This window comes from Aquila chrysaetos, chromosome 13 (genome assembly GCF_900496995.4).
Source record: "Aquila chrysaetos chrysaetos chromosome 13, bAquChr1.4, whole genome shotgun sequence".
NCBI classification, from domain to species: Eukaryota; Metazoa; Chordata; class Aves; order Accipitriformes; family Accipitridae; genus Aquila; species Aquila chrysaetos.
In genome coordinates, this window is record NC_044016.1 from 20,105,929 (window position 1) to 20,178,017 (window position 72,089).

Here is a 72,089-nt window from a genome sequence, read left to right on the forward strand (position 1 = left end):
TTTCTTCCTCCTCCCTTTTTCTCCATCTGTCTTTGGCAAAATAACTAATATTCAAAGGAAATGAGTTGTGAAACCTCTAACAGCCTGCTAACCATTAGTTTCTATAACCCATGCTGGCAATGCAATATTCACTGGGGACCTCTGGCTGGCTCAAATGGTCCTCTTGAGTAAAAGAAGTAGTTAGGGATGTTCACCTCTGTTTGGATGCCCTTAGGGAGCACCACATCACTTCTTGATGGCGTCAGTGTTCCCTTCCCCATCCCTCTTCTCTCCCTCTCCCCACCAACTGCTCCAGAGATTTTTGCAGAGGTACCAGATCTCCAGGTATAGTTAGCAATTGTTAGAATGCCTCATAAGAATCCTCTGTACCTTCCCTCTGATTCCTGCCAGGTGTCTCCCACACCTCATTGCTGGCAGCGTTATGAGTCTGACCTCGGTTACTAGAACTTCTCCATGAGCTCCCAAAGGGGAGCTGCAACACGGGCAATTTGAATCTGCTCCCATTCACTCACTACTTCCTCAGTTTCCCCAGACTTTGTTCCAATTCTGAGACCAACAGGCCATTGGACAGAATGAGTAACAGAGCACTGCTGAAGTGCTACATAATACGAGGAAAACCTCCAGCATCTGACTTGCTTTACCAGCTCAGTCATGGGTTATCTTGCAATTGACTGTGACCCTCCACACACATCTCTGAAAAGCCATTGAGAGCCAAGAGCATGGCGCTCACCGTGAGACCAGGACCATTGTAAGTTTTATCCTGCAGGCAGCTTTTATGCTTACAGTAGTGACAACAGTCTAGCTGTTGACCGAAGCACTAGACCGGCTGGATTTTTTCCTGATGTTCTAACTCAGTCATTTTTGTGCCAAGTTGCCTCCCTAGAGTCATATCTGCTAGTGACCTGGATTTGCTTGCTACTTCTACACCAGGTTTTGGCATGTGGGAAACACCACTGGAAGGCAACAAGCACCGAAATCCAAGTTCCCCCCAAACCCTCTTAATAGCTCCCCTGATAATGGTCTAGGAGGATACAAACCATAAATTAAAAGCCCCAAACAGCTTGCAAGCACTTCACTTGCAGGACAGCTGTGGGTGTTATGGCTCAGCCTTTGCTGTCTTCTTTCTCAATACCACACATGATGGAGGTGGGACCACAAAGGACCACATGACAGGTGAAGGGTCTTTGGAGGTAGACTATGCCAGGAACTCTGGTCTTCTTACAAAACTCCTTTAAGCATAGAAGGAAGAGGCGCATGCCTGCAGACGGTGTGGGCCATGACCCTTCTTTTATTCCAGGACACCAAGCACAAAAGCAACTAGTGTCCCTAGAAAAAAATTCTTAAAAATTCATATTCTTTTAACTGTATGTAGCCAACTCGCTTGCTTGCTTACTCGATCTTTTTTTTCCCCAGATAAGACCCAATCTAACCTCAGAAGTTGTTGCTGCAGGATTTGGAACAGAATAGGTGATAAGAATGTGATCTTTTTCAATGTTTTTAGGGTGTATAGCTGTCCTCATTTGTTATCCACAAGACTCTATTCACCCAAGAGGGAAAAAAAAACCCCATCAATCTTCCCTCTGCTTTTTGTCTGCCAAAATTAAAGTGGTGACTTTGTTTCTATAAAGGGAAGAGGTAGGTGGAAACAGCTCTTCAGGCATGTTGACTAACAAAACGTGAGCACTACACACCAGGCATGGAAGGGAGCCTGATGTGGATGTGGGAACTGCCCAGTCACACACAAGGCCCTCTGTTGCACAACCTGGCACACAGACATGCAGCTGCGCAACCCAGCTGGGAGATGGGGGAGGCCAACAGCTCCGTGAATTCTCCCCTGCCCCTGTCACATTCAGGCAGATGCCATAACGCTGGAGAAGACATTTGCACTGCGTGACACGAGATTGATAAAAGTTAATTTAAACTGGTTTGGGAAACAAGTCTCAGAGCAATGTGCAGACATTCATCCATATTACTATACACAAACAGAATTTAAGTCCTCCTTAATGACATAAAAATAAGACTAGACAGTGATGTTTTACATAACAAAATAACAGATTGTTGCATTATTCACTGACTCTGTTACCATGGTGCTCAGCTAGCCTTGAGCATAGTATCTAGAATAGTAATGTCCTCCAGGTATCATGATGGTAAAACCCAGTCCAGGACCAACATTGAGTTGGGGTTTTTGTACAGCTGCATGCTGAACTGTCTAGATTACTGACTATCATAGGCCTTTGGTACTACCAGTGTTTGTCTGCAAGACTGAGGCCGTGGTGAAGAAGAAAAAGAAGGCCAGAGTCTTTCTTTGTAAAATATTTTGAAGGAAACTGGGTATCATCATCCAGCTCTGAAGATCCAGTGACTGCTGTGGATGGCTGAGGAACAAGGCAGTCAAGGAATTACATGCAGAAAAAGTGTTGAAATACCTGGACTTCCTGATGAAGACATTTCTCTCAAACACTGCAGGTATCTCGGTGAAAAACAGATGATCCAAATGCATATTTTTCCTTGAACATGTTACAGCCATTCCACACAGGTATTGTACTCATCACCAGTTATTCATTAAGCAGCATGACTAACATCTGTCATGTGGTGTTTGTTCACTCATTATCTGTCCATGGGTGAAGAAGTCTGTTGCAGTGGTAAGCAGGTTGTTTTGGTAAAGGTTTTTATTCTTTTTTCATTATAATTTAGTATGTGTTACCATACATTCAGGGCACAAAATGTGCTATGTGTAAAAAACTTAGGCCAAGAGGTGTGAACAATCCCATGGAGAATTTTTGAACTTTCTACAAATGTCTCATATAAAATTCTGCACCATCTGCAGACCAGCCTTGCCCTTTCCGTACACACTGGACTCTACCAAAGAAGCCAAACTGCTTCTGTACACCCCTCAACTTACTTAAAACCATGCATGGCTAGATGTATAACACTTGAAAGCAATGTTGGAGGCATCCAAATTTCAACGGATAAAGAAAAGTGAAAGATGCAGAGTTGACAGGCATCATCGAGAACTGAGTCATCAACCAGCCAAAAATAGACATCTAAGTGAAAAATGGCACAGACTTGAAGAGAGGCTCATAGTTTATACTCAGTGCAACATGCAGTCTTTGCCACTACATGACAGGTTTGCTTTGCCCAAATAATGTCTTTTATTTGCTCCATCTAAAAAATTTTCTGACATTTACTCATTCATTTCAGGCTATTCTGGGAAACATCTGTACAGCAAATGTGTCTTAGACATACAGCTTGGATGAAAGAGATTTCCTTTTGGACTGGACAGCCTGAAATATTGACCTATGCAAATAATACAAATGATTGATACCTGTAGTATTGCTCACCACAGTGCTATCTGCTGTTTCTCCCCTGATTTTTTTAATGAGATTTAAAACTCTTTGAGTGAATAACCCCAGCCTTTTCATTAACTTAGCTAGCATGAAAAGCTTTGGGGCCTATATGGCAGGTGCTGTGGGTTAACAATAGGAGTACTGTTTAATCCAAGGGCAACAGAGAGTAGAAAAGGGCCATGAATAAAAGGATATGGGGTCTTTTATGAGGTTAGGAGAGGCATTTTAGATCAGGAGGTGCAAAGAGAGGCCAGCTACAGAAAACATTCCTTCTTGCCACACTCAGACAGCAGTATGAAATTATGCCTTGTAATTTGTCCTGCAAAAGACAGAGGAATCAAAGTGAAGTATCTAAATGCAAGAAGTCTGTTGATACTCAGAGGATCACCTCTACTTGTAGGAGTAGCTGGCTATGGTTCCTTCAGGAATAAACTATTCTTCTGGATGGTGTTCCTTATCAGGCTCACCTCTTTGAAACTTGGAGAAATACAAGGAGACAGTCTAACAAGTGCAATAGCATTTCAACACAGGGCAAAAAATGGTATGTGATTTATAGGTTGGTTTGTTTTTAAACCCTGACTCAGTTACTGAGAGTACTAATTATGCAATCAGTGATCGGGAGTTTAGAGTGGAAAATAGAAATGTTGAATCAAAATTGCAAACAGACTTTCTATAAAATGCCTGAAAGTGGTTTTGCTCTCATCTGCACTTTATAATTGCACTAGGTTCAGGGTCATTTGTGTCATTCCTTGTGCCTTTAAAATAGTGTTTCAATGGTATAAATAAGCCTTTAGAGACTTAAAGACAGATGGAGAAGAGTACAGTTTCAAAATTTAATCAAATACCTTCCAGTTACGAAGCACAGATGTTCAGGGTCAGGAACACACAAGTGTAATATTGCTATAACGTGTCAGGCTACTGATGCTGCTGTTGGAATAACCTAACTGTTTGCAGGTGACTCAGAAGGTGTGAAAGCACCAAAAGGAAAATTATATCACAGTTTGCCTATGGGAAGGGTTCTTCCTCAATACATTCAGTCACTTGCCATATTTACATACCTTACAGTTTTTAACTTTAATTTTACATTATTGAGGCAATGATGGATGCTCGCATTACTTATTTATGTGGCCAATAGCTTTTCAAGTTTTGCAAAGGTCTTGGGCCAAGTGATAACACCTGGGAATAATTTTCATGTGGTAATTATGCATCATGAAATTCTTCTTTTCCTTTTAATTAAAAGTTCTGCCTTACAACTTCATGACACATGCCCCATTTTTGCCTTAATAAAAAAAAGGTTACTGTAGTTTTTCTATAATATTCATTATTTTTAAAATGTTTGTTGTGATGCCTTCTACTTGATCTCTCCTCTGGCACATATAAATGCTTCTTTTTTTGTTGTTTTTTTACTACCACAGTTTGGCAATCCTTTTCTTAATGTTTCCTTTACATAACTGGGGAATCCCATGCAGAGACAGTGATGCTGATCATGTAACATGCTTGTGGATTTTGTGGTTTCTCCAGTCCTGCATTTAGGCTGCCAGGAACCTTTTGCAGATATATTTTTACTGAGCACTATGCACGTCAGTAGGAAGGACTGTTTAAGGGGCTATGTAATTTTCTGTGGGCAGTCTCACAAGAGCATCCATTGGGCATGATTCAAAGTTTTACAGATAGGTGTCTCCGGATACCTCCTGACCAAGGCATGTTCCTTGGCCTTCCACGTGCTCTCCTTTTTATTTTCTCATATCCTGTTGTGTATTTTCTACTTGTTTCCTTCCTCTTTCCCATTCTCCCTCCTCCCATTTCAACTATGTCCGCATGAGAAATTTCAGCTGGCTTATCTCATCCCTTTGGTGTGTGGACTCTAGCTGACATACCTATACATCCCCAAATCCTTAGTTTTGATGCAATTGATATGGACAACTCTATATTTTGAGTGTTTTCTTCCTGGTGGTGGGGGGAGCTGTAGAAGGCAGAAAATAAGTTACCCCCACAAAAACAGTGATTATAAGATGAACCCTGTCCACACCAGAAGCACTTTGCCAGGTGCATAACGCACCACTATATCCTGTCACTGACTTGCTCTTTCCCTGACCCATTGAACCCCCTTTCCAGCCCCATTCATTCAAAACAGTCAGGTTGCCTTCATTCTGCCTTGAAGTGTGAACGTGGAGGAGCATGCACTTACGCATGGCTGTCAGCAGCTCCTGGGAAAGGCTTCACGAACAGGGTGAGCTTCAAGAGAGCTTCAGCCCAGATGGGGTTTTGAGTATCTCGTGGAAAATCACTAGCCAGGGTCTCTCCCTCACTCCCGAACTCAGAGACACACAACACACATGGGCGTGCACAGGAACATTTATTGAACATACCAAATGTATGAAGAAAGGGAGATGCAGTTCCTGCTGTGAAGGCTCTGTAACGCACACGTGTGGACAACATCTCCGGGAAGGGGTGAAACCTGCCAACAGCCGCCCTTCTTTTCTCCTCAGAGCTCCTGCTCGCCCACCACCACCCCCCACCCCGCCCCGCGCTTCGCTGCATCCAGGAAAGCCACGGCTCTCGTTTCATAGTCTTCCCGTGTCGAAAACAAGAAACTCCGTTGAACCTGGCAGCACGAGGGGAAAAAGTAAAATAAAACTGTGGGACGTTACCCCTTCTTCCCTTGACTCAAGGCAAAATACGGAGGGAAAAACGCGGCTCCGAGCGCAGGGACCACCCCTGTTCAGGGGAGGAGGCTCCCGCGGCCGGGCTCACCCCAGCGGCCCCAACGGCCGCGCGGGCGAAGGGAGGTGGCGGCGCCGCTCCCCTCCCCCCAGGCAGCCCCTCACGGGCGGGTGACGGCGGTGGCCAGACCCCAGCCGCCGCTCTCCCACCCCCGACCGGGGCCGCGGGGCCGGCCCAGCCCGCGACGGGTATAGGAGCACCCCGGGGCGTCGCGCCAGCCTTCCCCGCGGCGGCAGTCTCGCATGCGCGGGCGGGTGGGGGAAGGAAGCGGGAGGGCACCAAATTCAAATCGCTGCTGAGGAGGGAGGGGAGAAAACTGGGGGAAGGAGGCAGCCGGAGGGGAGTGGAGTGGAGGAGGGAGGAAAGGAGGGAGGAGGAGGAGAGAGTGGGAGGGGAGTGTGGAAGACTCTAAGGGAACGCGGTAGAGGCCAGGAGAGGAGGCACGGCGGACGGCGGGGAAGGCAGAGGTGTCAGGGAAAGGACAGGGAGGCTTCGGGCACCCACGGCCGCAGCGCGGGGCAGCCACCCCGGCCCGCCCGCCGCGCTCCGCCCGCCCTCCCGCCGGCACCATGGTGGACAGGGGCCCCTTGCTGACCTCGGCCATCATCTTCTACCTGTCCATCGGGGCGGCGATCTTCGAGGTGCTGGAGGAGCCGCACTGGCGCTCGGCTACCGACGACTACAAACGGCAGAAGACGGAGCTGCTCAAGCAGTTCCCTTGCCTGGGCCAAGAGGGGCTGGACAAGATCCTGCAGGTACAACGGGCGCGGCAGGGGCTGGGGCCGGGGGGAGCCGGGCGGCGGCAGCAGGTGCTGCCGGACGCCCCGGAGCGGAAAATACCGCGGCTTTGGGCGGGCGGAGTGCTGCCGGACTGGAAAGCCATTCGGCTCCCCGGGAAAAGCCGACCGTAGCCGCGTCCTCACAAAGCCCGGTGCCTAAAAACTGTCCCTCGAGCGGGAGCGCGGGGAAAGCTCTTAATCATTCCTAGCTGCTTAATGATAGAGTGATTAAGTGGGTCCGCGTTTCTTTCTCTCTCCTCCCCCCAGTGATAATGGAGCTCAGGGTTGATTTTAGTTTTAGCTGGCTGGTCCTGGGGGCTGAAGGCGTGTACGCACGGAGTACGCTCCCGCAAGCCCGTCTGCTCCTAAACCCGGCAGCCGTGAATGCAGCTCTTGTTTTAGCACCCAGGGTGGTTTCTCCTGCCTCAATGGATGTTGTGTTATGAGGAAGGGAAGGTGAAGCCAAGCGTCTTGATCCTCTTCTGTTTGGTCTGATTTCCTTCCCCTCTTTTTTTTTTTTTTTTTTCTTTCGCCGTACTGAATACTCTCGTTGTGAGGAAAACGTGTCTGGGGGTCCGAGTGCGGGTCCCGGAGGTCAGTCGGGGTAACTGGGGGGAAGGCTGAACGCCTTGGACGGAGGGATGCTTGCAACTCTTGCGCTGTTCTTTTTGCTTTAGGAGAATGACTTCTTTCCAAGCCATGAGTTGATAATCGTCCTGATAAATCGCTCGTCTGGCAGAATGCCTCTTCAAAACTAATTATTAATCAATATGTATTAAATCATAGAGCAGTATAAACTTGGTTAGTACCTTTTTATGGATGTGGTATCCGTTAAAACGTGGTGGCAAGCAATGGTGACCCATGAAAAATAGGCTGCCCAGATATGTGGGGCTCCAGTGGTGAGAATGAGTCATTTGGGACTTTATTTCAGAAATGTTTGTATTGACTAGATCTTCTGGTCATTGTGTTTTGGATTTTTTTTTATTATTTTATTTTTAAATTCACTAAAAGTCTACTAAAATGCTAAAATACAGAAGACTGGGAAAATGGTTCATTAGTTCTATTGGTGTAATCTATACTGTGCAAGCCTAGAAGAGGATATGGTTCTTGGTCCTAAAAGTTTGTGGTTTAAATTCTCTTTCTTCAGTTGGTGGCTGCTTTCTCTCTGCTTCAGATAGCAGAGCTTTCTGGCAGTAGTGTCCGTATTATTACCATCTTAGTACCCTATTAAATGTGTTTGTGGTATACAGTGGAATGGGTGGGTGGAGGCTTGAAACTTTAAAGGTATGTTGGAAAATGAAAGACATGCTATGTTTTTTGAGTATAGTTTTGCTGTTCAGGAATCTCAACTGAAATCTTACTCTAGGTTATATCCCAAACCTGTCTTAACATCCTCAAGAAAAACACCCGTATTTGGATTGGGATGCATGTTAAGCCTGGCATGCTTAACTTGCTGCAGACATAATGCAGAATCTAGATTCTGGCTCAATTTAGGATGAAATTCATGTTAGTATGAGGGAATCATTAGGTGTTCTTTTTTTTTTTCCCCCCATGATACTTATCACAGTTAATCCTGAAGTGGCAGAAAGATCTTTCTTAAAATACAAAATTACTATGAAAAAGTTATTGGACAGTTCATTAGAATGAACTGTGTGATGGAGCAACACTGTAGAACGGGGATGGGTGCAGAAGCAGTGAGGAGAAAAAAAATGGCATAAGGCGAACTATGGCCAGATCAAAATACTTGGTTTGAGTATCTCTCCACAGCACAACGTGGAAGGCCCTCCCTCTTCAGTGTGTGTTAGCTCCTGGTGATATTCTCATATTCATGTGATTTCAGTTTTACCTCTGTACTACTTCTAATCATACCTTAACTTTCTATGTCCAGTCTTGCTGGTCTGATGATCCTTCATAGATATTCTGTTGTCATTGTAAGCTCAGGTTAGCTAAAATGTAAGTCTTATCTTGCTCTTATTTCACTCTTACTGGTAACTGGAAACTTCACTGCTTGCTTTCTTCCAGTCTTGTAGTTTTGTTCCTGTTTTTACTCAACTTCTATGTGAGAAGTGATGGTAAGAACAGGAGTGGCATTTCTTGCAGAGGAGGATGGCAGGGTGAAATCTAGCATAGCTGAAGCTAACTGAGGTGGGGGGGTGATTCATGTAAGGACATCAGGATTTCATCCCAAGTAAGCTGTAAAGTATACCAGAAATAGTCTTTGTAGTTGTTATTTTTCAACCACTACCCATGCTGCTTCTGTTGGGTTCTGCTGAATCTTTAAAACATTACTAACACCTGTTCTCTTTCAGCAAATCCTGATCATCCTGTTCTCATATCAAACCTCCAAATTTATTATCTTACAATAGATCCAGAATATTATTGATTTGAATACGTGCATTCCCCCACCCCCCCCCCCTGGTTTTGTCCCTTTGAGCCTCTTCCTCTAGCCTCTTCCATGGACTCCCTGAACTTGTTCTTGGGATTTTTCATGATTTGACTCATTTCTCTGCTCTTGTGTCTGTTTTTTAAATGGCCTTCAGTCTTCATCTTAGAGCCTTTTTTCTCGCTCTGCTTGTGGTCCCCACTGACACTCATGTGACTTTACAGAGCTGCATTGAGCTTTACTATTACTTCACTGATATTCTTTTTAATATCCCCATTTAAAACACAGTAGAACATAAAGTTTTTCAACAAATATCACCAACTATAGAATTTGAAATGGTTGTTAGTAAAATGAAAGAATGCCAATGAATGTTCAGATTGAACTAACAATGCCCATTTTGTTTCCAGAAGCAGCCTGAAAGGTGACAAGGACTGACTTACTCAGAGACCGATCTCTCTGCTGCCCTTGTTCCCCACCCAGGTTAGCTTGTGTGTTCATCTGAGCCTAATGCTAGCTGTAAGTGCAATGGAAACTCTGTGTGGAATGGCTACAAAGTTAGATCTGTAGTGTGATCTTAACCACTTAAAAAGACAAGTAGGTTATCAGCACAGATTCTCAATTCACATACAGACTAGTATCTCTGTACCAACAGTTCAAGTGATTATTAAGTGGGCTGTATTAGGTCAAATACTGTCTAAAGTTTATATTCTGTAATAAAGGTTTCACAACACATTACAGTAGAAATACACTGCAATAAATGTTTATCGAAATGTGTTTAACATACTTTCAGAAAACTCAAGCTGAGTATTGTAGGATATGCTAAAAAGAAAGCCTTTTTACCCAGTCCTAACTGAGAAATGCCTAAAAATAAACTTGTTTAAAAACAGCTTTTAGAAGTCTTTTATGTGAAGAATCCATTTGGTTTTGATTATTCTAAGTACCATATTACTTTTCATAACTATAAGAGGTAAAGAAAGTACTTAAACTCTTCTTGGAGGAATGCTATGTAGACCCTGATTTTAAAGATGACTCACTCTGGACAGTATATAGGCTGGTCGCTGCCTGACCACGCTCTTCTGGGTAAAGCTGATTGCTCGAATGAAAATGTGGCTGAGATGCTTCATGTGACAATTTATGTAGGCCTCCAAAGACACTCAGCCGCAACTATGTATTGACACAAGGAACTGTGTAATCTCTCCTCACTATGTACAATTACCTTGGAATAGAAATGTCTCATAACATATCTGGAATATCTGCAAAAATAAACATTTTTAATAATGATGTAACTGTGCCATCTTTATTGGCATTGTAGAATCTTAAAAGTAGTGTAAGACCTCTGTCTGTTGATAAAAGCCTATGGCCTGTTCATAAAAGTCTATGGCTTGTCCTTGCCACTTGCTGCTGTGGCCTGAAGTACTGGGACTCTTTAGTCCCAGGAAGGGGAGAAGGCAGAGACCTGCAGTGATGACACCTTTGCCTACCCTGCTGTAGGAATGAATTTTGGAGACTGAAGCAAATGCAAGGCAATTCAGTAATTTCCTTCTTCTCTAGTTCCTTACTTTTACTCTTTATTGCTCCATCCTGATTGTGAAACATCAGCTTAATGATAAGGGAGCTATTCATGCAAGGAGGAACCTTCTTGACCCTCATGTCACTATTCACATGAGCAAAGGTTTGTCAACACCGGGCCACATCTTATTTACTGGGAAATCTCTTTTACTGGCCTGCCACAGTCATAAAAAAATTAAATGCTTCCCATTAATAAACATCAAGGCCGGTGACAAAAAAAGGGAAGAATTTGAAGATGAGTGAAAATGGTTACTTTCAAAACAGAGCAATAAAATGAAAAGAGAAACTGCTGGCTCCCTTTAGGAGAAGCAGTCAAACATACTGAGTATGAGAACAAATAATTGAGGTCTTTATTTGAAAAGCATGCAAGACTCTAAACAGGCCTGAGAGATAACTTTAGAAACCTAAATGTTTAGACTTAAAGCCCAGTGCTGTGAACAAACATTTAGAATACTTTTAAGGAGAGCTTCTGCTGGGATATACATCACACACAGGACATTTGTGCTAAAGGAAATAAGTCAAGTGGCTTAATATAGTTTCTCCCCTCTGTGTTTTTAAAGCCAGGATGTCTTCTCCACTCACAAATACCAACAGGTGCATTTATAGGACTTTGGTTTGTGTTTGAGGATGCTGAAGTTTGTTTCTAGATTTGTTTATTCTTGGAGTTTGTCAGTTTTATTGTGAAACTTTAAAAATACTCTCTGATTCTGAGCGCTGTTTCCCACAATGCTTTACTTCCAAGCTTCTACCTCAAGGTTCAAATCTGTGTGAAATACTCTTGACCGAGTCTGCAAACTATAGTTTTCTTAAAAACTTGAGCTAGGTTTTAAATGCTTTTTGTTAGTTTAATGTTTAATAAAGAGGTTATGGCTTTTGCTTACTCTTTGTAGAGTGATTTGTTTTCCAAGGTAAAGTTAATATGGGCATGTCTTTCATAATCTTTCCCTTCCCCTGTGTTCTTCAGGAGGTACATAAATGAGATTCTAGACTACTAGGGTTTGTTTGGTTGGTCCTTAACTTCCTGATCCCTTCCATCTAAGGTACTGAAGGTGGGGGAGACAAATAGGAGACTGAATCACTTAGTTGGAATGCCAGATGAGCTGTACCTTTCAAGACTATGACTTTTGCATAGGCCGAACAAAATAAAGCTAAGTGGCTACCAGACAAGGACAAGTGACTGCCAGTGGAAATTCTTTAACTGCAAAGTTGTTAACAACTACATCTAATACCCCTTGTATAAAAACTTGACAGTGCAAATTAAAGCTTATGCCTGAGAAGTAGGTATTGCTAGATTTTCCAAATTTATATCTCTAATTATGCACCCTCTAAGTTCAGCAGGGATGAACTGAGATGAAAATGTAGGACCACTGTCCACAGTTCTCTGTGGCATCTCAAACTATGAGTTATGGATATTGCCACTGCAGCATTAGGAGAAGAAAATTGAGGACAGGCAGTACTACGTTACTCCACAGCTTTTCTCTGTGTGTTTCTACATGCAAAATCAAGTTTAAGCAGGCATGCTTTTCTGTTGTGGGTTTGTTGTTTTTTTTTCCCCCTCTTTTTCACTGTTTAACCATTAAATTGTTTAAACTTTGTTGGAACGTAGTTAAACAAAGCTGATAGTGCATACACTGCAACTCTCTCTGCTGATGGAGCAATAGCAATCGATCAGAAGTTATAATTTTCCTGCTATGGGCTTTTCCTTTTTCCTGCTATGGACTTAATCCTTGAGTGCTTGTAATATGTTGTCCTTTTGTTACTTTAGGACAGAATATTTATATTACCTGATGTGTTCCCTTCTGCTACTAGGTGTGTTTTCTGGCAAGCTCTGCTCTAGAGACCATGGCATGCAAGAAGATTTGCAGGTTATGAACAGCTTGTTGTCCTAAAAGATCTTGGAACTTCTGCTTTGGTTCATGCTGTATATATAGTTATTGCAAGATACCTTCTGTAGCCAGTGAAGATAGAGTGTAATGATGACTTTGTACAGATTTCCTTTTTTAAAACAAATTGTTCTTTTTGCTATTAATGCTAATTAAACAAAATGAATTGTTTTGCTTTTCTCTGAATGCTGTTGACCTTCAGAGCAATAACATTTCATTGAGGTACTGCAAGTAGATGTCAACATAGTAACATACAACCAGAAACAAGCTGGATTGCAAATGGCAGTCAATAGTCTGATTAACAGGGGAGCAAGTGAGAATGCTTTCGCAGTTTGGTGCTGTAGACCTGCTGATCACAGTGCCTGTATTTGCAGGGCTTTTATTTTGTGCTGACTGTTGTATGATCCTATGGATTGAATACCTATGAGCAAGTAGTTAAATTTCTTCATGGAGTATGTCTTTAGGTTTTGTTTAGTCCAAAATAAGTTCAGCTCATAAGCTTCGAGTCTGCTCTGAGTATGAAACAAAACATGGTAATGGGACAACTGGAAGGGTTGCACTCTTCATCTAAATTAAAATCCCACTGTGGTCACACCTGAGGCTCTCTACGGTGCTACAGACATCCTCAGGAGAGCCACACTTAGAAGCAGATTGAACCCTTAAAATACGGCATGCAATACACACTGCATTTTTACTAGCTCTATTTATTGAAGGGATGGCCTAGGCTTGAAGGCATAACCGTCTTCATTTATTTGCTGTCTTCCTTCTGATTCAGGTTCCTCAACAGCACTGCTGGTTCTAGTGTTACTAGATCTTTTCTTTAAAACACCAAGTTCTTTAGCAGGGAACTTCAGACTGGCAGTTTGTTTTCTGTGTCCACCCATCTTATTTTATTATGTCTTTATATTAAGAGTTCTTAGATATTACTGTGTTAGTTATGTACTTATCAACATTTTAATTGTTGGCAGGAGAGATCCCTCCTAGGCATGCCTTGCCCTAGGAGCTCTATTTACAGTCAAATCAGTAAGGAAGTTACAATTTTTTTTTTTTCCATTGTATTGTGTGAACTCTAGTGGATCAAATGCACCTTTAGGTGCAAAGCAGCTTCTGAAATGTTTTAAACTCAAACCTTGTACACTGTTTTCTTAAGAGAAAGAAACATGAGTGATGAAAAGGGAGTAGGAAACTAATAATAGGTTGTATATCATAGCCTCTGTTGAATCTGAAATCAAGTTCCTTCTCTAACAATATGTGTATCTGTAGTGTTTCTTGTGATGGACCTGTTTTTTTTAACCCCTGTTGTGGGATCAATTGCTACAGATTAGCCTATCTGTAGGACTGTATTTCTGCCTTAATGAAATGGTAGACACAGGTTGTGATTGAGCAAACTGGCAAATACTAATTTGACTTTGTTCTGTGCTGGCATCTTACAAATATTGTGTAAGCAGGTTCCAGCTGCTGAGAAAGAAAACCCAGACCTGTGTGTCTCTTTGAGGTTGCAACAGGTGCAAAAAAGTCCCAGTTGGACCTATCACAGGTCTCTGAACTCTGATCCTTCTTAACAACAAAGATGTCAGCTTTTTAACATTAACTTGGACTCTAAAGTAAGTCATAAGATTGTCGGATGATGGCAGCTAAGGAGTGATAGCTAATGGAACTTGAAAATAATTCTGCAAAGGGTTGTGAAGGTCCTGAGGTAGAAAGCATAGTCAGATATGATACAGTATTTTTTGGTGGCTTGGCTAAAATATCAAATTAATCAGTGATGACTTCTGTGCATGACCTCCAAGCGCTGATATTGCAGCTCCTCTTTTCTACTCCCAATCCAATCCAAGGGAGTAAAAAAGGTTTGGAGGAAAGTTGCCTAAGAATCATGTGTGGTCCCTTGCTAAAGAAACAGCAGCTGGAAGTATGTTTGTTCTGGCCTATGAGGGAAGTGAGGCTGATGAGTCTCCTCCAGGCACCAAAGAAATAGGGGAGGTGTTTGGAGGCAAGCAGCTGTATAAAGAGAAGGGGTCTACTGAAACTCACTGGTGGTACTGACTACTTCCTTGGCTTCTACTGCATCAGTCTGGCTGGAGCCCTCACCCTACTATGTGCTCAGCTGTTACAGTTGCTGCTAACCAGCTTCACAGACTGTAATGCAAATATGTTAAAATCAAGTTAAATAGTTGAACTATGATAACTTGCCAGTTAAGTTAGAATTTCAATCTTCAGGCCTGTGTAAGTGGTGTGTATGTGACTGCAGAATGACAGCGGGCAGTTCTGTAATCAATACTTGCCTAGTTGGCACAAGGGTTTTTGAAGGGCACTGGAGTTCATGCTTAGAAAATTGCTCTTTCTTATTGATATCAATGCACTCTGAAAGCTTTTCACCTGTGTCACTATCAATTTGCCCTTTTAAAATAATACTTGCATGTTTCCAACTGAATTTTTTTTACAACTTTTGGGGCTGAAGGCAAGAGAAAGGAGAGGAAGATGAAAAACATTGAAGTTTCTTCTGTTGTAGCAGCAAAACCAGTCGCTAATTTTGTTGTGTCTCTATGTGATTTGTTTACAGTAATACTAGATTTTCAAGGTAGTATCTTAGCTGGATTGTGACTGTAGGATAACTGCGCTTTTTCATGAACTTGCTATGTAGTCTCTGCAAGGTCCTAAAGCTGGCAGCTTGATTAATGAAGGGAGCATAGATGTCTTTATCTTACATTTAAGAAAAGTAAAATATAGTTCACACTCTGAGAGTGCCTTGGCTTTATTTGCATGTGTTTTAAGAATGCTTGCTCAGTTCTGCTACAATTAGACAGTTGGTTATTTGGACAGATGTCCCCACAGCTGTCTGCTTCTTGTTGTTTCCAAGCAGAGAAACACTGCAATAAAGTAGTTTCACGCTAGGCATTGACTAGGTGCTTTCACCTGAATTCTGTGCATCTTTCTTAGGAAAACAGTCTCACTTATTTGAGGTAACTGCAGCTTTTCTGTGGTTTTGACGACTCTCTGAGCGTGTTGCATGTTGAGCAGCTTTTAAGCTAGCGGGTTCTCTACTTAGCAATGTGCAAGTGCTTCCTCTGTCTCAGCTTCTAAGAAGATAATAGATGCCTGCTGAACGTTTAGAGATATCAGTTGCAGGAAATCCAGGTTAGGAAGGAAAAGAGTGTAACAAACAGAAGGCAGCAACTACAGCGCTTCTGCCAGGTAATTCTTCTTCCCTTTAATACAGTAGCAAGAAGATATCAAAGTGGTTTTGCTTTTCATACATCCTCAGGGATGGGACAGTTGAGAAGTGACAGGGCACAGAGCCTGTTAATTATCTGCCACATGTCAATGCTGTACATTACTCTGCCTTCAACTTGTCTCGTGTTAGATGTTTAGGAGTGACCTGCAAATATATGGGAAACTATGAAGTGTGCACTGTTTGGTAGTCTTAAAATTGGAAGATTTTTTCAGTTGACTAAACTTGCTTTTTCACTTGATCAAAACACTTTCTACATGATATATGCGATGACTTGTTTACCATCGGTTTTTGTCCAGGAGCTAAATGTGATAGGGGACTGAAAAGATTATTGAAGTATCTGCTCTGCTTTTTGTCAAAGTTATTGATTGGAAGCTCTCTTGGGAAGAAAGACTTTTATGTGCACTTAGCAGAAGATTGTGTTCCAGTGTGCATGTTGTATGTGTGTGTTTTTTTTAATGTTACACTATTCCTACAAAAATGGGGTTTGTGTGTATGCTGACACAACTGTGTTTAAGAAATATTTTAATGCATAGGTAGCGCTTACCAGCAAACTGATGCTATGACCAGTCTAATTCACTCATCCAGCAGAAGAAACAAGATAGACTAGGCAAGTTGTGCTATTTCAGGTCTGGGACTGTCTAGATCAGACTGTTTTCCAGAGTGCTTATCTTAGTAACTGATCACACTTCTTTCTATCCTGCCGTAACTGTGCTGGCAGATCTCTGTATCTATATTTGAAAACATTTGTCCAGACCAGCCTCCTCTCCTTCCTCAGTCCTCCTCAAAGATCAGTCTTGAGCTAATCTAGTGTTGAAGGGATTTATAGTAAGTAACATAACAAAATTTTGTCTCAGGTTAAGCCCTGGATAAAGCTAAATACATAGTAACAGGAATCTCAAAGCAGATAGTATTTCTGTGGCAGACTTTTCCCCCTTGTTCCTCCTCTTAACATAAACCCATCACCTTGCTATTCATACAAAGCATCCCGTCCATGTTGACACTGGAAGCTTGCCTTGCCTTGCCTCCTCCTCCTGCTGTCTCATGGACCGATACAGGGAGAGAGACTAGCATGGTTGAGGTTATGTAAAGTTTTTGGTTGACCCTGGAAACTGTTGTTTGTTTGGCTTAACAAGGTGAGTTAGTAAAGGTTCTGCCCCAAAGAGTTAATAGCTAACAGTGTGACCCTGTTTTGCTCCTGTTTTGTAGTTCAAGTGTTTACTTGATTAAAAATGTTGTTACACTTGGTACTCTGCTCCAGCCAAGTCTGATCACTTTCAGTTTTGTTTCATTGATTTGATGCTGTTGGGACAAATAAGATTTTCATTCTAGCATGTGTAAGCTCACTGAACTGTCAAGATAAGTAACAGTTGTTTTACCAGGATGTGCTTGCCTTTTTTTTTTTTTTTTTTTTTTTTTTTAAATTTGTTTCTCCTTAAGATAGGTTGTTAAATAGGAAATGAGATGCATGATGCTACTAGCACACTTGGGCAGCAGCTTCTAGTTTGTCTTCAGAGAAGCAAGACCTTTAATGTATTGAAACTTGGGGATGAAATACAAAAATGCTTGTGAAACCAAAAATATATAATATTTTGGTCCTAGCTACTAAGAAACAAATTCCAAAGTTTTTAAGGTGTTCTAACAAAGTGACTTTCTGTACATTTCTTAATCTGAAGCATGTTTTTATGCATGGATATGGGAGAGAGCATAATATGCTTCTTAATGCAATGATGCTTTACGCTGCAATTCATTCACTAAGTTGAAAAGCTTATTTAGGCCTCTAAGCAAAGTTGTCAACCTTGGATCACCTGTGTTTTGACTTGTCCTTATGAACTATTCTTATACATGGAAAGCATGGGGGGGAGGGGGGAAGCTTCATTTTAAACTCAGCTTCCTCTTTTACTTCCCCTGAATAGTATCAAGGCTCTTCTGTCTAAGTATTCCAGTTTATACTATTTTATGGGTGGGTGAAAATCTGCAAAGATTAACTAGATTGCTGAGTTGCTGCTCCAGGTCTTGAGGCCTTGTTTGAATAAGGGGGTTGAGGGGGGGGAAACTGCAACACTTTGAAGATGTGGTCCAACCCCTCCCCATCTAGTAAATTAATTTCAGTAAACTGTTTTTATTGATACTAGGATTGTTTGGGTTTAATTTAAATCTACTTAAATCAATTGCAGCTAAACTGAAATATATTATTTTGGAAACTTAGACTGCTGCATGGGTTAGCATCTGCTTATGCAATCGGTACCAACTCTGTTGCAATAGTCTCATGTAAACACTGGTTCTAACCCTGCCTAACATAGGTCACCAACTGGTGTGAGGGCTTGATTAAACTCTTGACTCTTCTGCTTCCACTTTCTTATCTCTAAAATGGGGACAACAGCATTTTTCAAAGCCCTTTTAAAGGGGAGTTGGCTACATTAGTCAGCATGTATGTATTCAGATAGGAAGGAAGCCTAATCTGCTATTATAGATTATTCCAACTTCTTAATTTCAGCTGGTGTAACCTAAAAGTTGTTGAAATAACTTTTTTTTTTTCTCCAACCAAGGAAATGTGTGTTATAAGCAAATTGGCACAGAAGCCCTCAAAATTAATCTGTATTAATGAAAGCTATGAAATCATCTGATAGATTTTATTTCTGAATGAGAGTAATTGGAGACCAAAGAAAAGTTGGGACACTCAGCATCTGCAGAACAGCTGCAGTTCTCATGCAGCAGTAACCTTTAGTTAATTTGTCTTCAAAACACGTCTATGTGGAACTTGGGAAAGTGAAAAGGAAACAGTTCTATAATTGCATTAATCGCAAGAGGAAGGGAATGCTGGTAAAGCACTGAATATGCTTTTCATCAAAATAGTTTATTAACTAGTTCATTAAACTGGAATCTAGTCCTGAAACTAATAGGGGAAAAAATCCATATCAACTGTTAAATTTTGTAGTCATGATCTGTCAAAGAAGCCAGCTGCCTTTTCAAAACTGTTGGTGTTTACATCTATTGCATATAAGTGGAAAGGAGAAATAACATTAAGCAGCATTAGTTCAATCAAGCGTAGGATCTGCAAGTATCACAAATAGGTAAGCTTCAGCATTCAATTCTGCAATGACAAAATAGTTTCAGTTAACTAATTTGCTGAATTATGGGTTTTACTTATTATTTAACTCTGCAGAAAGCCACAAAAAGGAAATAACCTTGTTGATCTCTTTCCATTAATATTCCTCACATTGTTTGTCCTATGAATTATGACTTATAGGAAAATTAACTGTCCATGCTATACATCATACACAAGCAAGTCTTAAACAGTGCATGCTGTAAAAATATTGACATGCCTCCAAGAGGTTAATATCCCTACAGAACAGAACGTTTTTCCAGAGGAAACAGTAACACCTATTTGTCCTGCAGAATGGAAGTAGAGCTCCATTTGTTCAAATGATTTTTTTTCTTTTTTATTTTAATGAGCTCTTACCATCTAAGTCTCGCTTGACTTCATGTTTCATCCTAAAATAGAAACTATTCCAAAACTTGGGGGTTTATTGCAGAATTAATTCATTCTCTCATTACGATTGTTTACCTTTAGTTGTCTTTTTCACACATCTGGGCTGGCAGGCCACTAATGAAGCATGCTGTTAGCTAGTTATGGAAAAGGGAGGGTTAGCAGCAGGATAGCAAGGGTTGGTAGTGAAGAGAAACTTAATCATTCAACTGTAATGGTTCAATTTGCCCCCCCCCCCCCCCCCAAAAAAAAAAATCACCATGTAGCAGCTTATGACTACTTGATTTCTGATCAAACAGTGGCTTTAAGTTCTTCTGTGTTTTCTCTTAGGGGCTTGATTACATGATTGACTTCATTTCTAAGGATGAAAACTGCTGATGTAGCCACAAGAAAGTTCATTATTACACACTTAAGGTACAGAAACAGCAATAAATATTTCCAAAGACCTGACTACTCACAGTTTTCCTGTCAAGTCATGTGAGCAATGCTGGCTTGGCCTCAGCTTGCCTTGGTAAGGAAGAAGGGGCATGTGCTTACGTCCAACCTTGTTTGGGCTGAACATCCTTTTGTGGCCTTATTCTTGAATTTACTGTGTGCAAACTGAAGCCTCAGACTTGAGGTGTTCCTTTCAATAGAGGTAGTTTGGGAAAGCAATGGGGAGTTTCCATGAGGGCGGAGAAAAAGTCAAAATGCAGAACTTGTTGCAGACTGTGAAATCAATAAGCATTATCCAAATACTGGCTGGGCAGAGTACAACAGGTTTCTGCAAACATATGTGTACACAATGTGAGGACTTTTTAGAAAACACTTATGTGTCTTTTGACTGAAAATTTCTCAAACTGCCTATTTTTAAAATACTGTTTTGTAAAATAGAGGTTTATGATGGAAAGCTGAAAGGATAAATGTAATTCTTGCTTTGCTGTTTACAAAACAAAAGAACAAAGACCTATCCTTCTTCACCCCCCTACCCCCAGCTGTGTAGTGTTTCTGCTGCAATCCTTGATTAGTGTTCTGTTTCCGTTATCAGCTGGAATATTTTCATGCAATACTTGCTTAATTCGAAGAGGATAGCTCTTGTTATGTCTGTAGATGTAACAGCCATCTGTAAACCTTCAGTAGAACAGCACTTTGTACAAGTAAGGAGTGCAAATTATCATTACAAAATCACTAATCTTGACTAGTACTTCTCTTAAATGTGGCCTTAAGATGAGGCTTCACAAAATCAGTAGGGCAATGTGTCCACTTTGTAGAACCACAAGTGTACTCGGTAAAGGAAATTACATGTATTTTATGATGCTTGAGCCTTATTGAAAGACCTTTTAAAACTTTTGTTAGAAGTCTGCCAGGAAAAAAAATATAAAGCTGGTGCTGCAAAAGTTTTGGTGTTCTATTTATCAGTACAGTTGATCCTTTCCAAGTAATTTGTTTTACTCTTTAGCATTTACCTCTTTCCTACCCTGCATCATGTCAATCCTTGAGGAAGAACTCCTGCATGCCTTTGAATGGTGCCACAGAAAATGGTGAAATTGTTTACTCTTTCTCACAGCTTCTGTCTGAAGAACTCCTCTCTTACTAAGAGGATTTTACAGTAGGACAGTAATATGCTCCCCAATGCACTATAATTGTAAGAAGGATTTCAGATCCAAAATCTTACCTGTAACGCCATGCTGTAGAAATATTTACATTAAACTAAACCAATCATTGTTAAGCTGGATCTTGGTTTAGACAGGGAGGTTCATCTACACTACTATGCTGAATGCTTTGATTAAAAACTATTGCATAGGTTGAGAACCTGTTTAAATTTACAGGTTAATTTCACTCATGCTCAGTTTTTTTGTTTTGCTCTTATACCAACACTGGGTTTTGTTTGTGGTCTTGCATTGTAGTTTCTGATGTAGTACAAAAGAAAGCAATGCTATCCCCACTCAGCTTTTATTTTTGCAGTACAAATTGCTTTGGCTGACTCATAAGTCTCCTCATTCTTCTAGCCCTTGTCTTACCTCTGTTCCCATTTCTTGAAGGCGAATGACCAGAACTGTAGAAATCGTGCCAGCTAAGTTTCACCAGTGCTTTGCAGAATGACAGCAAGACATCAGGAAAGGGATTTCAAGCATCTAGCTGTTCCTTGAAGTTCTTCCCCTTTTGTTTTTATTGATGTGCTTCTATTGTTGGGATGCCTAAACAGTATGTTGATGTAATGAAAAAAATGTATTCCCCTTGCCTTTACTGCTGTAGGTTATGATAGTGTTTTTATGTCAGAGAATGGGAAAGGAGAAGCAGAATAAATTGCATTAGGTGACTAGGACATCTTAAAGCTGACTTTAAAAATACCTAATTTTTGAAACACGATTCTTCATTAAGATACATTATCCTTGAAACTAAAGCAGTAATGATTTAGTGTACAATTGGCCAGGACTGTTTGCAGGCCTCTCAAATCAGCTGAGCAATAAATGTTTGAAAAAGGTGTTTATATGTTGAAGGTATGTCAAACTCTATAGTATCACCAGATTTAGAGGGTGCCCAGGTACATGGGTAATACAAATGAAAGGTCTGGTGCCATCCTTGCTAATGACTGAAATGATGCCAGTAAATGACTCTAAAAGATACAGCCAGTGTGCCAGCTGATTGCTCTGTCACTACGTTTTTTTAAGTTTACAGCACTGCTGGGCCTTATCACAACCCATGTGCTACCTGTATAATACCTTATCTTCTCTAAATAAAATTGATGACAAAACCTATATTGCTTTCAAGGGCAATAAGGTCCAATTTCAAGATACAGAAGTTCTGGAACTCTGCTCTTACTTCAGGTTAATTAAAGGAGAGATTCAGTTCATAGCATAGACTGAAGGCGGAAATTACGGAAACTAGATAAATTTTAAGCTGTGTTTTGCTAGTCTGCTCTCTCCAGTAGAAGGATATAATTCAGCTAAGTTAAATGGTTTTCCAGTGGTTCTCTTCCACAGGCAGGCATTTTCTGTTGTTAAATCAACACCCTTTCCTGGAACTACTGTTTTTCTATTAATTTTCAGATACTGCAGAAGTTGGGAAGCTAGGAGGGTTAAGTGGTACATTTGTTCCCTGTGCACTTGTTTGTCCCACAGGAGATGATCCTGTCATCATATCAATGGTGATTATTTCCCAGGATATTTTCCATTAACTTTAAAACTCCCAGCCCTTGTTCTCCATGCCAAGGAACAAAACAAAAAACAAAAACAAAAAACAAAAAAACAAACAAACAAACAAAAAAAACAAAACAAAAAAAAAGTGCACTTGCATGATGTCCTCAGGCAAGCTTTCTCGATTAGGTTTATTACTCAGCTGTAACTTTCCGTGCAAAACTCAAAAATACCAATACATTTTGTGAAGCTTGTGTTCACCCTGGTGGGAATGAAGAGGTGACGGTGCTAGTTGCCAGTGCTGATTGAGCAGGTCATCTTGCAGTACATTACAGCAATAGTAAGACTCTTTATCCAAGTAGAAGCAACCCTAAGGACTTGCTGTAGGTAGAGTAAAATTTGTTGCAGTGATCAGCATTTAAATCTATGTGAACTACTAAAAAGGTCAGCACATGAATGTCTGGTTTTAACTGCGGGGGGGGGAGAAGAATATTCGGTATATCTAATGCTGGCACTATAGAAGTGCCCAAGATATTTATCCTCACTTCTTCTGTATCCTGTTTCATCCTGCTCATGCTTTGTGTAATTTTGATCATCTTTCCAAGCAGGGAATAGCTGTCACGATTATTTACCTTCTCTATTTCCAAACAATAATGTGGAATTAATTTGACTGTAGACTCACAAATTGTTTCCACTGGACTGTGTCCTGAGGCCTCCAGACTCATAAATATTAGCCACAATTAAATTTTTATGAGTCTTACAGGTTCAAGCAAGTACAAAGATGGTTCTTTACATCTCCTCTAAATTCATGATTTATTGCATGGCCTTCAGATAACAAGCTAAAACCAGGGTAGAGCATGTCTTCTAATTTTGCATGTAAAAACCTTTTTCCCCCCTTTTTGTCTCTGACTGATTAGAGCTATTTCTGGGTAGTAAATTGAGATTATGCTTGAAGAGCATTATTTGTTCTGCCCAATATGGATTAATTAACTGATTGCCTTTCTAAAAGATCACTTAATCTGGTTAAATTGTAATCGAAAAACAAGAAAACAAATGAGCACTTAAAAGAATGAAATAACAAGTGTTCCTATCTGTGACAAATGTGCATTCTCTACCCTTGTTCTTTTTGCCAACAAGGAAGCGTATAGAGTTAGAGAACACAGTGGCAAGAAGAGATGCTTGTGCCTGTAGTACTGTCTTCAGCAAGAATACCCTTCGCAGGTTAAACAAATCATTTCCTCTCTTTACTGGGTTGTCAGTGTCAGCAGTTGATGCTTGATGCTTGGTCCCTGCTACAAATTTGTCTTTTTAATATTGTTCCCACACACACATTGCACTTGCAAAAAGGTAAAACAAAATCCAGGAGGAAGAAAAACTGAAGTGCCCAGGCTTATTTAAGTTTTCACTCTGTTCCTTTTGAGACCACTGAAGAACTTCTGCATTGTTTAACATGCATAATTGGTGGTGTGTTAAAATAATGATGCCAGAGGGGGGAAAAAAGTGCTGTCATCAGTGCTTGGGAGAAGATGGGAGAAAACTCCATTCCACTTAGCAGAATAGTTAGAAAGAAGGTCTCTTCTGCAAGGTCAGGATGGATATTTAGGCCACTAGCCTGCCTAATAAAGGTAAGGATCCGTGACAGTATTATCTCTTCAGTTTTATTTATGATGGCATTGCATCCAAACACAAGTGCTTTTGAAAACCTTTGCTTACAACAGTTTTGGAAAGTCCTGGAGTCTGTGTGCAGTAGTACACTAACTCATAGCAAGGATGCTCTTGTTTAAATGCTCTCTGTACATAGAGGTTATTCTAGGATTGGGTAGTGTGAATTTTAAAAAGAACAGCTAACCCGATATAACTTCAGGTGCAAATAGGAATTCATTGGCATATCCAACAAACTGTCTCTTCTGCAGAGATACCATAGAGCTCACTGTTGAGCTGTTCCAGTTTGCTTTGGGATATATCTGTGTTCTTCCTCAGTTCTGAGCACCTAAATAAACCGCAGATGAAGCTTCCTCAGAACTACACTAAATAGCAAATATTTTCCAGTGTAAAAGTATGTGTGTAGGGTTAAGATGTGAATGCTTTCTAGTCCCTTTTCAAGCTCGGTAACGTTCTTCGAAAGACATATGCAGGTTTTCTTTACAGCAGAGTGATCCAGTTTAGTCAAGAGTATTTTCCATCTGCTGAAGACCACTTCTGTGTTTCTCTGGTGTTGGTAGTACCTTGTACACCTGTGTTTAATGCTGTGATCTTCAGGTGTTAGTACTAGACAGCCTGTTCTGCTTTCCTGGCTAATCAGTAAATTTAAAGCAATCTGCAGCTCTAATCCATGGCTTTCCTCATAGCATTTACTTAATTACTTTAATTGGAATCTGGTTTCAAAGTCCAGTACAAGACAATGTATCCCACTCTGTGCTTTCTCCATCTAATAAAACTAGAAAAACTGCTTTGAAAAAAAAAAAAAGAAAAGGAAAAAAAAAGTGCTAGGCACATTGAAGTCTAGGAACGGGAGTTTCCCCAATATTAAAAAAAAAAAATCAATAAATTGTGACAAAACAGCCTAATTAAGAAACCAAGACGCATGTAAAAAGCCCTCTGGTGTGCTGTATTCTAAATTAACAGACACAAACCATGTCTGGTTTGCTGTCCTGTTATATAACAGAACTATGCAAAGTGAAAACCAGGCATGTATTTACATGCATTCTTTAAATATCAGGCTTAGATGTAGGGACAGCTCTGTATGAAGTGGCATGTGCTGGAGGCTCTATTAGGTAAGAAAAGGTATGCTTAGATGGAGGTCCAAGTTGCTGACAGACCAAAGTTAAGCGTAATGAAAGGAAAGCAACAGAGTGTCTTGGTTGTGTAATTCATTTATGCATTGAGAAGCACTGTTGTATGAATAGAATGAAATGCTGAGAAGTTCCCTGGGTAAATGAAGAATCAACAAGATTAGCTAAACTTTCTCTGCAGAGCGAGTTCAATCTTGTTTTATAATCTTTTGGATGAAATGTGGTATCTACAGTGCTTTTGACCTATATATGTACCTTTCTATTTTGTATGCTAAGATACTAGTGGATCATTTAAAGTGACTTTCAGCAAATTTAAACAACTTTTATAATTGCCTTGTTGAAAAAAAAAGAAACACTGATATGTGTAAGCAGTTAAAAAGAAGAGTTGAGGAGAACTTAAAGAAGTTCACCTTTCCCTGCAGACTGTGGAAAACTGACAAGATAACATTCTATCTGCGGTATCTGTAGGAGTGTGAAAATACCATCTCATTCCGGATTAAATCTTGCTATTGCTGAAAAGAAAACCCTTGCCTGAAGTATGTAAACCCATATTTTGCCTTTTTTTTTTTTTTCCCCCTAACTGGGAATTTTCAAAAGTTTGCCCTTTGATAGGAACTGTATTTTAAGACTAAACTGTTGATTGAAAAATGCAAAATATGATTTTACTTGCAATAACACTTAATCAACCATTTTATAAATGCAGTGTATGACAGCAAGGGGAAAAACCATCTCCTGCTATTTGTAGCTGACTTATGTAGGAATGTAAACATGGGGACTGACACTTGCTTTCCAGGGTTTTATTTTATTTTTGTTATAGTTCAATTCATAGATAAGGGGGAAGGAATCCTGTATACCTGTATTGATCTCTCTAGCTTTTCAGCTAATGTTCATGTCTGCTTTTGGTTAGGTTTATTATTTACATCTGTCAACACCAAGCATGAGGCTTGTGGGGTTTTTATTCTTTTATAAGTAGAAGTTAACATTATTCCCTCAATGACTACTTCCTATTTTTTGCCTCAATTTCAACTTTGTCCTTGTGGTAGGTGGCTACTGGCCATAACCCCATTGTGATATTAGAAACAAGCTGTTTCTGCCTCAGATTTTACATTTGTTAAAATAGACTATACAAGTTCTAGGATTAGTGAGAGTCTTGGAGAACCTAGCAACTCTTAGTATAGGACAGCTGGGAAGAAATGCTGTGCACAGCAGTTGAATTAACTGCGGATTCACTCCTACATGCTCAGTTGATCTGGAATCAGACTTGTGTAGTCAACTGATGTCCTCTTTAATAAATGTGGAATTTATTAAATCCCACCATCCTTCTCTAACACAGGTGCTGCTGACTCATATCCTGCATCTCTTGCCCCAACCACCTTCCAACTCTACTCTCTGCATAGGTCAGTAAAGGACAGTAAAACTTTCACAGGTTAGCAAGACACAAGGGTGTTGCCTGTTAGACTGAGACAATATGGTTCACTTGTCTTATTTTTCTTTCTACAAAAAAGGTCGCAAACCATTCCCCACAGAAGTGAAGTAGGAAATCCAGGACTCGTCTAAAAAGACTTCTTTTTACATCTGGCATGGTTCTTGACCTGATAAACATGAAATTCATATTGTGAACACAGATAATGCTGAGAGGGAAATGAAAGGTCAGCTATCCGAAGTCCTGCTGGTTAGCATAGTCCTGCAGAGACTGTCAAGTGGCAAAGGCAGCCTGAAAGACTTGTTCACTTGGCCCTGTGTGCTGGCCCTGGTCATACACCAGCGTGTTTCAGTCAGCTGGGAACTCGGAGTCCCAAGTGAGCAATCAGGATAAGCCTGTCATTACACTAGAGATGGGGGTGTAAAAAAGGATGGCAGGAACCACAAGCGTATGCTTTTTTGGTGACTTTGAGCTGCTCCGAAGGGGTAGATAGTTACTACCATCCTTCCCTGAGAACTCTTGCCTTGAGCTGATTACGTACTATGTGTGCCAGGTGCCAAGTGGCTGGCAGAAATATGTGTGTCCAAATAGGGTGCTGCTGTTTTGTATTCTAGGCTGTGGTTTTTTGTATTCTAATCCTCAAAGGATTTCTTTTTTTCCCTCTCCAAGAAGCGGTGAGCTTTGATTTCTCTGTGCAGACACGTGTATAGCAGCCCTTCTAAAGATGACATTGGAATAGCTGCTCTTTCTGCTCCCTTGATTAAATCATTTAACCTTATGTGTATTCTCTGATCTTTCTGCAGCTCTGCCACATTGTGTCTCTGGCTACCAAAGTGAGCATCATGGCATAGGAAGATTTTCTTAGCAGTAGTGCAGCTGTCTTTGAAAGTGAAGGCTGGGGAGAGAGGTGAAATATTTTAGTCTCAAGAATATATAGGTTAATATGAAGGTTTTGGAGAACTCAAACAGAAAATTTTAATAAATCATTACATGTATACTCCTTGTATATCTGGACATGAAAAGTAATTGGGGCAAAAATGTTTTACTTATTGGTAAAACCATTAGTTACATAGTTGGCTTCTCCTTCCCCTTCCCTACCCAAACCCAAGCTGCCAAGATGCTGTAGTGAGGAAAATATTTTCTCTGATGGGCAGTATCCTCCATTCAATCAGGACATATCGGGGGTGTGGGGGGAAGGCTGTTGGCTTTAAATCTTTCTTTTCTTGTTTTTTCTTTTTTTTTTCTTTTCTCTTTCTCCAACTACTATAACTCAAAACATTTATTATTATATTAAATATATATTTGTTGCTTAACAGCTAGACACACAAACTTACTCAATAGATGAGCTATGAGAGCTGTCAGCCAGGATTAGTATATTCCTTGTTTGACTGTGAATCTACTACTTTTGATCTAGGTATAAAGTACTTACAAATTCAGGCAGTGCCTGTGAAATAGTTTCTGCTGCTTTTAATACGCAAGCAGACGTCAAATTGCAATATGCCAACAGGGCAGGAAATTTCTGGCCATGGCCACTGTGTTGCCTGTCTGCATGATGAGTCTGAGGAAGTTGTTCTGCCAATCTAGCTGTGACCGCCCAAAGACTTTTTTCCTTCAAAAGGGATACTGACTGAGAGGGTTTCTTTTCTTTTTATTTACATGTAATCCTGAGACAATATTATCTAGGTCAGCAGAACTTTGTAGTGTGTATCTGACCTGGGAGTCTTAACATGACTTAATTTTTTATTATTGGAAAGATAAACATTAACAATGAGATGTTTTGTTTGCATTTAAAAATCTGATTATTATAAACAGCTGACTGTTACTGTAAGTTTATAGCTGGAGCCAGAAAACCTAGGTAACTGCAAAAACCATGGGGGACACATAGAAGGGTGTGCAATTTGCATGGCATGGTTTTTTATATTTTTTAATTATTATTTTAAAGTAACTTAGGAGTTACTTTAAGCCTTTTCTTGATTTTAAAAATCATGAAAAATGTCTATAGAGCCTCTTGTACCACTTCTTGTGTTTGTTTTGCTCTGCTGCTGCTGGATTTGGTTAAAATTAAAATCTGCTTAAAGATGAACAGCAGTATAGAGTTTCATCTGATATTATAAATTTAAACCTCATTACCCTGGACAATTTTATTATGATTGGCTAAATTGTTAGTATTGTATGTACCCATGATTAGATAACTACTACACAGTTTTCTGGTTTCTTCAAATTGTATAAAAGATTTGGGTGTCAATGTGAAAAGATTGCTGTTGAAGCTTTATTCCTTGTAGGAAGGTCTCCGAAGTACTTTGTAGTAATTCTCAGTGGTTTTCTGTGCATTAAATCTTTACATCCGCTATAAAACAACTTGACAAAGAAGCAAAAATCACTCCATGTTCCTTCAGAGTCAGAAGCGGGGACAAAGCCTGAGAGTCCTGAAAGGATGCATCAGTTATTGCTTTAATGGCCTCTGCTTTTGGATGCAGCAGCCAGCTGTGATTGTCCTTTATGTACATGGTAATACTCTTGAGAGTAGAATGAAAGCCACTGGTTCCGATTTCAGGTTTAATAGTTCAATTACATCTCGTTTCTTATGGAGAAACACTTCACATTTGCAAAAGAAAATTGTTCATACCACTGGGAGAAGCTTAAAACTAGCATTAGACTTATGTGTCAGATCTCCAAGGAATGCTTTGTATAACATGGGAGGCTTCAGCCTCTTCAGAAGAGAGCTGGCACTGAGCAATATCTGGCTGTTCTTGTATGTAATAGGGTGCCTGTGGGGCGGGATCTGTTGCTCTAGTTTATATAGCCTGTTTATTGTCTTGTGTCTTTAGTCTGGCCTATCCATCCATCTGGCCATAAGTACCCCGGAAGTCCTTTTTCTTTCCTATTGCTCATTGTTATCAGACCCAGCTAATACTTATTAAAGTGTCTAGGATTTCATGCCACATACGAAATTATACCTACTTGATATGCAAAACCTGTATCACAGCTTTCTTGCAGTCCTTAACTCTTGGAATAAAATCACTAACTGCATGTGAATCCAGGTACCAGTACATGCTGGGGGCCACCCAGCTGGAAAGCAGCTTTGCAGAAAAGGACCTGGGGTCCTGGTGGATGTCAAGTTGAACATGAGCCAACAATGTACCCTTGCAGCCAAGGTGGCTAAAGGTATCTGGCTGCATTAGGCAAAGCACTACCAACATGTCGAGGGAGGTGATCCTTCCCTTCTACTCTGTGCTGGTGAGGCCACACCTGGCGTACTGTGTCTGGTTCTGGGCTCCCCGATACAAAAGAGACATGGGACATGCTGGAGAGAGTCCAGCAAATGGTCACTAAGGTGTTCAAGGGACTGGAGGGTGCTCTGGTCCTCCTGTGAGGAAAGACTGAGAGAGCTGGGACTGTTCAGCCTGAAGAAAAGACTGAGGGGGATCTCATCAATGTGTATAAATACCTGAAGGGAGGGTGTAAAAGAATATTTTCTTCTTTTCCTAGAAAGAAAACAAAGCCTTGCACACTTCATGCTTACAGAGGCAGAAGGTGATAGTTCTGTCCCATTTTTCCTTCTTCTGAAGGCCAAGAAGCCAAAGTAAAATGGCATATTCCACACACCTAGTTATGGTAAAGCTTGCTCACTTGGAGGCAGTCCCCAATGTGCTTGTTCTCTTACTTTTGTACCCTTGCATTACTTCTACAGGGACTAAATGTCATTCTGTTGTGAACCATTTAACCTTGCAGTGGTATTGATCACATTTCAAACTTAACTATCCCTCCTGCTAATACAAAGACAAGGACAGCTAAGATGTGTCTGCTGACTATTGCAAGCTTTTAAGCCACCATAGAGACTTGCCCTAGCAAATTTTGACAGGCCAGTAGAAAAAAACCAATTTTAATAAATTCATTAGTATGTAGCTTCCCAGTTTGGGAAAACCTTGCTGCTGTTCTAGGCTTGCCCCCAGCAGGAAATGGAGAAGTAGAATAAATAGAGGTAGGAACATATCCTTAATACCTATGTGGGTCCAGGCTTCTCCTTGCTATTTTCAAATTTGGTTTGAGAACTTCTCAGCCCTACTGGTACTCATGTAGGGAGGATGCAAGTGGCATGTGCCCAAAGGATCTAAGAGAAACTCCTCTCCTTTGCCCAAGATAGAGGAGATTTTACAACTACTTCTTGTGATATCTGGTAAATCTTGAGTGAACCTGGTCATCGAGAGTTAATAAAAATGTCATTAAGCCCAGGAAACACAATGTTGTATTGGAGCAATGCTGGGGTTTGTGGGGAAGTACCTGCAAGTGGAGCAAATTGTCTGCTTGATTATGTTCAAATAGCATCCCAGTTTCTACTTGTGTTAATGTCATCAGAAGATTTATTAGTTTTATGTGTGTCTTAAATCTCCCTCTGCAATTGCAAGTCTGTTTACTTTCAGCAATAGCTCCAGGAACTCTAGATCTTCTTTTTCTTTTTCCTTTGCCAATGTGCAGAATTGGAGTGGTGGGGAGTGAGGGAGAAGAGGGGGTTTGACTCCTGTGAGGCAGAAGTCGTTTGACTGAAAATAAAGTCCTGCCTTCAGTACAAACTGTCACGAGGTGGGGTCTAAGGTGATGTGTAAATTCTGAGTTAGTTAACTATTTTCAGCTTTTGAATTTGGGCATACTTGAAAAGGTATTTTCTAAATGACATGTTTCAAGATATTAAGAACACTTGCACCATCTACCCTTTTCTTACTCTCCCTCGTTGCCCCCTGTTTTCCCATCCAAAGACTCTTTAGAGCAAATTTTCTGTAGTTTAAGAAATCCAGCACAGGCAACCTGGGGCATTCTGTATTCTAGTGTATGAAAATAAAGGCATCTCTGACATTGCTTAACAGATTTACCAAGCGAAAGAACCCATATTTGCTGTTCAGTTGTATAGTGTCCACTCACAATGTTTGTTGAAGCCAAAATATTTAATTATTTCAGTATGGGCAAAAGTTACGCTGCTTGGAAAGCAGCTACATATTTCCCACTGCACCATAGCTATCTAAGCGTGTTTTGTGACCATCTTTGTTCTTGCAGCTGGGATGCATATAGTGCACTCAGGCTTATTGCAGGCATAAAGTAACTTAAAAGACTAGACTGTAGATCATAGATAATTGTGTGCTAATAGCGGATAGCTGTGTGTAAATAGGGACACGGAGAGGGTGACAGCTTTGGCTGGAGAATATCTGTGATTCTCTCTATAAGGTGTTTATATAGAGACCTGGCCATCTCTCCCCCAAAATGTTAACTGCCTGGGTGTGGAGGGGAGCTGTGTGCTACTCAGTCCAGCAGCTTCTTCCCCTTGGGTCTGGGCCCCCTTCACACCTCCAGACCTCAAATGCTGGCGGATCTTAATGTTAACTGTACGTACTGGGAAACTGAACTCATTAGCTCAGACTGAAGGTGGAGTAATGCAATGAGATAATGGCCCAGTGACAATGGAAACAGATACTTCAGTGCATCTCTTATGAGGTCAGTTGCTCTGTGAGGAAATAACAACAACAAAAAAAAAAATCCCAGTGTGCTTATAGCATGCAAAATGACTGGAGAACTGGTGTTTGATATAACATTTAGTGCAGCGTTGCTGGACAGTGGAAGAAGTCAGAGCATCTTTTCAGGGATAATAGATCACAGATTGTGTCTATCGCGTACTTTGGATGTCCTTTGGGACTTTTAGGAAGTTCATCTGCAGACCATAGCAGAAATAAATGAAGCTACTTTGATTGTTCTCTACTCACATGAATTCCTGTGATCCACTGTAGCTGCCTCAAATATTTCTTTTTTGGAAGGGGATGGCATTGTGTGTTTACTTGCCTGCTGTTGACCTGCCTGTTTTAAGGCTACTTCTCATTTCAACACTACTTTCTTATGACAAATTACTGCCTTGGTGAGAACTCTCTCTCTATCCTTTTGTATTCAGAGGCTGTAGGCTGTGGAAAGACACTGCATGCAGTTTTGCACATGCATTGAGTTTACCAGGAGAAAAATCTAGTTATGTACCTTCATTCACTTTCAATGCTTCTCTTTTTATCTTCTGTAATAGCTTGTGCATTGAAAGTGCATTTTTAATTAAATTATTTGCATCTTGTATATGCACAATACATTCACTTTGAGGGCATTTTTATTACAGTAGGAGGGTGGTGATACGTAATAAGTCTCAAGAATAATTAAAACCTGTGTTAACTTGTGTACGTTTTCAGTAGCGATTGAACTTTGTGTTGAGTCTCTGCTGGGTCCAAGATCAGATCTTAATCAAGGAGGAAGGAAGCAAGGGGTGACAAGGGAAGGAAGAGTTGGTTGTAGGTACCTCTAAGTTCTTACCAGTTTAAGATAAACCTTACCTGTCATGTTTATTAAAAAAAAAAAAAAAAGTATACTGCCTCCAATTTTAGGTATTTAGCACAAGATAGTTTCTGTGCTTAACACTTATTGAGGGAGAAACACAGAAAGTGGGATAACGTTATGAATCAACTTTTGAAGATACTTTCACCTCTCCTGTATATGGATATAGCCTCAGAGTTTTGTTCAGACAGCCTTTGTTTACACTGAAGGGGAAAAAAGCAGAGTAACCTGAGAAGGCTTTAACTGCATCATGATGTGACAGAGCAAAGATTTAAATAACTAGGGATTTCTAGAAGAGAATATAATAAATCATTTTTCTCTTTTACTTTGAGGAGGTAGAAATACATGTCAGAATTGGCAAGATGCATGATTTTGATCTGAAATTTTGACTTTCTGCACTAAATAGTCATTAGGGTTTTTTTATCAATGTGTTTTCTACAGTCTAGTTTTGGAAAGGCAGGGGAGGCTGGGTCTTCCAAGTCCCTTTCTATGAAAGATGAAGATGGTTAAAAATTCTTGAGCACCTGAAGACCTGAACAGATGTTAAAAAATTGACTTGCTGAATCTGTGGAAATGCCAATAACTACACTTGCTTCCCTAAAACATTGTAAACGAGTGCTTTTTATTCATCATGGCGTACTAGATTCAAAGATGGGATAAGAAAGGGGCCTGATTCAAGGACAATGATTGGAGTCCTCTTGCATAAAATACTTTGGAAAAGTGTTAATTTGTCTGCCTTTGCTGAAAAGTACAGTTTTATGTTGGCTTGTAGATGGTTTGACTTTGCCAGGGACAGCAGGTGAATTAACATTAATCGCACTAGCTTTGCCAAGGATTCTGTGACGTCCTACTCATACCTAATGTATGTATGTACCTATGTACAAGCTGAGGCATGTAACAGTGTTTTGAAATGGATAGTAGTTCTGAAGATGTCCCTAATATTAAACCAAACTGAAGAACTGCACTGGAGAGTGCTAGTTAAATTAAACTTAAATGCTAGTTCAGTCTGGAGGAGTGTGCTTGGTCTCTGGAAGAGATCTATTTGGGTTAGACTGGTAAATCAAGTAAAAGCTTATCTAATTAAAACCCCCTATTTAAATGTCAGAGCACCTGCACTACTTTTTCTTAGGTGAAGCAAGTTTTTAATATTTCATAAAATTATTGTTGGTGAATATACTAGGCTAACCTTCACAAAAAACTTGAGGGATTATTTTGGAAGTTTGAACAAAGGGGGAAAACCTGAGAGAGACAGACACTTTTCTTTTTCACACTGCCAGGATTTTCCAAGAATGACTGTAAACTGTTTTCTTACAGGTTGTGTCAAATGCTGCTGGACAGGGAGTTGCCATCACTGGGAACAATACTTTCAACAACTGGAATTGGCCTAATGCTGTGATCTTTGCTGCTACTGTGATCACTACAATTGGTAAGTATTTATTATGTCAACTTTCCTAACTGTAGTTTTCTGTATGCTGTAGTGTGTTTGTACTCTTCCATTTACGTGTCAAGCTAGCCACTGGATAAAGTGCCCATGGCTGGAGTTACCTAAAGTACACGTTCACCTGCAGGTTCATAGAGGAAAAAAACAGGGTTTTGGCACTCTCTGCATGGGTATACAGAAGAGAAGTGCGTGCCTTTCCAATAAGTAACGGATTCAAGGTGCTGTTGGGGATGACTGGTGTCATTCCAGTTCCATTAATTCATGCACTTAAATTTCCAAATCATAAAATCCCAAAACAAAAGCATTACAAAGCATTCAATTAAACTAATACTTAAAACATGTGCATATGAGGTTTTTGTATAGCTGTGCTGTTACTCATGTTCATCCTCTTAAGCTACTGAATTATCAGTGTTCTTGGCTTGCAGAACAATCTAGACTTTTTATTTATCTCTTGAAGAGGGCAAAGTAAAACAAGTGTTATCTTCCACTACACTACTGATTTGTGCTTGTAAAACCCTCTGCATTGAAAGACTTCTTACTCCTTTGATGTACAGACTTTCAGAGCTCAACATCATCCGCCTTCTGCTTTTACAGAAAAATCTTTGCTATGTGGTATTGCTACACCCTTGCTACACCTACAATGCAAAAAAAAAGGAATGCAAAATAACCAGACAAGGCTGGAAGTATACAGAAATGGAAGTCTTACTGTTAAACCATATGCAGTACTCTGGTTTTCTTTATTATTTGAAACTCACAATACCCAGCTTATAATATAACTTAAGACAAAAAGTTGAAGTCAGGAACACACCTAAATAAAAAAGCTCTGGCAGAAGTTCTGAAAATAGGCTGCTGATTTTAGAGCCTGAGTCTGTAACGCCATGTTGGGTTCTGTGACCAGCAAAGAACTACATTCAGTTGAAATACCTTGCTATGTCACAAGTTACCTTGCACTTAACTCTCAAACTCTTACCCTGGAAAGGTACCAGGTCACATGTTAAATGTGGATCTTCTGTGTGGAAGCTAGCTTCAGGATGAATTTTGAGCTTTTATTCTATAAAATTGAATCAATCAAGTTTTTAACAGTGCTGGCTAAGGTTGGGGAATCATATTAGAAGTTTTGAGATGAGCTTTATTTCATATTTATCTCATCTTGTCAAGAAAAAGATGCACAAAATCTAGGAAACACTTAAAATGCAGTGATCTTCTCAGCTTGCATTAATGGAATACACGTTTGCTAGAGTAGAACTGGAAGGCATCCAGATTCAGAAGATAGCAGCTGGAGTAGACTAAAGCTCTTATAGATGATGAAGTAAGGAGTGTCTGATACAGCAAAAGCCCACACAATGTTGTTTTGTGCATAGGTGGAATTGCCTTGAATTCTCTGCAACAAGAACAGACGGTGCACGTACTTATCTCTTTTAGGTTACGGAAATGTTTCTCCAAAGACACCCTCTGGGCGTCTCTTCTGCATATTTTATGGGCTCTTTGGAGTTCCTCTCTGCTTGACATGGATCAGTGCTCTGGGGAAGTTCTTTGGAGGACGTGCCAAGAGGCTGGGCCAGTTTCTGACAAAAAGAGGAGTAAGCCTGGTAAGGCCCTTGCTTGTTTACCCTCGTGCTGTGTATTTTTGATGCATGAATTAAGCTTACACTTCTTAACCTGCTAATCTTGGTACTAAGTGTTCACTTGCACAAATATGAATTTTCCCAAATGGTGTTGTGTAGAAATAACTGAAAGGGGGATTGGGTCTGATACATTAGTTCTGCAAGAAGTTTTAGCAAAATGAGATCTTGTAGAAACCTTTGATGCTAAATATAGATCTTGCAGCTTCTATGGAGACATGCATCTCCTTACATTAGAAACCTGTAGGACAAATGTAGGTAAGGCTCCATTTCACAGACGTTCTGTGCAAACTCCTCTGGCACGGAAATAAGCTGTCCTGCTTTGTTCCCACCTGCTGCTCTGCTAGCATGAGTAATTCCTGCTGTGTGGTGAACCAACAAGAAAATAAGGTTTTGTTCTGAGTTACTGGCTTGTGGTTTTGTTGTTTGTGGCTTTTTGGTGGTGTTTTGGTGGTGGTCTCCCCCCCTCCCCCCCCCCACCCCAACAAGTCCTGTATCAGTTCTAACTCTGCACAGAGATGGAGGGCAATGCAGGGCCATAGTGCCTGGAGGACAGTGGGACTGGTTTAGGTCCTGGTTTCAGAAACAGAGCAAGAAATTTATTGGTTCAGCACCTGAGAAGAAAGTACAGAAAATGATGGTGAAAAGCATGTGTGTGTGCAGCTTTGTGCAGAGGTTGCATGAGTGGCAAAGGGTAGGAGACATAAATAGGAGAGAAGCATCTTAAACATTTCTGATCCTCTATACTCAAATGAATAAAAGGAAAGTCAGAGGTACTGACTGCTTTTTAGACTAGAGTGTTATGTCTGTATCCCATGCCTATTTATAAAGTATCAAACTTTTCAAGACTGTGGAAGAAAACTATGAGGAAATAATCCTGTTTGAGCAAGTAGTTGTAAGAGTAGTGGGTTCTGCATAAAGGAAAAAAAAGTTGTGTGTTTACTTCGGTCAGTGACTTTTAATTATGGCTGATAAACTGTTAGCACAAAACTCTGAAATGTCCGATAGTGTCAGATGATGCTTGATGCCATGGATGGGAAAAGAAAATTTGGAGAACTTTCCCTGACTGTTTTTTTTCTTTTTTCTTTACAGAGGAAAGCACAAATTACATGCACAGCTATTTTCATTGTTTGGGGTGTCTTGGTCCACCTCGTTATTCCTCCCTTTGTCTTTATGGTGACTGAAGGATGGGATTACATCGAAGGCCTCTATTTCTCATTCATCACTATCACCACCATAGGATTTGGAGATTTTGTTGCTGGTCAGTAATTGTATTTTATGTATTATTTCACTGCATGCATAGTGTGGCAGTTCTATTTCCCAACTCTAATTTTGAAAGGTGCTTTCTAAGCTTTTCCAAAACATTTTGCTGAAAAGAAGATTCAGTTAAAACTAGGTACTGATCCAATGGACTAGAGCTGGCTCTTCAATCTTGGTTTAGATAGCTAAGGCCTTTATTGGGCTAAGTCTGGAGCCAAGTTCTGGAGTTCGTAACTCTTTCAGGTGCCCCATGTCCCTATTGCAGGCAAGGAGCTATCCTATCCACCATGATAGTTACATGGCTTTGAATGGGATCCAGTATACTAAGCAGGGTGCATAAGTACTGGGCAATGCTCTCTGTGCAGCTGTCTAGAACTAGTCAACAGGAAATGCTGAGCATACTGGTGTCTCCCTCCTAAATCTTGTCTTTCTCTAAAATCCACTGCCTTGTTCAGGGCTTTGGAGATGGTCCTTGTAAGTGGACTTCTAAATCCTTTTCTCAAGGAAGGTACCTATATCCGTACCTCAATGGCAAGGGAGAAGGCTTATAATTTTCGAACAGGAAAAAAAGTTCACTTTTATAGCTTACAAGGAGAGGATAAGTATGTTGCCATTTGATGTTGTAGTCCAGTGGTTAGAATACATGCAGCCAAGAAGTGGAAGACCTGGGATCAACTTTTACTTTCAGAAGGGTTTCAGATCCCCACTTATCACCTCTCAGAGCAGTGTTCAAACAACTAGGCTCTGTTAGTGTGGAAGGGAGTAGTTCTCAGGGTCATAACTTCAAGGGTTTATCAGCTGCGAGTCGTCTTTCAGTAAAGTTCTTGTTTTTAATTCTTTGTAGGTGTAAATCCAGATGCAAACTATCATGCCCTTTACAGGTATTTTGTGGAGTTATGGATCTATCTGGGACTAGCTTGGCTTTCACTCTTTGTGAACTGGAAGGTCAGTATGTTTGTGGAAGTCCACAAAGCAATCAAGAAACGGAGGAAAAAAAGAAAAGAGTCCTTTGACAATCATCTTAGGTCTAAAAAACCCCTTCAAATGGGTACCTCAAAGGATGTCAACATTTTCAGCTTCCTTTCAAAGAAGGAAGAGACCTACAATGATCTTATTAAGCAAATTGGGAAGAAGGCCCTGAAGACAAACAATGACAAAATGATTAAAGTAGAAAATGCCAAACAAAACATGCAGAATGCCAGTATAGATGCCCAGGTGACTTACACAAAGACAGAGTCATTCGAGTATGATGAGGCTTCCCTGGACATTCAAAATGGTCATGTACTGAGACCCCTGCATGATAAACGTATTGGAGATAGCCCGCTAGAAGGAACCATGTTTGTAAACCAGCTGGACAGGATTAGTGAAGAAGAAGGTGAAGTGTGGGATTCCAGAGACTATCGACCCTTAATATTTGAGAATGCCAATATAACATTTGTAAATGAAGATGATGATGAAGAGGAAGATATCTCAGATGATGAGGAAACATCAAAATCCTCCATGGATGATAATCTTGCAGAGGAATCTGAAACTGCAAAAAACCTGGTAAAATTCCCATCCTCTGATGAATCTACCTTTACGAATAATGAGTTAGAACTTTCTGTGCCTTATGAACAACTGATGAATGAATATAATACAGTAAGCACTGTGAAGTCTGCAACGTGAAGTATGTTTGACAATGGTTTTCTGGAACTGATCAGTGCATGTTGAACAAATTAACAGAGCAAGGAGAAAAGCATGTTTTTGCAGCTTTTCCTGTCTCTTTGAAAACAAAAGCAAGTCCCAAACTAATAAACTCCAGTGTTTTTTTTTCCCACCCTGAGTTGGTTTCTGAGCCCATCAGCTTTGCTTATCTGAAAAACTTGTAAAATAACAGTTGAATTTGGAGTCCTGCTTCTTCTTGGGATTTTATGGTTCTTGAACAAAGTAGGAAAGAAAAGACTAGTTAATACACTGGACCTGCTCTGCTTTTATGCATTTCATTGAGGAATTAGTTTGGGAGTGTAATTATGCTGTTGCAAAGAGACTGTTTGGGGCATCAAATGTGTTCGGTTACTCCATTAGCTTTTCACCTCTGAAAACCTGGATTTGAATCCTTCTTTGATTGCAAATGAAAGCAAGGGGGTTTTGTGTTTTGGGTTTGGGTTTTTTTTGGGGGGGGGGGTTGTTTTTTGGTTTTTTTTGAAGCTGCCCATTGTGAAATTGTTACCACAAAAAAATGGTGCAACCACTAGTTGCACTTAATGAGAAACTTTAGATGGAATACCAGGACACACAGATCTGAGCTGAGGTGTGCTGGCAGACTGAGGAGGAAGCTTCTGAAACATCTGTCTAGAATATGTCAGTGCTTGTCAAATCATAGTGAATTGTAATTTCATAAATAAAATATTAAAATTAAAAGTTCCAAAGGAATGGATTGAGGAGCCCTCTAACAAGGAAGAATCATCTGGGATGAAACTCACCAATTGGGCTGCTAAACTGCACATCAGCCCCAGAACTGTTAAAGAGTAAAATGACTGGAAGACCTATTGATCAAAGCATGTATGAGCACAAGCAGGATGCAATGAACATTTCTAATGTTGAAAGTGTCCTTCCACTGTTCATTTCCTAGAGGAAATACTTGAATGAACCTTATACAGTATCTATGTACAGGTAAAGTTTTATTGACACTGTTCTTCTGAGGAAAAAATCACCTTGGGAGGCACAGATATTCTCCAAATGCCCTAATGCCTCTCAGAAGGGACCTGTAGCACTGCTGCGGATCTGTGCAGTGTGTTAGTCAGTATTGTTATTTGATGTTCCTCCCTGTCTTGGTACTTCAGACTAGACTTGAATGAGAGATGGTTTTTGAAACAGTTGATTACACTTTGCTTATTTGTTTTGTTTTAAAGTTTGACTTATGTGCATATACAATGGTTATTCTATCCCACGTTCAAGAAGGCTGGGCAATGTCAAATCTTGGACAAACTGAGATGTGATCAAGTGACTTAAGGCCATAAGGCACTTCTTCTAAAGAAGCTTTGGCTCTAAGCTCCTGAAAGTAGTATCTTTTGGCTTGGAGATGGGCTTCTCATTGAGAAGGAGGTATGTTTCTTCATAACATTTATGCCCAAATTGTTTTGGCTACAAAGAAAATTATACCATGGTTTTATTTTTCTTTCTTTTTCCATATCTATGTGTTAACCCTGACAACTCTTGCAAATGAGGCTCTTGATTACGTGTTGGCAAAAGGTACTGACTTCAGTTGTATCCAATATACTTGGAAGAGAAAATAGCCAAGACCTTTGAACCTTAACATGTGAAGTTCTATGTTCTGTTTAGTTTTACAGTATTCAAGTCGTTCCAGTATGTCTAAAAGTTTCCAAAGTTCAGTGAACAGTTAAAAGTTGTCTCATTCTTGTTTCAGTGTGATGCTGGCAGACTCACTAGCTCTGTAAGAAGAGCTTATGGAATATTGCAATGCTAATCTTGAATTACTAGCTATTTCTAATAACTGCAAATATTGGCTGCAGCTTCAGTTGTTGGCCTCTTCCACAGAAAAAGGAGGACATACGGGAAACTAGCACTCTGGTTGGATAGCCTGTTGATGGGAAGTTTTGAAGTTATCTACTGTGAAACAAGGGTCTGTCTTTACTAATCTTTTTTTCAGAATTTTCCATGTATATGACATTTTTTCAAATAGAAAGTGAACACAAGACTAGGGCCAACTCTATTATACTGGCAAAAGTGTGGAATCGACATAATTAGATTTGGTAGTTAATCCATATTTTATGGTAATATCGCTGAAGAGACATTCTAATTTGAAATCAAATTTTATTTTATTACTGCTTTTCGGAGTGAGGGTGACTGGATGAATTTGACTTGTATCTGACAGGAAAGAGAGAGACGCCCTATCAAGAAGATTCTGATTTACTTCTAATAGACACCCCCAGCCCCATCATTTTAAAGTGACTCCAAGCCCTTCAAGTATTTCTGTATATCTGAAGGGTTGTGGTTGACAGCTATACCTTGTAACTGTAAGAAATCATAGGTAAGACTATACATGCATGATACACAGGATGCTTGTGTAGCAAGTCTAGCCTTTTTTGTTGCTGTTGTTTAAACAAGTGCACATTAACTTAAAAAAAAAATAATGAGAAGGCACTCCATATAGCTTTTGTTCTCCAACTTGTCTTCCATTATTGACACAAAGGTCAAAGTTTTAATGACAGTTAGAAAGCTACAGGACAGTGAGGAGAGAAGAGGCTTGCTGAAAGTACATGAAATGGAAAAGCATAGTCCAATCTTCATTTTAAAAAAAGAAAAAAATTGTCTTTAATATAGAAATAATACAACCCAGACATTTGGCTGGGCTACTTTGATTGGGAGGGGATGTTGCACACTAGAACCCAGACTCTCCATTCTCCGTAGCGAAGTGCACTTGTACGCCAGAGCCGAGAATGATGGGATCTGTTTCATATTATCAAGTGAGATGTGGCTCTCTGGCCTTTCCCAGTGTAGTCAGCATAGACTATAAGTCTGTATAATAAGTATCATGGGATTTAAAGTAATAGTTTAAATTTATTAAAACAAAGTACAATATTCCCACTTTTTTGGGAAACATGATCACACCTCACTAAACTGTTCTCAAGACATCCCACTATGTGCCTTAATCTAATCCTAACACTGGGAAAAAATTCCTCTTTACACAGAGGCCAACACAATTGGTCTCATTAAGCCCTACTTGTTTTCAGTGTTTTGGAGGGGTTTAGTTGGTGCATAGCTTTCATACTGGCTCCCTCCAAAAAGTTGAACCATTTCCCAGAGTTTTTAAAATTATGGTGCCATCTCAGAACTGCCAAAGTGCTAAGCAAGACAGCTTTTTGCCTGCCTGTCTTCCATGTCTTGAGAAAAGCAGCTGCCTGAGAGATCTAAATTAATGTCTTTTTGCCTTCAGATTTACAGGTAGTGAGTTAGAGGGGTGTCCAGGCTGGATTTGAGCTATTCAGCCCCAAAAGTGCCTCTGAGTGAATTCCCCAATGCTACTTGGTAAGGTCTTGTAGTTATTTCAATTATCTGGTCAATCTGGAAACATTTTCTTTGGATGCCATGTAAGATTTCATTTGGCTAACCAATAATGTTAACAGCTCTCTTAATGCTATGGAATTGGTTTTATAGGTGAGACAGATCTCTTCCTGGAAAGAAAGGAAAGGGGATTTTAAAAAAAGAACAACTGAAAAAAAAACCAAAAAAAAAAAACACTTAAAAGCACATATAAGGAAGGGATGGAATAGAAGTAGAAACTCTTCTTTCTAGCTATTGCCTACAACTAGATTGTATTTACAGTCACATCATGTGAAGTATGAATCCACTTTCACAATATAAACTTAATAATTTTGCCAAGATGAGCCAGTACTTAAAAAAATAAAATAAAAAAAATCCTGAAATGTGACAACAGAAGTCTGTTCCTACAAAAGCCCTTTTAAGTGCTATAGACTGTGTGACCCCATCCTTCATGACATCGTTGTGATGCTTCTTGGTTTTGTCTTGTGCTATTGAAGCCTATTTTTACCAGCAGGGCATCGTTTCCAGATACATATCTCACAGCAGGCAGTCTAACACATCTGATACACTGGTACGAAATCACTGAGGAAATATAAAAAGTGGTCTGTTAAATTTTCCTGAACTAATGATTTATGAATCTGTTGCTGGCAATGGATGTCACAAAACATGCAGAAATATAACCATAGACTGATAACAGATCCATGGTGACACAGTTGTATGTGTTTGTTGAGATTTTTTTTTTCTCCAGTTGATCTGTGAGAGTGTGTGTAGAGACAGATAAGCGTCACTGATGAGGAGAGCAAAACAAGCAATATACAAGTCTGACCAAACAAAAATACCCCAAGAACTCTGTAGACTTGTAATTTTTGTGCCTTGTAGGATTTATTCCATTTGTGATGATTTATCTTTTAAAAAATTAGCTTGTCTTTCATATGGCTTTTGAAGTTTGTATAGTTCTGACTTATCACTCCACAATATGTCTGTCTGTCTGTTCTTTGTTGCTGATTGTCACTGGAATCACACTGTATGTAAATACTTGCTAAGTCTTTGTAAAATGTAATTTATTTTAATATTTTGCAATAAAAATTTTACAATTTTTCCTCTCTGTCATGAGGAGAATGGCAATCAAGAAATGAGATGTCTTTTTACAACTCCGTACACTTGTAATGCACCTCACAGATGAGACTGGTCCTGGTCCAAAGAGCTCGAAGGTAAGGAGCCGATAAAGCAAGTTGTTTTATGGAAGCAGATGCCTGTACTTGCATGGTGTATCAATGACTTCAGTTCAATGGCATCTGATCTTCAGTTAGATACAGCATAGCAAAGTATTATTCAATGAGGATTTTGGACAGCTGTTGAATGGTAAACAAAAGGTTATTCTAGGGGCTGTGTTTTATCAGGGGGCTGTTTTTAAAGAAGTTGCACTGAGACAGGAAGTGCTAGAATTGGTCAGTACTACAATAAAATGGGTGTTTGACTGCTATCTGAATATTATGCCAGAGCTATTAAAATATCTGAGTAGCTGTTTACGAATTTTCACAAGATTTCTAGCAGCAGTGCTCACCATTTTGCAAGCTGGAAGTATTTGCAGTCCTTCAACTCCAGCAGTTTCCTTAAAACACCTTGGAAAATAGATTGCTACCTACCTTAATGGGTAGCAAAATGTGACGTGGTGATGCCCATGATAGAGATGGAGCCATCTGCAGAAATTGAGACAACCTCAGCTTGAGGGCAAAGAGACTGAACCTTGGCTTTTAGGCAACTGAATGAAATTGCTGAGGCCTGAGCTAGGAAAGTGGGGAGATGCATAGGCACAGGAAGGAAGGGTGGATGCTGTCACAATTTGAGTAAGGGTAGCCGAGCTCTACATTTTTCTCCAGCCCCGCAACAGGAGTAGTGGAGGAGGAAGAGGTGCCTGATGGGTGACTGATGCCCAAAACAGCCAAAAAGGGAGAAGGGGTCCCCTCATGGAACTGAGGGCAGGACATAACATCAAGTCTGGTAAGCACCTGATAATTCTATCTGCTCCCAGCAGGTTGGAGCACACAGACTATTCTTCACCTCTGCCCTTGGTATTTTAGTATAGTGTTAGTAATTTATAGGGGGTAAGGTAGCAAGAAGTAGGAAAACAGGATAAACCTGTATCTGTTAAATGCCTGTTCTTATGGTGCATGCCTGGCTTTGGGTTCCTCTGAACACAATAGCTTAATAGATAAAATCGCAGACCAGCTGACACTTAAAAAAACTGCAATCTTTTCACTGAATGCTTATCATAGGTCCTTAGAATGCGTGGTGCAACATGATACCAGCAACCTGCACAGTTTGTGGAAACGGAGAACTCAAACCTTTAATTCTGGGGGATGAAGATGGTGACATAGCAGGTAGAGAGTTGCTGTTCAGGACTGTTTTACACAGGAAAATGCTACTTCACTCCCTTCATGGCAGTTTCCTGTAGCTGGACTGAAGTCCTGAAGAACCCATAAAATGTCTCTTTCAACTCTATGCGAGGACCTGCAGGGACGTGTGGAGGTCTGTTGCCCTATAGTTTGAGCAGGAAGAGTTTTCTTTTTGAATTCACAACTTGTACCTTGTGCCTTTCAGCAAGGGTTGGATGGGTTTTGTTGGGGTTTAGGGGGGGCGGGTTGTGTGGTGTGGTGTGTTGGGTTTTGGGGGGGAGGGCAGTGTTTAGACCTTTTTTCAAACTCATCCGGGAGGTTGGGTCTAGGCTGAGCACAGCACCCATTCGATTTTGGCCTCTTTTTGTTCCAGAAAGCCCTCAGAGTAACTCCCCTGACCTGCATGCAGACTGGGCCTCCTCTATGTACCTTGCTGGGCTTCACAGCATGATTGTAGGCTGTGGCTTTATTTCAACTCCATGCACAAGGAACAAGGGCGAGTGATGGCTGGCTAGGTGGGTGGGAGCAAACCTAGCCCTGCCAGGGGCCACGCATCTTGCTGAGAGTGAACCTGTGGCATTGCCTTTCCCTGGCAGGCCCTTCACTGTCCGCTCAAATGTGTTCGTCACCTACAGGTATTGCACAGCCTGGGATACTTGAAGGGCTTGCTAAAGGATTGCTTTTCACTTTCGTGTTGGCAGATACCTTCTGTGATGCAGCTAATGTGAATCCTACAGACTCATGGCATGTGGCCAAAGTCTCGGGGAAAAGGGGTGCACTACTGACTTACTGCCTTGATTTCCATTCTGGCTCCCAAGAAAACCAGATGCATAAGGGGTGGGATTTTGGGGGGGTGATGTTTTGTGGAAACACAGATAGGTGTCCAAGTGGGTGGTTTGTGTCTTGGGGTGAAAACAAATTGAAGCAGTGGTTATCTTGGACTACACAGCCACTCTAGCACAGGGAGTGGTACCATGACTGATAGGAGCACAGAGGTCTCAAACAAAATGCCCACAAGTATTCAGCTTGCTGACCAAAGAAATTTGCTCTTTCTCATTAGAAGGGCTTATCGGGAAAGGGAGAGTTGAGGTGGACTGGGATGCTAGAGGCATTATCCTGCACAGAGGCTCCCTGAAAGCCAGGAAGCATGTTCTAGTTAGGAGGGCTTCCTCTGATGGCCAGGTTTCCAAGTACAGCCCATAGCCAGAACTCCTGGTTAAAAAAAAAATATATATGAGAAATATATTGACATATGAGAAATATTCTGATGGAAATATTTTAATAATCACTTTGGAGTTTACAAGTTGAACTGAAACAACTGTGAATAAAAGAGTTTTATTTTCCTATATTTAGAAATTTTTTTAATGGGGTGCCAGAAGTTGTCTCCCTATTGTTGCTCCTTGCTGCTCATAGGAAAGAGCAGAAAAGAGATGGTGACAGCTCACTCTTCATATTTTGATGGTTATGTAGTTTTCTACATGGAGAAAGTTGTGAAAATACACCCTGCCCCCCTTTTCTCCTTACTAAGGTGGGACCATGAATGACAGAGAAAGCAGAACAAAAAACCTGAAAATATGAATTCTGAAACTGGGGTAAGGAGGTTAAAACACAAAACATCTGAAGTAAAAGCTAATATTTTTCCCATAGGCATTCTTTGACATTTCCCATGCTAAACTTTAATAAAATTCTTTTCGATACTTTCCTAAATATGCCAAACAAAAGTACTTGTGTTTTCAAATTAGCTCTATGCATTATTTATTCAGAGAAAAACCAAGTTCTTTGATACACTTTTAATCCTATTTGAATTATACTACTTACAAAAGTAGCGTGTAGCACCATGATATGCCTTTTAATTGTAAGGAGAATGAATATACTGTATAAATGACCATAGTCCAATACCGAGAGCAAAAATCCTGTTCAAGGCCTGTCAATAGCTTTGCACTATTCTGTGGACTTACGGCTTTGGGCACTTGTTGATCACATTTTTGCTTATCTAGTTAAGTTTCTGGGTGTATAAGGAAGTATCGTAATTCCTAATGCTGCTAAGATCAGAGACAAAAATAGTCTTGTGTGCTTATTTGTGGGTTGGGCCCTACCCGTACTGATCAAAATAAACTGGGTGCAGAGCAGTACTTGTTCCTGTGTACTCCTGCTTGCTAGGCAGAACTGCAAAATAAGTGTGTGAGGATGTGAAATAAGTCTATGTTCACGTTGAAGTAGAAGTCACAAGTTTCTGAAGCTAGAGGATAAGTTTTTATTCATAAAGCTGTGTTGTCCTTCTCTGGCAACCTTCATATTTGCTGCTTATGGGTTGTACTTTGGTCATTAGCGAAAAGTAAAGGAACAAATCAAGACTTGAGACACAGACAACTGCTTTTGATATTTTCTATTCCTCTCAGACTAGCACTTTTGCCAACTCCATCTCTAGTACAGCTGGAAAGGAAGGAAAAATAGTAAGGTAATTGGTCTGCTTTTTAATTGCTGACTAGGATGGGAAATGAATACAAAAGCAGGAGTAAGCAATATGCCTTGGACATCTGAGGGAGATGCTGCCCTCTTTGGCTGGTTTTGTGGCTGTTAGTTTTTAATAAATGATAGAAAATTGGTGGCTTAACTCAAATTGAGAAAGGCTTGCAACAGGGGCTTGCTTTCGCATAAGGAAGAAGGCCCAGGTTTTAAGATTTTCTTCTGTGCTGCCTTTCTTCACAAATTGAAGCTCTTTAAATTAATCGAAAATATCATACTAGACTCTAAGATGTACAACAGGGATCAGATGAAGGCAAGAAGGTAAAGTGAATACCTATTTTTAAACTTTAACCTCGAAGCTCTCTGTGTGGTGCAAGTTCTCCATCCTTTACAGCTGCTCAAATTGAGGAGAGAGCCTGACATTTAGCCCCTACTCTGATAACCTCAGCATGTCATTCAAGCAAAGTTAAAGGGATGTGGTGTTGAATTGAGAACAATTCTTTTAGGGCAAAAGTCACAATTGGTATCAAGTACAGAGACCCAAAACTCTAGTAGCTGAGGAATCTGTTATTTGTGGGGACATTTGCTCTAAAACACTAGGAAGTAAATTTTCTGGCAAATAATTTCAAGCAGTTTTCTGAAGATGATGTCTAGCTAAGTGATATTGACTTCTCTGAGAGAGTTTAATTCTATGATGTTTATCAGTAGCTGAAAAGTATAATCTTATGGGGGCATAATAGCTGAAAGCTGCAAAATCTGCAGGAAAGAACCGGCAGCCTGTTAAAATGTGTAGGCTTGAGACAGACTTTTTCTTTCAGAGAATGCAATAAAAATAAAAAATAAGGTGGAAATGGATTGAAGCTCTAACTGGCTTTTATTTAAAAGTTTCTGACCCCGTATATTAATGTGCCTGCAAATGCTCTGTGGTTTTGGAAGTGCTTGGGATAAACTTAGCTTCCTCTGGCACAGAGAGGGAGGAAGAGGCTTTGGGGTTATCACAGTTTACTTACTGAAAAATGACTGTTCTTTAAAACAACAACAACAAGATTCAGGATGGGGAGAGCTGTGACTGGTTTCAAACACTATTCTACTCAGACCTATACAGTAACGACCCAACTCATTTTTCACAGGATACCACTTCCACGTCTTTTGTCTGCCTCTTCTGGCTCCCACCACCTTTCTCCTTGCTTATATGTCTTAATTTTCCCTTTCCTCTGCTGCATTGCATCTGCCCCATTATGATTCCTGTGGCCCCCTGGGAATGCCACAGCTGCCTGCAGGCAGGGCACAATGGCCACTTGGCATGTCAGGCTGACAGCCAGAAGATAGATTTGGCTTCTCCCACTCAAAGAGTGCCAGCCTGAACTGCTTCAGCTAAAGGAGACAGAGGTTGAACAACCAAGGCACCCAGCTGAGTGGTCATGGCTTTCTTCAGTGAAAAGGTTCAAGCTTTTGCACATTTTCAGCCATGCTATTTTTATCTGCTGTGGATTTAGATTTGCAGGGATGTGGTTCGGTGATGGCAAGGGTAGAGCTTCACCACGGAGCCATGAAGTGGACTAGGCAAGCCTATCTAAATACTTGCAGAGACTTGTTAGTGAGGCTGGGGTTCAAATGGTTTTTGAAAGAGGCTCTGTCTGTTGTGAGTTGTAGTTGCACCCTTTCCAGCTCCATATTCCTCCTCCCCTTCTTCCCACTCCAGTTCCCTTTTACCACCACTCCTACGCTCCCCAATCCCATTTTATGACCACAGTTGTCCCTACTGCTCCAGCGCCTGAACTGCGAAGATAAAACTCAGCTCTTTTAAGTCTGGAACTCTCCAGAAGGCTTCCAAAGCCTTAGAAACAATTTAGCTTGTTGCTGTGTGTTCAGACTGCTTGACATGACTACATTTGTCACGTAGATGTGACCTAAAACTATGTTCCAGTTGCACCAAGTAAGCAGCATAGTTATCACCTGTTTAAATAAACCTTTGGCTCCTAATCAACAATGCAACAGAAGAAAAGAAATTGAATAGAACAAAATATGTTTGATTATTTACTAAAGACATAATGGCCTGGAGACTGAAAACAAAGAGTGAGACTGAGAGCCAGATGGCAACCTATATAACCTAGACAGCCTACATGTGGAGTCTTTAGGGTACAGAAAACTCCCATGGTGGAATTTTTTTAAGCACTAGAGAAATCTTTATGTGCTACTTTTCCAGTTACAGTTGTTCCCAATAAATGCCAAAACTGTAACTTTAAAAATATCGTAGATCGATGTCAAGCACAGTTTTTGTATTTCATAACACTTGAATGTAATGGCCCCAGAACATCAGTGGGAGGGCAGGAGTGGGAATGGGGTGTCTCACTGCATCTGTGCAGAAGCCACCATAGAGATTTGCCATCTGTGTTGTCAAGGAGTCCATAGAAAGCTAGTAATGCATGAGAGCACAAGCTCATAGCATGGATATAGCTGGTACCATGTGTTGTAGTTCAATTCTAGTGTATTGTGGTGCCAGGGAGCATAAAGGGAACATTTTAGGAAGACTATCAGCTGATTACAGACACAAAAGAACAGACCACGAATAGCAGGTGCCACTGGCCCCAGGCAGAATTATCAGCGGTATTCACATAGTTTGCATACCTCTTGGCTGGCTAGTCATGAACTGAGGTAGAGGAGTCGTCTTCAAGTACCAGGGATAGCTAGCACTATCAAAGTAATTGTATTTGTACACAAAAGTATAACCCTGGGAACGAGAAACAGGGCTAGATGGGGACAGTCATCATCTAGAGCTTTGGGAAGGTGGAGGACAATGGAGTGGCCCTCACTCCAGAGCATCTGCACACAGTAGGTACTTTACACAAGGAGGGGAAAGAAGCTTTGTTAACTACAGATGAAGAAGATTCTTCTACATACCCATGTCCTGCTAAACAGATCTTTGCTTTGGCTTGTGTGTAGGCCTGGCTGATATTTGAAGGGGCAAGTGTAAGAACATGAGTTTGAGTGAATGCAACAGCTTTAGGACACTTTCTCTTGTTTCTCTTGTTGGAGCTGAAGACCCTCTCTTCAAGTATCCCTGTGCACTGGGACGCCGGGATGTGGCATGTTCCCTTAACAGGAGTCCGCAAGAGAGGAGGGCAGAGCATGCGCTGCCATATGTTACCTGCTGGGAAAGGAGTTTGGGGAAGCAAAAATTAGCATCTACTCACAAGGAGCAAATAGTAGAGAGATGTTTCCCCTCTTCCCCACTGATTCCCCCACTGAATCAGCACAGTCATCTTCTAGGGTTAAAAGCAGCTAAGCCTACATTTTCATACTGAAGGTCTCCATTATACGAAATTTAAACAAAAACTGATGCGTATGTGCTTCATGAGAGGTGTATAACCTTCTCTTGTGGAGAAGACTCTTCAGGAGGGCAGCTGACAATTACTGAGGAGATTACCTTGTTCCCTGTTGCTCCAAACTGTGAGGCGTCTCATGCCTTGTTACTGCTTCTTCATTCACCCATCTTCTCACAGGGAAGGCAGTGGTACTGTTTTCCTCAGGATCAGACCAGAAACTATGTATGTCTCCTTCTCAGAATCCCTAATGTAAGCTTAGTTTTCCCTCAGCTGTTCAATGCTATTTATAGCCTTGGAAGGCCAAAGAGTGTGAGCAGACCTCTTTCCTCCCTAACTTGTGACTCTTTGCAGTAAGCAAACTTGTACAACTGTGTGTAGACAATGAGTAGCCAGGTAGTTGTCACTTTGGTGAGATCTACTGGTGGTGTTTCCAACACCACCCTTGGGAGATTTTTTTTTTCAGGTAGCCTAATTTTTCTTATGTGTAATATGCAACTCTCTGAAGTTTAATTTCATGGTCATTTTCTGTTCTCATTAGAAAGTAGAAATAATTAGTTCCTGTTCTCATCTTAATTTTAATTTTTGGCTGCCCTGGGTGCACAGGCCTCTGGGCAGCAAAATAGGAAGAAATTAAAAACAGAATTCATGAGAAAAAAACCAGCATGCATCAGTATAGAGCCCATATCAGGAAATTCTTAAAATCCCATCCTCTAACCTCAAGAAAGTCATCCCAAGCACTTTAAAGATAATTAAAATAAAATAAAAGATCTGGAGTAGTATCAGAATTACTACTGCATAAAAGGATCTGGGAGGTGTAAAAAGTTCCCCCACCAAACAAGTGTGATGGCTTCCAAAAGGATGAGTGTTATCCTGGTATGTATAAGCAAAAGTAGCATGTGTGAGAGATGGGAAGTATTATTCCACTCTCTAGGACAGTGGAGCTAGTATGGGCTCAGATCATCAGATTTTAAGGAAGCTGTAGATAAGCTGAGAGTATCACAACAACAAGAAAATGTTTTAAGAAAGCATGATGTTTGAGAAAAGCACTAGAAAAGGCTGAAAAAAATGGGTTTATTCAAATTAGAAAAGAAAACAAAACAGCTAGTACACAGAAGTTTTCTGATGGGTAAAAGGCTGCTGAAGAGTGCTACATGGGGACTACACTGTTTCTTGTAGACCTTAGAGAAAATAAGAAAAGAAATCTGTCCACATTGCAATAAACAAGACAGAGTCTGATGCTACAAAATGCTTTCCAACTGTAAGAGCAATAAACTCTCCTAGATGGACATAGACTTCAAACTATTGGAGGATTTGAGAAGTTTAGGCAAACAGCTTCAGGGATGGTCTTGCTACATTCACTGGCCCCCAGTACAGAAGGGAGGATTCAGTAATCTCTTGAAGTCCCTTTCAGCTTTAAGTTTCTGTGGTTTGTGTCCATTTCTAAGAGGTCTGATATATTTTTATCATCCCCTAACATTATTCCTAGATTGTATAATTAGGGTTCCTCAGCACACTGAGTGTCTGCTAGAAATTGGATGCAATATTTCATACACATCTTTCTTAGAAATAAAATATTCTCTTCCACTTACCAAGACTAACTGGCTGCCCTAACGTGGTTCAAGTGCACTAACATAAAAAAGATTGAAGCTCTGTAAATAAGAAAAAGACAAGGAGATGTCATATCATTTCTATTTCCTGAGCTTCCTTAGTTGTTGAGGCCATCGGAAAATGATGTTGTGTGGAATCTTCTAGTTCATTGTCTGACTCCCCTTTCCAATGCTGAGTGTTTGGATACACTAGTGTTAAGCCAAAGTTTGTTATGCCTAGGCCAGTGTATTCCATCTCTTTTTCTTCTTGAAAAGAAACAAGGATTTTTTTCTTCTCAAGCAGCTTTTCCTTGAACAGTGTGTCCTCCTTGCCTAGCTTTTCCTCCCATCCTTATTCACCTTCCTTTGCTTTTCAACCACACATATGGATTTTTGTGACTTGGATGAAGTGGTTGTATTGTACATCAGTTGTCATGCATGTAAACTTATGAAACTTATCTCTTGATTATAGCCCTCTGGGTTCTGAATTTGGTGGCCTTTCATTGCTGTGTAGCAGATCCATGCTCATTTACCCCACTGTTTACAAGAAGGGATGGAGAAAGAGGTAAGAAATTCTGTGGAAGACTTTGCCTTCCAGAGAAGCACAGATGTTTTGCACAGCCACAGTTAAAAAGTAGCAACTGGTATCTCAGAGGAGCCTCATTCCATTCATGAGTAAGAGAGCTGGCAAAACCTCTGACTGTTGGGAAGTTTTATAAAAACAGCTCTCAGGAAAAAGAACAAGAAGCTTATTTACAATTCACTTCCAATTTTATCCCTGATTTTTGTGTGTGTGTGTGTGAAAAGTTTTAAATCAGCTCCTGAGACAGACTCCTACAATTCACAAAATGTTAAGCTATTTCTGTTTATGGAGCAGAGGAATAAACAATCTTCTCAGACACCTAGGATTTGCTTGTATAGAAGAGAAGCATATTATAATGAACTGATAAATCAGCTGGACATATGATTCGAAATTGCAGCGAAAAGAGAAAAAAAATCGCTTTACTAAGATATGTTAGAGACCATCTGAAATACTTACTGACATAAATCATGTTTTATTCTGCTCAGGGAAAGGATCTAAATAAGATCTGGATTTCTGAGTCTTAATTTCTTGGGTTATTTGGATTACAAGGCCTTTAAAGAGTGTTTATATTACAGCTAATTACATTTCCCCAGACTAGAGCCAAAAAACTTATTTACTCTTGTATTTAAGCATTCCTGGTAGAGAAATGGGAAACACTTAGCTGCCACAAGGTCGATCGTGATACAGATGGAAGATCCTTCCTTGTAGCCCATGTTAAGCAGGCCGTTCAGGAAAGACAGAGGGACAGCTGAGGAAGAAGTGAGGGTTGGACCAGTGTAACGGAGCAGCCTCTGTTCACAAGAGACGCAGCAGCCAGGCCTGTCCCTTTCCTAGGCATGGTGGGGACCGACAGCACCTCAGCCAGGCAGGAACACATCTGTCCGGCTGAGGACGGATGGGCTCCTCTGGGTCTGAGGCTGGCAGCCCCTTGGGTCCTGCAGTGCTCTCACAGCAGCTTGGGGTTCCCCGTCATGATTCACAGCGCTTTGCTGTGTTACATGGAAACTTCTGCTCATAAAACAGGAGAGAGCTAAGAAAGCGGTCCTGGGACACCTCTTTTTCCCAAACTCCCATTCATTTTTTGTGTTTTCCCCTAACTTGTGCGATTTTTCTGCTCTGCAGGGCAACCGGTGTGATTTCTCACATCGAGCCTGAAGTCATCTTTGCCCTCTACTGGCATCCTGTAGAAATACAGGAGCACATCAAGCAATAGCTGCATCACTTCAGCTATTCAAAATCACCGGAGAGGCGGAGAGGGTACACAGAGACGACATGCAGTCAGTGGTGGGACAATTCTCTTGGGGTGGGGAGCAAATCTGCATAAAAGCTCAGTGAACAGCTTCCTACAGCTCCTCTAGCAGTAACGTTCTGGTGAGATAGGACACAGCGATCCCTTCCCCTCACTCTGTCCAGATGTTTGCAAGGGAAAAAATCCGTCACTTTAAAAAGTGGTGTCTGATTTCAGGTTATTTATGAACAAGCCAGTCTAGAAAATGAGAATTGGCTCTGCCAATTGTTGTTGATAATGTTTCTTTCCTTCATTTCTAGGTATAATGCACTCCAGCTGGTTTGCAAGCTCAGGGAATGAGAACAAGAGTGGTGGAAGAAAATTACTTGAATGGCTACCATGGATGTGACACGAGGCTGGTAATCTCAGATGGCACTTTCAATCCTGAAGGATCACACAGTGCTTGAACATAGTATAGCCTTGAAACATTGCACTGAAACCTGCTGGAAAGCCAGCTTCGGGGTGGGATGCAGTGGCTGTTCAACAGTATGCAGACATTTGGGACAAAGTAGAAAAAACATTTTATTCACTTGAAGATATGTGGACACTTTAGCTTGGCAACAGATTACTGGATAAATGAAGCCAGCACACCAACACTTCTGAAAATTTTGACCACAGTTTCTGTATTCAGACTGACCTATTCCTGTCTTGCAAGGTTTGGAGGGAACTTTCATATCAGCCCCAGCTGGAAAATCCAGTAGATTCTGGTTCCTGATAAAATACACTATGAAAAGACTCATGGAAGAGCTTGTTAATATAAAATAACTTGCAATAGTTAGGTAGCTAATGCTAAATAAATTTCTGTTAGTCACTCTTATTCTTTTTTATTTTTAAAATTCAATGCATCAGAAATAAATATGAAACTACATACAAGTAACAATTTTCCCTCAATTTGTACGTCAGTAATAACAACCAGCGAGGGACACCTCTAGCAATGGCACAAATAGCTTAAACAGAGAACAGCAATTTTTTTCTCAGAGAAGAAATGTTCAAATGGCAGCTGTAATTCCAAACTTGTGATGCCATTTATAATCTTTTGTTGTATATGTTTAAAACAAAGTTATCAAAATAACTTATTTAATCATGGCTTAAAAGAGCAATTAGAAAACCTGGATTATTCTTTGAGACATTGTCGATGTGCACATTACTGTGGATATATGTGCATACCATGTGCCAAGATCAGACATTTTGCCTAGCCAAAACCTGTATAGCAGTGCCATTGGTGCTATGTCCTCCTTAGCCCTGACGACAGGAAGGGCAGTGCAAACTCTCCATTCCTCAGTTTCTTTCAGGCAGTCCCTAATGTGCTTTTCTGCAATGCATTTTCATCAGTCCACATCAGCCTCCACACTTAGGATGGACTTCCCCTCCAACTAACTTCTTCATCTGCTTCTGCTTTTTGCAACCACAAGTTAACTTCAAAAGCTCAAAAATGACTGAACATGTCTCAGTACCTCAAAGGTAGCAAGGTCTTCATGGGGAGCTTTCCACTTTGTCCTTTGCCAGCAGAAATTGCCACTGCGTTGGTATATCACCCTGAGCCAGAGAGAAAGGCTCAAAGTCACCATTGGATCCTGCCCCAGCACTAAATCTACTTGTTTTTTTCTTCTGCTCAGCCTGGGAGGATGTCTTTGTCCTTCTTATGTCCACAGTGACTTAACTGCAGTACAAGCATTTACCTTGAAACGATCTGATCTATCAACACCTGATTTTGCAGTAACATTGGGTTCTCCAACCCTTCCCATAATCTTGCCACCCAAATTTGCATCTGAGACAGGTGTGACCAGAACTTCACTGGATCCAGCAGCACATAGTGCAAATATTCTGCATTCCCCATCCTCCTTCGAAACTGCATCAGTCTTTACAGTAACAGATACTGGTCTTTGGAACATGCCGAGCCAGCATGTTTAACTTTGCATCCCAGACATCATTCCCATGTGGCTTTGCCCTTGGATGCTCTAATGCTCTGGTGGCTCGCAGGAAGACTGTATACCTCAAAAAGCTTTTGAGACCTTGGCATAAGCTTCAAAAACTGTTTCTTTTCTGTCATTGGTTTTCCATCTCCAGACCATAAGGAATTTGTGGAACTGATTTGCTACCAAAATCAAACCATTACAGCCCTTGTGCCCTGTAGAAGTGATTGCTTCTCTGAACTAAAAAGACAAGTATCTGAGATACTCCACCCAGTTACCCCAAAAGCCATGTCTTCTCTTAGTTATGCAGACCTTCAGAAATGTCCCATACTAGTGACCATACGTAGGTGCTCAGCTATTTACATCACCTTGAGCCTTATCTTCAGCTTCTGGTCTCCAGCCCTTTTTAACCTAGAGATCTTTCTCTCAAGATCCCACAGCATTGAGATGTTTCTTTGCTACCGTCTTCTCTGCAGCAGTGAAAAAGAAGTGGAGAATCTCTGTTTTGGGATGTGAATGTTCACATTAGCATCAAGATTCACCACAGAAAACATGTAAGGCTTTTGGTGTGTTTGCGTTAATTACCAGGGCTTTCACGGGAGAGGCAGCCCACTGGCCAATGAATTTCATAGCAAGGTAGTCCAATAGACATATGAAAAAATGAGTCACAATATAATCTTATTTATCAAAGAAACACCTCCTGGATCGCTTGTTTGCTTGTTTGTAATAAACTCCAAATGTACCCTGCTTCCATAGGATCTAAGAAATGACATCTTAGGTTATTTAATTTAATTTTAATAACAGCTGAGAAACTGCAATTTTTTCCTTCTGTTTTTGTATAGGGTAAAAATTTCTTTCAAATTGACCTTTTGGTCACCAATTTCTTCAATTACAAAGGAGGAGAACTATTTTTCCTCTAATTCACAAACGAGGCTTTTATTCACCAGTAGCAAGAGTTCCGGAGATGAAAGTGAAAGAGGCATCTGGTCTATTGAAGTCACTAGCAGAACTCCCACTGCCTGCAGCATTGTCAGAATTTCACACCAAGGATTAGGCATTGGTCCTAATCTGTCCTGATCTTTTATGCAAAAGACCAGTAAAACAGCATTTAAAGTTTTTTTCAGATTAGACACACACATACTTAACAAATCTAAGGCCTTTTAAAGATAAATCTTGTGCCTCTAAGAGGCCTGAATAATGATGTCTGAATGTTTGGAGACTTTGACTTAATTCTGCTGAGACGGATACCTTGTTCAGGCTAATGATCTCACCCAGCTGATGCCTGAGGCACGGTGTTGGCAGCAGAAAAACAAGAGGTAGTTTACCTCAACAGGCTGAGGTAGCAAAGGTTTGGCAGGCCTGATTTCCCATTGACTCTTCTGCCCTTCAGATTCACCAACTCCCATTAAATTAGGTATTTTGTTTCCTCTCTCTTGTTGCTGCCTAAAGATATTAGGGAGGATTGCTTACGCTCCTATAAACATGTATTATATGCAATTGATAGATGCAAAACAATACTGTCTTGGAGGAACTCAGCAAGGTCATTTCCAAAGCAACAAAGTTTCTCCCTTTTATCCTTCCTACTAAGGGAGTACATTCCTGGCTTCTTTCCTTTGGGGACAAAATACAGCATGGAGAGAAACAAGTAACTAAAATATAGTGTGGGGAGAAACAAGTAACTTTTTTCACTTGCTGAAGATTTGGTTTTGCTTAGTTTGGCTGATAACAACTCTGAGTGTGAGAAAGGCCATGTTTCAACTCATACTGACAGATGCACAAGAGGTGCACCATACTGCCCTGTAATTGTATGGCAAAGACATCCTAAGGTGTATATCTGACCTCCATACTTTCTGAGATTTTTTCATGCTGCATCCAAAAGGAAGGGCTGAAAATAAAAATGTCAGAGGAGAGAGTATCTCCTAGCCAATCAGGCATATTCCATGGGCATCACAGGTATCATCTTCACAAATACATCCAGCTTCCTTTTAAGACTGGTGAGAGATTTTGGCCCTAGGAGAAGGCTGTTCCAAATTCTCATTCCTCTGGGACTTGGAAACCTGATTTCCAGCACAGATTTATTCTTGATCAGTTCTTACCTGTTTTTAGTAAGCTAACATTGTCCTTTAGCTTGAGTATTCTCTTCCTTTCCTAGTGTTATGTCCTGCTGTGTTTACTTACAGTAATTGTATCCCCACTCCACTAATTTGTCCTTGTTCTGCTAGACTAAACAAGCTGATGTCCTTTATCTTCTCCTTAACTAGCATATTTGCCTTTCTCTGTTCCACACCAGTGTGCACAGTAGTCATCAGGTATTTTTACAGATTAAGGCTCATCAAATAAAGACTCTTTTTTCACTTCAAGAAATTCAATAAGGAAAACTATATTGTAGCAATAAACTCTTGGTACTATTGCTGTTAATACTATTGCCCTAAAACAGAGCAACAGAACTTGGGACTACAGCAGGAGCTGGGGACGCAGGCTGAGCACCTAAAGCAGGCCCAGAAAGGCTCTGCACATCTAAAATGTCTCTTCTAAGAGGCTCTGAGTACACCATATAAACAGGGATGCTGTCACCAGAGGGGTGAGAGGAACTGCTTTCCCTGCAGTGCCTTGTGCCACTGATGGCCAGAGACTCTGCTGAGGTCTGCTGCTCTGGTGACCCGTCTCTCCTCCCAGACACTGAGCTCACCTTTCCCAAGGAGGAAGGCTGTAATCCCCAAAAAGCCTGGGGAGGAATCAGCCAGGCTTCTCATGTCAGACCTCTGCACACTGCATGTCTTCTGTGACCCTGAAATATGGTATTCACCCTTGGTGTAGAATCTGTTCAGAAATCAGCCTTCATTTATTAAAAAGTTAATTTCCAACCACTGTGATTGCAAAGAAACCTGAACACAAGCTGATGCATTGGTATTTACTACCTGAAAAATAGCACTTTAAGCTATTCTGCTCTCCTTAGCAGGTATGAGTGTTAGTTCCTTGTGATGAAAATGAAATATTCATTGATTTTGGGAAGAATAACCAACTAACTTGTTTATCATCCCCACCACATGTTGCCTCTCGTTCCTTCACAGCTGCTTACTTAAGCAGCTGTCCTCCATTCCAGCTCTCCTTTTGATAATTCTGTGATACTGTCACATGTTTTCAATGTAGTTTTGCAGCACACTGAAATTCTGAAAGTGTGGAGGACTTATAAACCAAATTGCACTTATGCATAGAAATATTGTTGTACCAGCTTTCTCCAATGTATGCTTAGTTCAGTAAATAAATATACATTTAATTGATAAGCAGCTGAATTTTCTCTTTTAATTTGATATGCCCCCCAAATCTAAACACCTTGCTGTCAAAAATGGGTCTAATTTGCTAAAGAATAGTTGATGTAAGAAATATCCAGCATGACTGCACCGCCAGGATCTTTGTGCTGAAGACTTTTGGTTATGGAACGTTATTTTCTTGTCATAAAGAGCTGCATGTGGCAAGGACTACTACCCTCTGAGGCCTCAGCGTGAGAAACAAAAACCGAATTTCACTGGCAAATAGATGAAACCTACTGGTTTGGTTTGGTTTGGTTTGGTTTGGTTTTTTACCTCACCCAGTGTGATTATTGTAAGGAAACCTGTAAGGCTCTACAGTGAAAAATTTTAAAAACATTAGAAACTTCTTCTCCCCACCAAAATGTTCACTCTGTAAACCTCTGCAAACACAAAAAAAAGTATTTAAAGATGTGTCTGGCTATGCTATTATTCAATGGTTTCTTTGCCCCTAAAACACCAAACAAATGAAAATACTTGGAAGTGCTTTGGGGAGAAGGGAATGCCTGCATCACAGAATGAGCCACTTAAGGGAACCTGCTGTTCTGCCAACAACTCCCAATACCTTCAAGTGACACTTAGAGGCTTCCTCTGCTTCTGGAATGTGGATTCATAGAAATACCTAGCACAAAGGTAATCTGAGTGTTGATGTTAACCCACACTGGATCAGTCTGGCATGTCTGTCTTCTCTCCTGGGGATAGATGTCTTTGATTGTGACAGGTGCTTATTCCTACATAGAATTTCAGGTCTGAAACAGACTTTCAGAAGCAAGGATTTGGCTTTGATTCTTGTTAAAGAACTGCTGAGCATACGTCATGAAGATGGTCATCAGGCTTTTTTTTAATATATGTTTCAAAACATCTACAGGAAGAGAATGCAACAGGCAGAAATAATGGAAGAATAATGGAGCTTGAAAGCAGATGCCAGCTCATACAGAGTCCTTCCTACTGCATATGTGACCCTTGTAAAGATTATGTTTGCTTCCTTGAATGTATCTTCAGGCCTGAGTTACCTACCCTAAGTTGCTTTAATTAATAGAAAAAACAAGTTCTCTTTGGAGTGTCGGGTGCACCGAGTCCTGGCTTAGAAGTCCTGCATGTCTCACCGGGTAACTTAGAACATGTTCTGGTACATCTCTGCCCCAGTTGTCCCAGCTGAAAAAGGAGTAAAGCACTCAAATTTCACCCTGGTGTAAAGCACTTTGAAATCTGCAAGATCAAAAAAAAGAGCTTCAAAGCAAAGAGCAGTATTATCACTCTACTATGTAGGCAAATTCCTTGTATGTATTGCTAATTTCTGATTGCTTCTTGTCCCTGTCTCCCCAGAGTGGCAGCTACAGAAAAGGCAAGGCAGGTACCACATATCTTATCAGTGGTTTCAGATGAAGACAGAAGGAAATGGAAGGGGGAGAGCCAGAGACAAAGGTGGGGAAAATGCCCATCAGTTTGCAGCCCCGCTTCCAATGAGATTAATCTTCACTGGGTCCTGGTGTACATCTAATCTAGACATTACCCAGAGGTTAATTTTACACTGATGAGAGCACTACAGCCCGTTGTACCACAGCTTAGGCTTCCACCTAGTTGTCAGTGTAACTGACAGAGAGTAAACTACCACTCCCTGATTTAGCCTGAACTTGCTGGTTCCTGCCATCTCTGCACTAAGTGATTTAGAATAATGCTCTGAATAATCAAAGGAATAGTGTGTGCACCCACTGTTATATTATACTGATGAGTATGGTAAATGAATTGACCTGTAATTTCCCGCAGCATTAGCTAGAGCAAGTATTTCCTTTTGCAGATTGTATTTATGGAAATCTAACTGTAGCAGGTCAGAGTGACTTGATACATGGCTGAGGCAAGCAAAGATCTTTTTAAAGTCAGACAGGCTGGGAAGAAGCTTTCCTCCCATCAGGCTCAAACATGGTTCTGTCACTTTGTCTTCTGCAACTATGAGAAATCCAGGTAACTGGTCGCTGTTGGTCACACCACAATCATGCAAGGATCATCACAGCTGAATTATTTGCAGCACTCAAGAAGTATCTATTCAGAAATGACTTTGAGAGTATCTCTCCAGGTCAGTGATGATAAAGCACTGGCACCAGTACCCAGTCTAGCACAGGCAGAAATTTGGACCAGCTATAAGTTCCAATAATTTTTTAAAAGGAATTTGATACTGCACATCAGAAGAATTTACTGCCATTGATCTAAGTAATGATTTTTCAACATAGACAGTACAGAAGTGTGGCTGCGTATAAGGAGATTTATACTGTTACACATTTGGGAAACAAGAGCAAAAATTCACGTAAGAAAAAATAATATGCTAAAGGCAACTATCACCTACCTACCAGCTAGTGTCTCCGTGTAGCTAAATTAAATTAAAAAAATTTCTGATTGCAGACAGTCTTTAAAAGAAACCCTAGGCACTCAGTATCACTTTTCCTGATTCATAAGGAAGCCTACTTAAAATCCCCAAAGGCCTTACTGAGCCCAGACTCAGGCACACTTCTTTTCCACTTCAGCAACCCACTAGGGCCCAGCTGTGCTATCAGGTACCTGCCCTGGACAGCCTCTAGGAAGCAGGCAGCGAGAATAAACTACCTGAGCAAACTTCAGGGCAATTATCTTTACTTAAACAGTTTACTGTAGTAATTCCACCCCCATCCCCCTGTCCTGTCCAGTCGTTCCCCCCCACCACCCATTTTCCTATTTGTCTTGCAAGCAGGGGCTGGGGAAAATATTCCCCACCCACAGACACAAGCCATTTTTGGAGCATGAGTTGTACGTATTTCGAAACTTTGTATTATGAGTAACTCTCCAGATCCCGTCATGTTCCAGCCCAACTGACCAATTCCAGCAAATTTCTAATGTGCCACCCTACGTCCCCTGTGCTTTCCTTTAGTTGCTCTTCCCTCCTCCTCCTGATCAGACTGCTGGGACCGTTATAGTAGCTAAAGGGAGACAAATGGGGAGCTCCTCACGGGTGGGTTTTGCCACAACCCTGGCTCTGAACCCTGCTCTTCTTTTCTCCCTCTTGCTTTTCATCTTGAGGCATAAGGAAGTGGCATCTGGCTGCAAAGTCCTCTGCTTGACTTTCTCTAGGGCAGGATAAACCAATCTTCCTCATGCTCAGATCCTGTCCCATAGCACATGACAGGCAGCTTCATCACCCTCCACCTCCCACTGTTTCCCTCTGCTACCATGTGCTGTTGCCCACAGCAGGCAGTCACCTTCAGGGTGACTGTTGCTGTATCCTGATGTCGCTGCATCTTCCTAACCATAAAAAAGTCAAACCCAGTGGGTCCACAGAAGAATGTCCCCATTAGAAAGTGAGGTAGTGCACAGGCAGCATGTCTGGAAAAAAAATGAGAAGTTTCTATTCCTTTGCTACAGCCAAGATCTGCCAGATATTTTTGCAAAGTTCACAGCATCACCTATACTGATGCTCCTTCCCTCTCCCTCTGTAACTGTTCTAAGAAAAAAAGAGACAGTAAAGTGCTGCTGTGATCTTAGTAGTGCAATGACAAAAGCTTACCAGCATGTATGCAATAAGCCTCCTTTTCTCTGTCTCCTCAATATGAAATAGCCAGCTTCGGCTTACTAAATATTACCAAGAAATTTCGGACTGAGATCGCCACTCCCTTCGTAAGAAGTATACTATCTCCACCCAAATGGAAAGAAAGGGTGATTGTTCCTTGGGGAGGGTGACTCAGGGTTTGGTGGCAATACAATGTGCCTTTTGATCACTACTTTAAACAAAGTCTACAGTGGAGAATGCCAATAGCTCTTACTGCAGGAGAGGACGGTTAACACAGTGTTGCCAAACACTTGCACAACATTTTCAACTGACAGATGCCAAATGCTGTGTAAGAACAAGGATGAAAAAAATACTCATATTCATTAGCAAATCTTTGCAACATGCCTGTATTATTAATCCTTTTTACTGCACATTAGATAGTGGTATGCAAAATCAAGGAATTGCCCCTGCTGTGGACAGCAATTGAATAATACCACCACAAATAAACATCACATAAACACCTAGTCCACTGATGTACAACTTAGACAACTTATATGATGGAAACATTAATCTGTGATATATCCCCATTGACTTCTGTTGCATTGAGCAAATGGAATTGAAGCAAAGTTCAATGGATTAACATGTTGCTGATCAGAAATATTATATGAACCCATCAGCACAAATAGCTATCTATCTTGTTAGGAAGAAAAGTAATTTAAAGCTGAGGCAATGCAAGTAACTGTATTGTTATAAAGAAGCTCAAATCTTCAGTTAGAGGGGAAATAGTTTTCCTCATTTATGAACAGAGCCTTCCAAAATTTCAAAGTCTGAAATTTGTACAAAATGAAGACAATGTAACAGTGCATCCCCCGTGGCATAGGCCTTCAAAAGTCTTTTGACAAAGGCACCAGAGTTCACAATAGATAACACAAATTGCAATGATCAAGAAGGATGATAAGAGCTATGTGGAAGGTGGAGGAAGTTTGAAGGAATGTATTTAGTCTGGATGAAAGACATCAGGTTGTCTGATAACAGATTTTGAACATATAAAAAAGCTGTTGCAAAGATGATAGTAATCAATTGTTTTCCATGTCCAGTACAGGCAAGACATAAAAGTGAGGAGATCAGCACTCATCTGCAGGATTGGAAAGAGCTTTCTAAGTTCAGGAATAAGCTACATAGCCCATTTTGGAGACTGATATCGGAGGGTTTTAAAACAGCTGAGATATATACTGGGGAATATCTAGATCCAGCTATTCTTATCTGGATCAAACAAGCTGTAGGTGATATCTTGAGGTCCTTATAGATTTAGACTTCTGTGATTCTGAGATACTCTCCTGAAGTTTCAGTTTTGAACACTTGCCATTTTCTGATAATTTTTTTCAAAAAACCCCAATAATTTAAAAAGGCTATTTAAAATGGTCTTTTACTGTCTTCATGCTGTCTTGGCATGAGAGAAACCTAGAAAATATTGCCCTGAGGTTTTTCCATAATCAGGAAGTTAGTTTAGGTTACTTGTTGTTGCTGCCCCCGGGGCTGAAAGCTACAGAAGCCTCCAGCAAGTGCCACCGGATGGCTGCTCAACAGCCTGCTCTTCTTCCTGGACTCCACTTGTAGCTCCTGTTACGTAGCATACAACTGATATTTAGTCTAGCTATCACAGCTGGAAGAAACAACGTATCTGAAATATGCTCGAAGTAAACGACCTAAAACCAAGTAGGCTTTAAAGCCCACAAAGAATGTTGTTGCAATAAATTCTTTCTCAGTCCCCCAAACTGAGGCAGAGTCTCTGAGTGACTTTAAAACTTGAAGCGTCAGGGGGTGTATGATAAAAGTGTTAAATTTACTGAAGATGATGTAGCTGTCTAGCACTATGAAAAGGCTGAAGAAATCTGACAGGAGGGAGAAATGGCCGTTCTGTCTTTAATTGCCTTGTTAAATTAGTTCAAATGACACCAAAAATAACCAGCACCTCTTCTCAAAATATCTGGGGAGCTGAGGTCCATTTCTTCCAGTCAACAGTGACTCCCAGGACTGTCCCATAGTCATCTCACGCACACACACACATCTTCTTCTCAAAAACAGATTTGTGGAGGAGAGTCAGTGATCCAGCTGATAGCTGTGAAGATGTGGGATTATATGGTGCATTGACCTGATTCAAGAAGCTCACCACTGGGGAAATCTTGTAATAGAAATTGTCAAATGGCATGATTAAATATTTAAATAAAAATCAGAGATCCAGAAATTATTTACATCTGCTATTCTCAACCTCTGGGGCATCCAAGTGACTGTCTTCTATAGACGGTAAAGCCCAGGTCCATGCCAAGCACTCTGCCCCTCATCCTCCCAGCCCAGCCCTGTGAACACTGCAAACACTTGCATGAAGCTGGTGGGAACAGAGAGAGGAACAACACCAGCTGATGACCACCATGGCCCAGGAGTGGGGCTAATTATTAGGGACTTGTCTCAGGAGAAGTAGTACTGGCTCGGGGGATTGGTTGGATAAGGGAGCCTGAGTCAAATCCTGTGCAAGGAAGGGTGCATCATATTCTGTGCTCATATTGCTCTTACTTTTGGAAATGCTGCTGTGGGTGTCTGTAAAAAAGCTGGGAGAGAAAGATTTAGGTCACTTCAGTGCTGATAGTTCACATTGCTGGTAGCACAGCTCCAATGAATGAGACCAGGGCCAAACAGTTAGCACAACGGTTCCCATCAGTGAGCGATGCTGGATGCAAAAATGACCAGAGATTTGGCTTTCAGGTCTACATGCAGTGGCAGGGTCTGAGCTGTTTCACTGCTGTCTTCTCCCTGCGTTACACTACATGCATCAACAAGAGAGACCACAAAGAAGCTGGAAAATAAGCTAAGAATTATTCTCTGCTGAGTCACGTTATTGAAACAACAAGGACATAAGTGAAAACCCAAGCATGCAATAATATGGTTATATAATATGTTCATGATGAATGCGGCAGTTAAATAACATTCATTAATTACATTTATATAGCTATGATTAGCCACCATAATGTGATAGTCTTTAAGCTGTTTTTCTTCAGGTTCAGGCAGTTTTATGCTCCACAAAAGTTGCAGCCCAAGGAAAGAGCAACAAAATCATTTTGTGCTACCTATACCCTTGGCTCCCTGTGGACTCACTCACCCACTCATTCTTGTGTAAATTACGGGAACACTGTGTGGGTTGTTTTAATTTCCACATGGCTTGTCAGTATTAAATGTTGGTAATGAAAATGCTGCACGTGCTCTTGTCCTGCCTCTGTATCTGGGGTCAGAAAGCAGATGCTGAGGGGAGTGGGTGGCAGCTGCTCTTGTCCTGGGTTGAGCGAGTTCTCTGTGCTCATTGCAGCAGTCTGCATCACCAGAGCTGAATTTGGACGGAGAGAAAAGGACCCTGAACTGGTGCCTTAAATGACCACTCAAGCAATTCCAAATCAGGTAAATATAATATATATATATAAAAAGAGGCCTTTTAAATTACGCACTTTCATGTTTGGCAAGCACAGGAATGGATAAACTCCCTAAAGGAGATGTCCTTACTGCAGGTAATAGTGTAGCACAAATGTTTATCATTGTTTCAAATGTCTCCTCCCGACTTTCAGTAAAGATTTGAAATGTATCAGTTTTTCTTTCCCAAGGAGGTTTAGGTGAGATCCATCTCCTTTCTCTGAAGGAAGGCTTCATTGCTTTCAATGTACACTGTGTACAGTCTGCAACCATTTTTTTCCCACAGAGATTTAATGCTCTTGGTCCAGTTGTTGTGTTTTCTTTTTCATTCATTTTGTCCATTATATTATATTTTAGCATATCACTTTACCATAATTTTCTGATTTCCCCCTTAATAGGAGTATAAAGCAATTCTTCCTACCAACCAAGCAGTTGAGACTTTCTGCATACTACTAGGAAGCGGTAACCGTGATGTCCTTTCAGAAGAGGGGATATGTGTCATTCATTGGCATATAACAGTAGAATATTTATGCGAAGCCTGTGGTTAGTGTTTTTTCTTCAAATCATGAGTAGTTAATATTTAAGCAAACTGCATGAACCCAAGCCATTGAGACAGACTGAGGGATTTTATGACTAAAGCTAGCTCCTTGCATTGACTTTGGCCTTAGCTTTTGACTGGACCAGACATGAAGAACATTTCTTTCACTTGGTGTTTACCTGCCCTTCTCATGGACATTTCAGCACACTTTGCAGGACTTGAAAAAAGAGCCTGTAAATCCCCCAGTCCAGTGAGTTTCCTGCTCTGTTCTCTTCTCATTGTAGACAGTGTTTGCAGTTGTTCTTGTTTGCAGAGTTTTATCTGATTTTGTTACCTCCCAGAACAAGTTCTCTCACAGTGATGCAAGTTACTTCTTCATATACATGCTTTTGGTAAGGGCAGTGTCCCTCAGGACGAGCTGGCTTAGTATCTAGCAACATGTCCACCCCTGAGAATTCAATTGCGTGAATATTATTTCCTGATACTGTGTACGTCCCCACATTTCTGCAGGGGCTTTCTGCTCTGCTAAAATACCAACAGCTTCATTTCAGAAATAAAAATACCCAACCATTTCTCTTTGCCTTGCATAAGAACAAGGTGTGAAGTATCGCACATTTTGGAAACTGGACACTAACGTTGCAAGGCCCACATGCACCAAGCTTGAAATTGCTGGTGTGCTCAGTCTGTTTTACTCATGGAGCAACTCTAGCTTTAATGAGGCTCAAGACTTATTATTATAAAGACTTTGAACAGAAGAAGTTAGCATTAGTTTATATTTCCTAAGTAGTCTGATGCTATAAACCACTTAGCATTAGCTCCTTTGTCATCCAAGTTCCCAGTAAATGGATCCAAGCTTCATGGGGAAGAAGAGGAATAACAACTTCATGGGTTTTATAGCTGCCTCTTATGTGAGTCACAGGGTGACAAGAAATGACATTTGGTGGCAGTCTTGTGGTTGAGACACTGTGTGTCTCAGATTGCTTAAATAGTGTTCATCCACTACTAAGTTATCACTGAACTTGCTTATTTCCTTAGAAGTTGCTTTTCAGGTCATTTGTCAGTGTTGAGTCAAGAAGTGGAATAATCTCTAAAGCTATGACATCATCAATGCACCAATGTATGCTAAAAAAAGTCATGTCACTTTTACACCACAAAACCTCAAATGGTTTTGCTGAGCAATTATGTGCTATGGATTTGACTTTTATCCTTTCCCAGCTCGGTGCCTTGCCTCTTGTCCAAAGGGAATTTTTGTGTGTGTAGGTGGTTTATGGGGAATCTTTTTGCCCAATGCAGCAGCAGCATTAGGAATGTTGATAATAAACCAGGTCAGCTTACAGCTTTGGAAATGGCACCATGCAAACACAGGACAGTAAACAATAATTTTTAAAAAGCCAAAATTATCCTTTTTGTAAATATGTGTGTATGGTGGAAGTAAGAGAAGGGATATGCAGGGAGAAAGCTACTTCTTTGGTCCCTGTGGACCATTTCTTTTGTATACTGGGGCACAGGTAATTGTTACCAAAGGATTGTGTGCATTTTATTGTATTGAGCTAGAAAAAGAACATAGGTGAATTTTCAAAACAAAACCAGACAAAAAAAGTAAGCTGGGAAAAATATTACAAATTTTTTTAATGGCATTTAGCACATGATAGGAAGCAGTCCCTTCTTACAAAACATAAAAGACATGGTGATAGGGTGGGAAAAAGCTTATGCATTCCTTTCTGTACTATCAAGCCTACAAAACTTCCAATGTGTTTCAGCACTCCATACTTTCACCTCCTGAGGACACTCCACAATAGCAGACAGCCCTGTGGTACCTCTGATTCTGGAGAGGCCTTCAGTGTCCAAGGTATATCAATCTGGCATATCTGATCAACACTATGTTTTCTTAAAAGTTGTTGTGAAGATGCTTAATGAAGAAATTTACGCTCAAATACAGATTGAATCATAAGTTCTACCTTCATGGTGTGGACAGAGGAGAAGCAGTAATTTGAAAACCTGTAGGTGTCAGTTTTTTCCTGGATGAGTAGATGTGGGGTTTTGGGGAAGGTTTTAGGGTAAGTCACAACCTGTTTTGTAAGTTGTGTGGGCTGGGTAGAGGAAGTGGCTAGTCTGAAAGTCGTAAGCATCACTCGTGGAAAGAGTTTAAACACACCCACCACACAGGTTTAAGTATCAGAAGGCAAGGACCAGAGGCGCTGTCAGGAGTAAAGATAATGAAAAGAATAATGGACCCTAAAAAGTGTATTGGTAGGTATACCAACAACCTAAGTATTTTTGGTGTCTTTGTATTCCTTTATACGAATTCAGGGCATCATCTTCTGGCCCAAACTTTTCTGGTAGCTCTGGCAATTTTAAGTCTTCTTTAAGATTCCCCAAATCTATCCATGCATTTCCCAGCTATCCATGCATTTCCTTCAAGAGGAGGCCCTTCCCAGCAGTTTAACTCTTCTTAACACCTCCCGATCTCCAAATGTAGTGCGGGGGAAAGCTCTCTGTTTAACCTCAGGATTAGCTATTTTGCAAAGGATGGGACCTGAAAGTGGGACAGTGAAGGCTTCACCATGAGCCATGAGCTTCCTCTCCCTGCTGCCCTGCCATGACTTTGCCCTTTTTGAAGGGAACACGAATGCACAAAGGAACCTGCAATAAAAAGCTGTAAGGAGATTTTTCCCTCTCAGGTTTTCATTTCACCTGGTAAAGCTATAGTGTCTCAAGTGGCATGTGGTTTATCAATCTCTGCCACAGATAACACACAGGAGAGAAGACTGCTAGCTGATAGTCACATTTATTTTCAGCAGATAAAATTAAAGGGACTGATAGAGACATCTGAATTATTTGAAATATATGCCTCAATCATTTATGTGTCAAGTCTTGGCAGAGGTAGAGAAGCCCTCCAGGTTTTTTTTGGATTGCAGGATGCAGAAAATAATAAGAGGAGCCAAAGACAAAAACCTGAATGGAGTTTAAAAAAAATCACTTCACCTGTGTGCAGGTGAGCTGCATTTGTTTTTTAATGTTTACTGATAAATCCAAAGAAAGACATGGTACATTTCTCTAGAGTTGCTGAAAATATCTAGCATTATTAGGCCTTGACTGTAGGTAGTTGTCGTGGTTTCAGCCCAGCCGGTAACAAAGGACCACGCAGCCGCTCGCTCACTCCTCCCACCCCCTCCGGTGGGATAGGGGGGAGACGGAGGAGAGAAAAGAAAAAAAACTGGAACCTCGAGGGTTGGGATAAGGGCAGTTTACTGGGACAACGCAAAAAAAGTTACAACAACAACGACGGTACTAATGAAAGAGTATACAGAAAAGAGTGATGCACAGTGCAACTGCTCACCACCCGGGACCCGACGCTCTGCCACTTCCCCCACCGAAAGTCGAGAGCAGGAGAGCCCTCCCCCCGGCCCACTCCCCATGTATATACTGAGCATGATGTCACATGGTATGGAATAGCTCCTTGGCTAGTTCAGGTCAGCTGCCCCGGCTATGCCCCCCCACCTCCCAGGTTCCTGTAAAAATTAACTCTATCCCAGCTGAACCCAGGACATTATCCACCCCTTATTCTATACCATTTACATCATGCCCAGATCTTACATTTTCCAATCAACCGCTACCACTTTCCTTGTCTTATATATAGATATATATGTATATGGACACCCCCCCACACACACACATACAAATAGTATTCCCTTAGTCAATGGGTTATCCCTCCAATGTGTCCATCAATTTTATTTAGTCCATGACTTTGAGGCTCCATCTGTTGTAACACTTCTTCAGGATAAGAGAGATGGTGTGAGGTGTTGGGTTGTTGTATGCTGTCTCTGGAACTTCTGGCTGGTACATTTGATGCAACCCACACCCTTGGTCTGCAGGTCGAAGATGTTGATCTTGAGGAATTGCTGGGCGCCAGTTCAAGTTCTATCACTGTTGTTCTTGGCTCGTTTCAAAGTCCATTCTTCAGTCATTTGGGTAATTCTTACAGTAATACCCTTGATATGGCATATAGACACTATAGATACAATGACATACATTGGGCAGGTTATTTAGCAGTTAAATATCCTACAGCCTAGTTCACTGGCTATTCTCTCCCAAAATCAAATCTCCCTGAGGTACACATCGAACTTCCCCATCCTTCTGCATCACCCACCAGGTGTACCCAGGTCCCTGAGCAAAAACCACCCCTTGGATGGGTTTGTCTCTGCGTGAGGGAGGACTAACCCAGACTGTCTTTCCTAACATACTCCTCATGTGCACTACAGGAACTTTATCCCCTTCTGAGATAATCTATACCAAGGATGCACGGGGCCTCTGGGCCAGTTGCAATGGGGTGTTTATGCCAGTCATTCCCGGTTAGACTCATTTCAGCTTCTAATACGGTTAGCTCTTGGGATCCCCCTGTCACACCAGAGATACAGATGGGTTCTGCCCCTTTATAACTTGATGGCATTAGGGTGCATTGTGCACCAGTGTCTACTAGAGCCTTATATTCCTGTGGGTCTGATGTGCCAGGCCATCGAATCCACACTGTCCAGTAGACTCAGTTGTCCCTCTCCTCCACCTGGCTGGAGGCAGGGCCCCTCTAATCCTGGTTAGAATATTCGTTACTCACTTTTCGCACCCGTGAATCAGAAGTCCCTTCAAGAGGATCTGAAATGTGATCAGCCCATCTACTGCATCTGGGGGACTCCTCACAGGAAACTGGAGCAGCAGTTTTCCAAGAAGAATCCTCTTTCCTGGTTGCTTTTTCTCGCAACTCCCGTACCCGTGCATCCAGGACTGAGGTAGGTTTTCCATCCCACTTCCTCATGTCCTCTCCATGGTCGCGCAGGTAAAACCACAGGTTAGCCCGTCGTGTGTACTTTCTCTCTCCTCTCTCTTGGGCAGAGGAATGCTTACTCCCAATAGCTGCGATGCGGGCCTGTACAGGTGGGGAGGAAGACATATCCACTTTGAATTGCTGGAACTCTCAGGACAATTCCTCTACAGCCGAGACACAGGCCCGTAGGGAGGAAGAGAGACTTCCTTCGTATTGCCGGAGTTGGACAGCCAATTCATCCACCGTTTGTCCATGGCCTTCTTTCCAGGACATTACTGCCAATGAGTTGGCATAGGTTGGTGGTGCACTTCGTAGAAAACTTCCGCCACATGGGTTGTGTGCATTGGACATCATCTGGGTCTATGGGTGACTGCGCATTTTCTGGATCATTATAAATCACCTCCAGCACGGCTAATTCCCTCAGGTACTGGATGCCTCTCT

General features: G+C 40.9%; 1 protein-coding gene across 2 annotated transcripts; it reads left to right on the plus strand.

Annotated features, from left to right (window-relative positions):
- The first annotated feature begins 6,470 nt into the window (after positions 1–6,470).
- On the plus strand, positions 6,471–43,552 carry KCNK5 (potassium two pore domain channel subfamily K member 5). 2 transcript variants are annotated; one of them, XM_030035771.2, is made up of 6 exons: positions 6,744–6,826; positions 9,641–9,749; positions 34,404–34,515; positions 35,953–36,119; positions 37,245–37,413; positions 38,257–43,552. In XM_030035771.2, the coding sequence occupies exons 2-6, from the start codon at positions 9,741–9,743 to the stop codon at positions 39,075–39,077; spliced, it is 1,278 nt and encodes a 425-aa protein (XP_029891631.1). In that variant the 5' UTR covers positions 6,744–6,826; positions 9,641–9,740; the 3' UTR covers positions 39,078–43,552. The 2 variants fall into 2 exon arrangements, with proteins under 2 accessions (XP_029891630.1, XP_029891631.1); XM_030035770.2 differs by lacking the exon at positions 9,641–9,749 and having other exon boundaries at positions 6,471–6,826.
- Positions 43,553–72,089: the final 28,537 nt, after the last annotated feature.

Coding starts and splice junctions, on each gene's coding strand:
- KCNK5 (XM_030035770.2), top strand. CDS start 6,641: ATGGTGGACAGGGGCCCCTTGCTGACCTCGGCCATCATCTTCTACCTG. Junction 6,827..34,403: donor GGCTGGACAAGATCCTGCAG/GTACAACGGGCG, acceptor GTTTTCTTACAG/GTTGTGTCAAATGCTGCTGG. Junction 36,120..37,244: donor CAAAAAGAGGAGTAAGCCTG/GTAAGGCCCTTG, acceptor TTTTCTTTACAG/AGGAAAGCACAAATTACATG.